This window comes from Catharus ustulatus, chromosome 7, assembly GCF_009819885.2.
Source record: "Catharus ustulatus isolate bCatUst1 chromosome 7, bCatUst1.pri.v2, whole genome shotgun sequence".
NCBI classification, from domain to species: Eukaryota; Metazoa; Chordata; class Aves; order Passeriformes; family Turdidae; genus Catharus; species Catharus ustulatus.
In genome coordinates, this window is record NC_046227.1 from 16,598,719 (window position 1) to 16,665,873 (window position 67,155).

The 67,155-nt window shown below is 37.2% G+C and overlaps 1 protein-coding gene across 1 annotated transcript; it reads left to right on the plus strand.

The window, feature by feature from the left end:
• The first annotated feature begins 17,084 nt into the window (after positions 1 to 17,084).
• LNPK (lunapark, ER junction formation factor) lies at positions 17,085 to 59,877 on the plus strand. Its single transcript, XM_033064741.1, has 13 exons — positions 17,085 to 17,141; positions 20,796 to 20,877; positions 22,083 to 22,124; positions 23,283 to 23,470; positions 26,663 to 26,721; positions 29,293 to 29,333; positions 35,374 to 35,454; positions 35,541 to 35,592; positions 42,443 to 42,661; positions 47,280 to 47,385; positions 48,083 to 48,153; positions 49,422 to 49,592; positions 55,436 to 59,877. The coding sequence occupies exons 2-13, from the start codon at positions 20,851 to 20,853 to the stop codon at positions 55,630 to 55,632; spliced, it is 1,254 nt and encodes a 417-aa protein (XP_032920632.1). The 5' UTR covers positions 17,085 to 17,141; positions 20,796 to 20,850; the 3' UTR covers positions 55,633 to 59,877.
• The last annotated feature ends 7,278 nt before the right edge of the window (positions 59,878 to 67,155 follow it).

Consider the following 67,155-nt stretch of genomic DNA (forward strand, 5'->3'; position numbering starts at 1 on the left):
ATGGACACTTTGATGATACTTTGAGTGGGAACAACTCCTGGACACACCAAAACTATCCTACACATGTAAAGGGCTTTAAGTCAGGATGGATGCATTGTGCAGACCTGCATGATGCTCTGATCATTGTGAGGGTGCCACTCAGCTCGCCCCCCACAAAGCTCTCCCTGGTTTCTGCCCTGCACCTTAGAAGCACCGCATCCTGATTTCTGTCTGGCTTTGCTCAGCAGGAAACCCAAACTTGGGTTATCCTGTGCTGAGAGCCAATGGTGTGAAACAAAGCTCACTGCTGGTAAAAACTGTATAAAAGTTGCAAGAAAAAGTCCTCAGTGGGCAAATGCAGGGATCAGTTCACCTCTTCACTGGCAGTAAGGAATTACTTTTATTCACCATGGTCACATCTTCAGCTCCATAAATGAAGAAAAGCCTTCTGGACTTGAATCTTTCTCTGTATAGATGGGAGGTGAGCACCATCACTATTTAAAACTTTTTTCTGTCCTTACTGTTGTCAGACTGGAGAAATACACAGGGTGGGAGAAGAGGGAGATGTCATGGCAGGGAGAGGATGGTTGTGGTATGTCCAGGGAGTATGATCCCTATGGTGTTGTCCTGGAGGGCAAATATTTCCCCCCATAAGAACATGTCTGTGTGTGGCAAAACCGGTGCGAAAGAGAATTTAAATTTTAAATTCCACTAAGCAATCAAAAAACAGATGAACAGAAGTAGCAAGTGGAATCAAGAATCTGGCTTTTGCTCTGTTTTGCAATAAAATACTTTATAGTGGAATCAACCAAGATGTAAATCAGAAGTAAGAATCTAACTCCGAGTGCTTTTTGCTTTCCAAGATTCAAATACCATTCACTAGTTGATTTTCCCTGGGTATCTCTTTCACAATAGACAGTTTAATTTGCAGAGTCAACACATGTCAGTAATACATGAGGAATGCAGGTTAGAAAAACTATTTTACAAAAGACAGTGACATGCTTGCTTTTCCTTTCTGAATGCATGTTATCAGTTTGCTTCCTGGATGTCTGTGATATTTTCAGACTTTCTAACTATGCATTAAAAATCCAGATAAGCCATGTGTTCTTTGGCCTTTCAGGTGCTGATTTTCCCTTGGTAATCTTAATCTCATTATTATTTACTTACTTGTATTTCTTTAACAGTAAATTCTGATTTATTTGCTAACAGAAATTAGGTGATGTATGCTTATAAGGCATAATAAATTGGGAGATTATATTTGCTACAGGAAGAATTATAGCACTTCTATTTCCTTTAAGTTCATCTTTGACCATTATTTTTCCTGTAACTAATACTTTTAAAGATTCTGGTTTATTTTCATTTACTGCTGCCATAAGGCAGCATTTAGAAGCAAGCCTTCTATTAATTTTTCCCATGCAGTTGTGATGCATTGATGCCTCCCTGTGATAGCTATGAAAGTTACTGCTCAGCATTTTGTCAGTGTTCTATTTCACGATACTTCAACATCTAGCTACCCTTGTTATATTGGCCTTCAACTCTTTCCCCAATAACACACCTTCTAATTCTTTCAGCCAAAGTTTCTGACCCATCAGCTGCTTTAACGTTTTTATAAAGACTAAACCTGAACTCTTACGATGATCTCTGCTGCCATATGTCATTAAAGACTTTTTCTCTGACAGTACCTGAAATGGAAGTACAAATGCTAAGTATGTAACTCTTCCTGAAGTACTTCCCTGAGATAATAGTTCCCTTATAGAACACTGTGTTCCATAATTGCATTCTGAAATGATTTGGTAAACTTTCTCAGGAAATGCAGAAGGCCTAGTGCAGCTTTATTGCATAGGAGCTCAGTCTGTTGTCCATAATAGGAGTTTCAATTTATGGGCAAAAATGCTCTTAATGACACATATGATTTCAGCATACACATTTGCTTTTGATTAAACTCTGTAACACATTGGTACACCCATGTAGAACTGACATTCGTCTTTATGAATCTCATGTAAAATGACACTTTGAGTCATGCATAAGGAATTTACAAGAAGAACATGACAAAACAATGTCCTTTTTGTGAATAGAGCCCATATTGTAAGCTTTTATTGCTTTACCAGTAATACATAATTAAATATGTCTACAAAGTCTGGCTTTGATCCTGGGGCTTTCTTCCCTGGGTTTAAGCTAGATACAGTTCCTGTATCCACGATACCACTACGTAGTAGGTAAGGTTTATGCCCAGCCTGTACTTTTAAAATCAACTCTCCTGTGAATTCATTGTTCTCTAAACATAATCCCAAAGAACAGTTTAAAGCTACAATGACATTAAGATTTCAAGTCAAAAGGGTTGAAAAGAGATTAAGAGTGGAACACGATGGCAGATGGACAGCACAGCAGTTCCCAGTCACCAATAGTCAGTGTCCCATGGAAAACATCCCTGCACAGCCAGGCTGAGATATCAGCTCAGAACCACCCCACCAACCTTGCTCAAGGGCTCCTTTCATTCACAACACAGCTCAAACTCATCCCCAGGGTAGTTGTGGAAAAACTGAATTGGTACAAAATCGTGTGGAATTATGTAGAAATAGAGTGGAGGATTTATGGAAAATTAATTTGTTTGTGAATCTTCATCCCTTCCATGTCACTGTTTTGCCATATATGTTTTAGACTAAAAAAATATTAATAACTGACACTTACTTTTGTTTTAGCTTGCCCTGAGCAATCTTCACTGAGAAATGATATGGGGCAAATAAGAACACTTTTGAGAGAAGGCAACTAAGTGCATCTCATTTCACAGTGAGATGTAGTTTAATTTTCAGAGGTACTCAGCATGTGGAATTTCCCTCATAAAACTTCTGAAGGAAATAAATATCTATTATTTTCTCTGCAAAATTTAGTCTCCATTGCCTCTATTACATTTTGCATCATACTTTCTGAGGCTAACTGATTGGTATAATTCAATTCAGACTTCTTGAACAATTAATGCCTCTTAGAAAATTTTGTGGTGTCTGCATATGGAACCTGATCCTCACACATACAATGACTGCAGGTATTTTGCAATATTTGGTCCAAATTCCCTGTTTTGCAAATATTTATAGTAGGATAGGCAAGAGAGCAACTGGAAGAAAGGATTCAAATGCTGCCAAAGAGAATTTGTCCAAACACTAGAACATCTGAAAAATGCTGTCCCAGACTTTCAAGGCTGTACTGTCTCACTTCTTAGAGACAGCCAGACCGTGTGTGGAGAGGTGAGGAATAGGAAAGGTGGTGGCAGCAAAACTAAATGAGAGAGACATTTGCATCACAACTGAGACATCTGCATCAAAATGAGACATTTCTGTATCACTGTAGAGTCATTTTTCTCAGTTGGTCTGACGGATGGGAGGAGCCAGAGGCTGGGAAATTCAGAAGTACCATCAGAGGCAAACTGATGAGTGTTCATAGAGTGCTTTCTCTTCTGGGGAGAGGGGACAGCTCTTAAGTAAGATCTAACTCAGAGCAGTAGTCTTCTTGCAGAAAACCACTGCCAGCATGGCCTCTTTGCACTGCAGAGCATTCAAGGGTGTTTGATGAAGTTAAAACATTAATTTATTCTTATGTTCAAGGTTCAGTGTTACGTTTTTTAATTTCGTCTGGAGAGACAACCCCTGGCACGAGCTGTATTGGTCTATGGCAAAAGCTATAGCCTAAAATGGTGCTGAAGGTGAATCCTGATGGCAGAAGAGGAAAAACAAACGAGTAAGTGAAAGTTAATTAATGACTCCAGTAAAACACCTGAATTTGTGCAAATTCAGCCATCAAACTCTCTGCATATAAGTTTCAGTCTTCATTTTGGTACTGCAAATAGAACTTCATAGAGCTAATGCTTCCCACACCTCCTAGAAAATCCCACTGTCCCTGACACTCAGACTTACACTGTTCTCATCCAATCATCCTCTATCTGCTTTTGACCAATTCTTGAAAATTTTAACACCAAAATTTAAGCTCTTGTATTAGTAAAAAAAGAGTTTTTTCTAAAGTAGAAAAATAAATCCCAATCTTAAAGCCTTTTGTCAGACAAACACGACTAGCAGAGTTATCCTCAAATTAGGTACGTGCTTTTTTCCAATTTCACCGATAAATAGCCCCCTCATTTCCCACATCCTGAGTGGCAATGTGCAAGGCCTTAGTAAATCATTTCTCTGGAGATCTACCTGCAGTGAGCACAGTCCACCTCCACACGGCAGACCTGCTTGCTGCATGCATTGGTAGGGTTTTGGAGGTGCTCTGAACGAACCTTGCCCTTCCACTGCAATTGCTCGTGGCTGGAACTGTGAACCATGTGGATCCAGGCCATGGGACTGAGACCTGAGACACTTGCATTTCCAAGCTCCCAGGTTTTGCGCAAACAGTATGGGACAGGAAGGATGAGGGTATAGGAATGCCTGTGGAGGACTTTCTGTGTGAGAAGAAAAGAGAGAATGCGATGGCAAGAAGATTGCCTTAAAAAAACCCCAAAAACCTGAAATCTTCATGTTTTCTCTCTAAAGGTGTCCTGGTAACCTATTCAAATGATAATGCTCAGTTTTTGCCCTTTACTGCTTTTCTTGCCATCTACATCAGATCTTCCAGATATAGTCAGAGCAACCCACTATAGCACATAGCACTCCCCCCGACCGCATTTCTATGCATATTCTGTTTTATTTTTGCTTTATTTTATCAGACTTGCAGTGTTTTTAACTTTTTAAAACCCTCACAAAAAGGATTACCTATTTATCACTCTTTTACCTGATGAACAAAATCCCTTACATTGCTGGTGAATGGAGAAATATCAACTTAAAATCTTTTGATGTTATAGAAGAAACAGTACAAGCCACATGACCATTCAATTTTTAATAAATTCCCTTCACATAGTTCCCTAATTCTATAGGAAGCTGCACTTGGGGTCCAATGTACTATTTCAGTTTTACTTGGCCTGGATTCAAAAATGATCTGATTTTAGATTCTTTCTTTTAATCATTATGGTGCCTACTGTATTGATAAACTGGTCAACTCCTATGAACACTGCAACAGTCTTCAGGCATTTCTAATGTTAGGTGAATATTTTCTAGAGTACAAGGGACACTGAGCAATTTACATCCCCCCCTTGATTTCATTTGTGGAATTATCTGCCTCTGCCATCACATTTTTCCCTTGGAGTTTAGATCCCATTGACACAAGTACTATTTCTTTACCTGTTCCTGCATCAAATCCATTACAGGACTTTCCTTATTTCATAGGACTTTGTAGTTTCTCATAACTCTTGGTTCCCAGGTTTTGTCAAAAGGAGGCAGGATGCTGAAAGTTGACAATGAATTTAGGGCTGACTTCTAATATGTCTTTATATGTAGGTCTTCCATTACTATTACTTTTAATTGAAGATATGTTTCCTCTTCTTAACATCTTACTATATTATGTACATGGAGTGGCCATGAAAAAAAGAAAAAGTAATATACCCAAATTTGCCTGGGAACAGGAAAAGCAGTAGAGTATACAACAGAGAGATGTATCATGTAGTGAAAAGTACAAGATTTAATACTAGTAGTATAAAAGAAGTTGCACATAAAGTTGTCTCCTTCCTTATAGAAATATGAGTCTACAAGCAGCGTGAGTGACACCTTAGCAGTAGCAGTTAGAGCACATGTACAAAGCAGGGAGGCTAAAAACACTTCCAGAAAGACCATGGTTTTCCCAGAGGACATTTTTTGTTGCACTAATGGCTGGCACTTAAAATTAAGGACAGTTTAAGAAATATGGATAAAAACCTGAATTAGTTATTTAATCAGAAATATTTGTTTTGTACAGATTGCAAACATACCTGTGATTTATCCTAGGTAGCTCACACTGGAACTAATAGCTAAGCTTTGATCTGGTATTTTTTGATGGAATAAGAAAAAAAATAAATTTTCAGCTTAGTTTGAGTGTGGGTATTTCAAAAAGTGTGAGTATTTGCAAATTCAGAAAAAAAAGACCTTTTCATTAATCCATCCTTTTAGAAACAGTCACACTAACCCACAACCACATACAAATACAAAAATCCTAATGGGACTATTTTCTTACTAAGCCTGTAATAGTTTACATTCACCTAATGGCCTGGGGTTATAAGCAAACTACTCAATTAGAGAATTTAGGCTTGTTGCCCACATATTTTAGAGCAAATTATCCCTTCTCAAATGCAGAACCCCCTATATAAAACGCCTAAACAGTATTTCCTGTTAAAAAAGCAAAAATACTATTCCCTAAATTCCTACCTCAAGTCTACTAAGTATTTCTCTTTATGCTAGTGTAGCCATTTTATGGAGAAATATTTGTTTTTGCCTCACATACCTCAATCTAGACCCCTTTGATGGAATGTTTTTAAGCTATCAAGCAGCTAAAAAATGCAAATGCAACTTGATTTTTTTTCCCTCAGATTAAAATTTTAAAGAGCAGTTTCCCACTCTCCTTATTGGTGACCCTGGAACACAGAGGTCTTCTGAATGCCTGGCATTTTAAAGCTTCCAGGATAAGATCTCCCTCTTCTAAGGGCATTCTGAATGTGAATTATCTTTTAGCAATTACTATGTATTCTACTTGTTTTTTTAATTTAAAAGAGAGGTTGATGCTTTTAACCTATAAACACCCACTAAAATTTCCTCACCCTATTATGCTGAACTGCTGCTCCTAATTGTATGCAGGTGGGTGGATCACTGAATTCTCATGTCAAAGATTTAGAAAGCACAATTAATTGGATATCAACTCCTCATAACATACCCATTTCTGACATGCAGATAAGTGGTTTTCCCCATCTGCTGGGAATTAAAGCCTCCCTTGTGGTGTTTGACCACAGCAGGGCAAGACCAGCTCAGGGCCAAAGTGGGTGACCAGTGTCATGAGTCTGGTTTTGGCACCAGTGGGGTTTTGAGGCTGTGGATGAAGGGGCTCCAACCTCTGTTAATTCTGTTCTTCTGTGTGTTCTTGCAGTTAACCAAAATTACTTTCTAAGAGATGTAATATGAGCTAAGGAAATGTTGGTTGGTGGATGTGTAAGTAGATGAGACACAGACCTTTCTGGAAATGAAAATATTTTATATATGTGCCATGAGTGCTGTCACAATTATGAGCACCAGGGAAGTGCCCTTTCTCTTGTTTGAGATCTGGGGTGAGAGTGGCAGTCCTTACTCTAGGATCTCTCTGAAACTTAGAAAGGTTTGTGATTCTTATTGAGAGAGAAGCCTTGTGCTCCACCACAGAGGCTGTTGATAGCCTTGCACAAAATTGTGCTGAAGTCAAAAAGGAGTCTTCAGCTCATCTGGAGACAAAACTTAGTTCAAAATGTAAAAATGTATGCAGTGTGATGTAAGTTAATAATTACAATAGCAAGGAGATAGTGAGGAAAAGTTCTGAATGTCAAAAGATGATTTTAGAGCAGAGGAATCTTCAGTTATTGACATGCTTAACATTTTCAGTTCTAAGAGCCTCCATTCAATGCTTCGTCTACTCCTAAAAGTCAGAATTTCTGGAATTTCTTCACTACGACACCCAACACAAACTGTTGCTTTGGAAGGCTCAGGTGCTACAAAATTAGATGGTTGGGACAATCTCCTAGACCAACGCACAGTTCAGATAGTGCAGCAGCAAAGAGTAAAGCATATGCCATCCTTCAACTCTGCTAGTCTTCAAACACTGTGAGGGACAAGAGTTGAAAGAATCGATTAAAATTGCCAAATAATTAAGCAGATGTGTGTTATGGAATTAGCAGGTTTCAGTCCTGCATTAGAGGTGATTCCTACCACTGTGTAGAACCCTAGTAAGTTCTGGGGAAGTAAGCAGATAAAATATCCCACTATGGCTGATGAAAGATCAAGGTAAAATTTCATGAAACACACAAAAAAAAGGAGCAAACATGATTCCTAAATTGAGGAAAGCACATGTTAAAGAAAAAAGGATGAGGCCAGTGTAATAAAAGCACTTGGGTACAGTGTGAAAAGTGAAGAATTATCATAGGTATATAATAAATTATTAGGTAGTATCAATATTATAAATACACACGAATTAATTAATGCATGTAATTTTTCTTCTAAATAAGTGTCTTCAAGAGAGTTTTAAAATCAGTAAGCTGCAGGTGGCTATTCCATGAGCAGGCTGCTCCTTTTCTTAGGGAAATCAACAACAGCTATACCAACATGGATTTACATACTCAAGAAAAACACCAGAAAAACAATAGGCAAATATGCTTCATTTTCTCTAATGGGCTAATTAAGCAGGATTTATTCTATTAAGATAGAATTTCCTTACTAAGAACATGGTAAATTATTTACAAAGCTAAGATATTATCAAAGGAATATGCAAGTATTTCAGGATTCAGGATCAGACCAGAAATTCTGGAGCAAACTGGGTAAGACCAAAAGGCCCAATCTATCCATGTGATAGAATTTGATTAAGTTTTATTGGCTTTTTACTGCAATTTCCAATTTGATAGGCCCTACTAAAGCTAAAATTGAACTTCATACACAAAGCTTATGTGGTTATGTTTGTTATTAGCATTGTCTTCCCTGGAGATATTTGGATTTTGTTTAACTGAAAAATAAACAAGTTAAATGCTGAATTGCCTGGCTAAGACAGTTATATGATGTGGTCTTTTCCTTTCATTATAAAGATTGTGAGTTTTGGGATTCATGTTTAGGAGTTTGTGGTTACTTTACTTTAAATCTAATACCATGGACATATAACGTTTTTGTTCAATGTTCTGCTTTTTTCATATAAAGCTCTGTGTCCTGGCCAATTTATGGCCAGACTTATCCAATAAACAACTTTGTAGGAATGCATTTATAGATTGTTAGAAATATGTGTGGTGCCTGTACTTTTCTCAGCAATAATGTAATGATTTATTTTGGCTGTTAATTTTAAGCTATATTATAACAAAAAGGGAAAAGAATTTACATACCTCAGAAGTTATTTTCCTAAAAATTGGGAAAAATAGGAAGATTCATAGGCTGAGTTTAAAAAACACTTAGCAAATATGAATGGATTCCTCTGCTCTTTATATTTAAACCCTCTTGATTTTCAAAGATTTGTCAATATAGACAATTAGCACTTGCTGAAAATCAGATCCCTTGCAGTATCCCATCTGAAGCCTTTCTGAGAGATTTCTTGGTAAATCAAAGAGCAAACAAACAATTCAAATAGGAAAGCCCATTATTTGTCAATGCATATATCAGAGAGGTGTAATTTGCTACATTATAAAGTAAGAGAGGGATAATTGTGCTGTGGAAGCTCCCAGGAATCCTAGGATCTAATTTGCTACCCATAGGTCATTCAAGCATAAAACAGAGACAGCACCAAACTGCATATAGTTTATATATAGGGAAAGAAACAAAAAGCATCCATCAAGAAGACATCAATAAGACAATTCTACTTAATTATCGATGTGACAAATACAGTTATTTTTCATAGGTCTTCTCAGTGTGTTCTGGTGTTAGAACTCCTGTGAAAATGGAGTTCATGATGTTTTGAAGAACAGGTTGCTAAGACTGGCAGCTATCAATGATGGTAACTAAGTTTTCATTGTATTTTAGGTTAATAGGATTGAGATTAACACCTATCTGTCTTAAAGTGAAGATATTGAAAGGAATGTATAAAACTACTATTCTTCATAAAGAATTTAGGTCATTGACAAACCTAAAATGTATTACAGCATTTTTTCTGATTTTCTGGCATAAAAGAATGGATTCAGTATTGATAAATTTATATCACTTAATAAAATAACCCAGATCAAACAAAACAAAATATTTTGCCCTAAATCAAAAGTCCTAGACTTCACTGCATGCTAATTGTATTTTCTAGTAACTCCCTTTATTCTCAATAGGACTGAAATTAATGTGCTGCTTCTACTGGAAAACCAGCCTTTTCTAATGCATTTTATTCTGGTTTACTTTGCCTAAACCCCTAAAGCTTTATTCCAAATTCTTCTCTTTCCCCACATCTCATCTGCATTATTACCTTTGACTCATTACACCTTTATCATTGGCCTTGCTTTTCCCTGGTTGATTATGGGTCAGTTGACAACTAGAACGTGGAGAGTACCCCGAAAATGTGCAATGAAACCCCAACACACTCTGCTTCAAAATGCCAGTTCCCAAGTCTGTTTTTAAAATTCAAGACACATTAATTTTATCTAAGCTCCTCTGTGTAGCCAAAGGAGGTTTGAAATGATTTTGAATACTATAATTTGAAGTTATTGGAGTGATTACAGTAGAAGTTCTGCTTTTTGTCCAACTTCTAAATGCATTTAATGAATAAATTTATTTTGAGAAAGGGAATATTTTGGACATCCTTCTAATATAATTAGTCCAAGCTCTGTTTCAGACATTTATTAGTATCACATACCATGTGAAAATCATTTTGCTTGGGAGTTTTGCACATGATGGTACTGTAATTTCAGATCTTAAATTATCTAAACTTGAAGCAGTAATAGTTGTAGTAAAGGATACTCAGTAGCTAGAATATATTCTAAAATTATGAACACTTTTCAAAGAATTTCACATTCTTTGAAAAGTTATGTGAAAATCACACATGAAAAGACTAGCAGAGTTTATACCATTAAACATGAACACAAAGCAAGTGTTCATTGTCCTTCAGCTTGCAAGATACATATATTTGCTTTCAAGGGAAGCACTAATATTTGTCATCTTTAACTGAATAAAATCACAGATACTTTTACATATGGATTTTATTATAAGAATTGTTTTATAAGCTTGCTATTTAACATGATTATATGAATTACGAACTGTGATTTTATTTCTTTTATAATCTCTGTACAGCTTGCCATTACTTTTACATGTCTGTGTCTGGCATTATGCACCTTTGAAATTGTGCCAAAAATATTTATTGTCCTATTTCTGGCATTCTGGGACTCTTGGTTCCGTTTGGTTTCCAACCAGAGCAAGGCTTATTAGCAGATCCAGTTCTTCATACTTTACTGAAAACAATTTTATATGCAAATTTAATACTTCATTAAAGTAAGCTCTTGTAACAATCAGGAGTATGTATGAAATGCATTCAATGTAGGTAATGTTCTATCTACCATTTGAGCAGTTATCAAAAGCAAAATATATGTACTAATTAGAACTTTCCTTCTCATTGCCTGTCTCCTCCAGCTTGACTAATAAGAAAGCATTAAAATGCAGTCAGGTTGAGCAGAAATGGGAGATTCTTCCTGCATGTGCCTGTGCTCTGCACACACAGGCAGTGCCCTGGAAGGAAGGCTTGCTGTGGTAACATTCTAATTCACTCATTGAATCACATTTACTTGGTTCCAAATTCCATTATTCTTAATCAAGTAAAAATTCTTTTAAGGTCAACAGAAGTTTCACTCAAATTACTTCATAATTTGGCCTTCATTTTGTTGGGGTGGTTTCAACTTTGCCCAGTAGGCATAAGCATTTTAAAAAGGCTTTTGTAAAGTATTCTTATTTTATTTAGCTTCAAGGAAATAGATGTCAATAAAATTTAAGGATGTACTTACATGTTTATTAAATAGGAGGAATCTTGTTCAATCAGAACTCTAATTTGTTTAAAGAGCAAACTTCTCCAGGAAGCAAAACATAACTGACTTAGGTATTAGTACAGCTCAAACACTTTTAGTGAGAATCATGCTTTCATCTGGAAGCTAGGTAAAACTGATTTAGTTTTTTTTTTTTTTTTACAGAGCATTAAATTATTGTTTATATAGTAATTTTATAACTATAGACATAAATTACTCATTCTTGCCATTAAAGGGTCAGAAGCTTGAAGTCATGCCCATCATGGAGAGGTACTTACACTCATAAAATAACTGCTTCTAAAATTTCATACATCATCTGAAGCATGACTTAAACAGAGGCAAAATCATCCTTCTGCTGCTTGTGTGACAATTTCACACTAGGTTTCTTCTGTTTGTACATGAGATCTTAATGGCAGAATACATTAACTTCAGTATTTTATAAGAAATTACTTGCCTAATTCATTGTGCCACAAAAATAATCCCAAGTTTAACCATGTTCCTAAACATATTGTCAGAGATGTATAGTACTCTGAATTAAGTAGAGCCTCTCATTTCTACTTTGACTGCCTTCCAAGTATATAAAAGAGCATCAGCCAAGAGGTTTAAGACATTAATTAACCAATTAATTAATTAAATCCTTTAAAATGTTTTGTGACAGAACAATAATCAGAAAAATAACTATAGAAATAATAATAGTAACAATTGTAATAATAACTAACCACATAGTTACTGTTATGCAACAATACCAAAAGCAAGAGCAACAGTAAGAGTTGCCATGGCAATAACAAAAGTAAGTAGTAGTAATAATAGAAATATTATTAACCAAAAGCAAAGGTCTTAATCACAACAAGAATACTTTATGGAGTGGAAAAGTTGATCTTGGCTTTTTCTGATGACTGTATGCAACTGCTAAGAGATTTTTATATGAACCTTTCACTTGACATTACACCTTTTGACCTGATGGATTATATATTTCTTTTTGAGGTAATAATTTTCTGGCAAGAGTCATATGCAAAGGACTTAATGAAAGTGATGGAGCATCCAAAAGCCCAATGTGATGAAATACCAAAAGGCTCAGGGAACTGGAGGCAACTGTAAGGATACAGACATCTGAATACTCCAAATACTATAGTTGGATCAGAACATCAAAAGAAGCACATACTATTACAAATGACAAATTAAATCAAAACTAGGATATCTTTCCCTGCCCTCATGTTGTAGAACACATTTTTAAAGCACATCTTGTCAAAATATGGCACTGAAGTAACTCCAGCTTAGGACCTCCACCTTTTTTGTATGTTCTGAAACTATTTGAATGTCAAAAATTAAACCAAATGTGTTAATTTTAAACTTTCTTGCAGATACCAATTTATATCTGCCTTCAGGTCTTAATTCCTTCCAGCTCAGAAATTCCCTCTACTAGGGCTCTATCTGTCTCTTGTAATACAATTTTCTCTTGCTCTTTTCACAGTCCCAGTCCTAACTGGAACTTGCAACAAAACAAAACAAAGCAAGAAAATAGTTTGAAGTCATCATAATCAGTCACATCAGTTAAGAGCTAAGTAGAGGCTTTTGTTTACTACACATATGCCCACTCAAAAGTTATGAATTGAATATGTATTTCCTTGCATTGGTAAAAAATAATTACTTCCTCTATTGCATTTCCAAATATATTATAAATAAAATATACATAAAAATAATTATATTTTTCCCAAAGTTGAATTACATAGGACATTAAAAAATGTGTGTCAGTTACTACGTGGGTGCCATTTATGAAATATCAATAAGCACTCTTCTGTTCAAGGCACAGAGAAAACAGATTCCAGGCCCCGAGACATGAGCTCCATTGTTGAACAGACTAAATTTTGGTGTCCACTAACACCACTGGCTGTGGTACCTTGCACTGAGGATGGGATGTCAGGAGGCTGCAGCCCTTCAAACCTGGCACCACCTTTATTGCACCAGTGGTGGTAGAGTGGCTTTGTAGAGAAGAGCAGAGCAGAGCTTGGATTGTGTCCCTAACAGCTTGGGCTTGCTTTAATCACTGAGGTGCCCACAGGGCATGAGGAAGTGGCCTGGAGTGAAGCTGTGCTCTTGAGGAGACCCCTGTGGTGTACAGCAATGAACACAGAATGGCCAAGGCAGACCAAGTAATTGGGGCACAGTACCACTTTCAGCTTGAGCAATGCAATGCACAGCAGCACCTAATTCCCAATAACTGGGAAATGGTGAAAAAAATGGTGAGATGGCACAGAGTATAGTCCTAGTGGTACGAGTAGTGAAGTTAATGATCTTTATCTACATACATACCTTCATTTGCTGCAATCACATCTCCATTTGCAGTGTAAACAAAGGTTCTGTTTCCCCATCTAAAATTCCCCAGCATCCACGGGGCCTCACCAGCTAGAGAAGTCCAAAAAGGTCCATTTAAAATAAAAAACCTCAAGTAAACCCAAGTTGGCAACACTAAGTTTCTCTTAACCAGACGGAATTTTCTAAATGATCTACAGACTCATATACTTATTTAGAAAAATAAATTGGATTACTAGGCTACATATATTGATAAAATACAGCAATGTTACAAATGTTACCAAGGAAAAATTTTTCTCAATAGCAGTCTTAGGGTGTGAGACCAAAAAATTTTAAAAGAAGCTTATTGTTTGATTTTTAAAATAAGTTGATTGTTCAGTGTTCTGCATATAGAAGGACTGAAAGTGCTAAATGCTGCCTATGATGCTGAGGAAAATTCTGAGGATGTACTCTGCTAGTAGAGTGGTTATGCAAAGTCAGGTTAAACACTAATCCCACTGATAATGAAGGATTTTGAAGGGAATCTATTTAAGAGTTTTAAATACTCTGTAGGGGGCAGTTTTGAACCAGATTAATGAAAATTTTAAGATGGCTGATTCAAAGTTATGATTTTATACTCAGTTTTCTTATCCTCAGCAGCTACATGGGCATAATTTAACTTTTTTTTTTTTGGTAGATCTTGGTGCTTAAGCAAACAGGGAGCTGCATACTGTTGTATAACATCACCCAGATGAGAGGTTTATCTGCATGTAAGGTTCAGTAATAGTAGCTAACAACATTTTTTTTTAAAACTACCGGTTACAGAGATCCATAACTGAACAGCAATGATCAGAACCTCATGGCAGAGGCCTGCATAAAAACCAGCCCTGCAAAAGATCCCAAGGACACAAGCAGAGCTTGGGATCTCCTTCACAATTCTGAAGCCTGAACCAGAATCAATTTTGTTGTGACTTGAAAATATTTATGACATTTCTGGAAAAAAGCAAAGAGCAAAAAAATGCAGCAGATTCTTGGAGACACTGCACGAGTATTGCCTGCAGCATTTTCCAATGCCTTTAAACATGGTAGCTTCATTATTTGCATTTATTTAAAGTGGATATGATGCTAGACCATGGAAAAAATATCAGCACACTTCTATGTGTTAGCTTAAAAATGAAGATTTAAATCAGCCTCTCTCCAGAACACACCACTTTGAAGTATCAAAGTCAGAAGTGGACTATTGATCTGAAACAAAAATATCCTCTCAGCAAAGTGAGTCATTGTTACAAGGATTTCAGTACAAGTGGCTCTAAAGTGCAACTTGAAGAGTGGGAGAGGCTCAGTCACTGAGCCTTTTTTCCACTTGGAAAGGAAGGAACAGACTAGGCCTGAATGAGAAAAATGAAGTTGTACATGTAGGTGATCTCTGTACTCAAGAGCTGAGTATTTCCAGTAGAGTCAGCAGCTCTCCATTGACCACCATTATTTTGATTTGAATGAAGTGACTTGAAGCCAGTTCTAAACCATGATTTGCAGCTAAAGTTATTACTTATCTGATAATGTAATCATGTAGAGCAGCAAGATTGACACTGAACACTGGCAGGAACTAAAAGGATCAACTTCCCAATGTCCAGACCAAGAATCAATGCCTGCAGATGATCAGACTCAGCAGCTCTACCACTTAAAGCTTGAAGCTGATTGTGTTGTCTGGACAGGTGGTGGGATATCTTTTTTGTCCTCTCCTGGTATAAAAGCTTTGCCTATTCCTTTTGAGTTCGTGTACAGGGTCTGGATGGAATTAAGTAATTTTCTTCACAGCAGCCCATATGCTGCTGTGTTTTGTATTCTGTGACTAGAACAGCTGCTTTGGCCATTGCTCAACAGGACTTGCACAGCATCGAGGCTTCACCTTTTCTCATGCTCTGGTCCCTTAGAAAGTAGGCTGGGGGTAGACAAGAATTTTGGGAGGGAAAACAGCAGGACAGCACATCCAAACCAGCCAAGGGTATATTCCATGCTATATATTATCATGCTCAGCAATAAAACTGGGATTGCAGAATAAGGTGGAAGAAGTGTGTGTGGGGGTTATCTCCCAGAATCGACAGTTGCTGGAAGACTTGCTGGGCATCAGTCTGCTTGTGGGAGGTGGTTAATTATTTCTCTTGCATAATTTTTTTCCCTTTTCATTCACTTATTAAAGTTTCCTTTAACACAACCCATCAACTCTCTGACTTTCCCTAGTATCTCCCCCACCTTCCTAAGGGGGAAGGAGCAGGAGGTTGTGTGGGTGTTTACCTCCTGACCAGGGTCAGCCTATCACAAGTGGAAAAAACCCAACATTTATAGGCTGTATTATGATGCATTGTTAGAGACAAGTTCAACAGTGCAGGGCCAGCTGAAGATGTACAGCTTTTGCATAGGAAATTTTATCTCACGGCACTTTGAAGGGCTTTGTTCCACATCTATGCACACGCACTTGTGTTACTGTAATGGTAAAACTTCCGAATAGGGCATGTCAGAAACAGAGTGCCAACAGAGCGAGTACTGATTCGCCACTGCCGTGTCCCCTCGCCATGAGGCAAGGGATGGGTGTCAGAGACCTGATGGAAGTACAGCACCAAGGGAGACGACATTGTTATTACAGTAATGGGATTTAAAGAAATTCAGAGTTCTACTTCTCTCCAAAGATATTCAACATATGCAGACTGGAACAGAGGGCACAGTGACATCAGCCCTTTGTCAGCACTGCTTCACCGGCCGAACACGAGTGCCAGGAGGCCGGCAAACCTCCCCGTGACAGTCTGACCCGAGCGTTCCTCGGTTTTCGCATTCCAACACCTTTATTTTGTGTAACAGGGATCAGCGAGAGCCGCAGGCAGACGGGTTTTGATCCCCGGCCCCGCTGGCGGTGAGCGCCTTCCGCCACCCGCCCGCTCGGCTTGGCCGGGCAGAGCCGCCCGGGACACCGCCCGGGCCGGGCCGCGAGGCGCGGCAGGAGCGGCGCACGGGCACGGCACGGCCGGGTACGATCCTGTACGGTACGGGGCGGTACGGCACGGCATAGAACGGCACGGTATGGAAGGGTATGGTACAGCCCGGTACGGCACGGCCCGGTACGGCACCGCTCAGAGCGGAGCGCGCCCCGCACCGCCCAACGCCGCCGCAGCCGCCGCCCGGCCGCAGCGCGCCCCGCCCCGCCCCGCTCCAGCGCGCCCCGCGGCAGGCAGGCGCTGATTGGCTGCCGCGCCCGCGCGGGGCCTGGTGGGAGCAGCGCCCGGCGCCGCGCTCCTCCTGCGGCGGCGTTGGCGGCGGGCGGGATGCGCGGCCCGGCCCGCGGCAGGTACGTGATGGCGGGGGATGCGCGGCCCGGCCTGGCCGGCCCCGAGCGGCTCCGCGCTGGGAGAGGGGCGCGGGGTGGCGGGAGAGGCGCTCTCCGTAACAGCACTCAGGTACCGGCGCCGGGGCACGAAGCGGAGCCGGGCGGCAGGTGCCCCCTCTGTCTCCCTCCTGGCCGCGGGCAGCGGGGCGGGCCGTGGTGCGGCCTCGGAGGAGGAAGCCCCCGGCTGCGGGAGGGGCGGCGGGCCCGTGCGGCTGTGGCGGCCGGGGGCTGCGCTGACCTCTGCCAACGCCCGCCGGGCCCGGCGCTGGGGCCCCTCGCGCAGCTGCCAGGGCTTGGGTTTCAAAAAAGAGCGCCCGACCCACGCACTGCTCGCTCCGTCGCTGTGCGGTCCGTGTGGGAGCTAATTTGCCTTTTTATTTATGGCTCTGCAAAGCGTAGGACCTCTGTGGGATGTTCCGGACGGAAACAACTGCAAATGAAGTTTAGCTGAAAAAAGTTGAGTGTTTTGTTGTAGCTGAGGCGGCCCAGGACAGGCCAGCAGTAGGTGGTGGCTGATGCTCCTGGTTTGGTTTTGCTTGGTTCCTTGTCCACGGTACTCAGATGCAGAAACTTTTCGTGGTCTTAGTGGAAGTTTGTGAGGTCAGTAAATTGTGAGGGAACTGCGAGCAGAACTGGAGATTCAAATTAAGAGGCAGAATTTGTGTTCTTTGTAATGTTAAATATCTAAAAATACTTACATAAGGTGGTATCACTAAGTTTGCAGTAAAGACCTATTTCAAAAGCGTTGCCCATTCCTGTAGGGGAGAGGTCTGTATGTCTGTATGCAAGGCCTTGATTACAAGTTTCTAACTTCCTTTTTATTTTTTTTTTTTGTAATGTCTTCTCTCGATGTTATTCAGTCTTGAATTTCTGCATGTCAGTTATTAAAATTCACTTGGGAGACTGAGTTTTTGGAGAACTTTTCATCTTTGAAACATTAACAAGGCTGAAGAAATTTGAGACTCACTTGATAAAAGTGTAATGAGATCACGAAGCTATTTTCTCCGTGTAGGTGGATGGGTGTGGGTGACTTTGGATTTATGCCTCTTTCAAAGGAGAAGCTTTTTCTGCTTTGGTCTCTTAGTCTGGCACTTCTGCTTTTTATTAAATGTTTTGGGAGTAGAGGAGCTGCTATAAATATTTTTTTGAGAGAGTCAGGTGATAAAATTGGTAATAGTGTTTTCTTAAGCTTCTTTGTTCAGTGTTTTTAATGCTTCTTTTGTCTGTTTTAAGCCTAGGACGTGTGGCAGCTATCTTACTTGTGTATTGCATCAGTGATAATGTGTGTGGAAGTGAGTCCAACTGCTCTACTGCTTAGTCAGTGAAATGCACAGCTCCGTGCTAGAGTGCAGTCTTCAGAAGGGAAAAGTCCTATGCAATAATTTTTTTGGTTAGAGCATGGGAAGGAAGCAACTTGTGGACTTTCTTTTGCCGTGAATGGTAGGATATTAGTGGTAGGTATGTGGAGTGGAAGGTAAGGAGGATGGAGGAGAATTTGAAGCAGCTGAGGACAATTTGTGTTGTCAAGAAGAAGAGAGGGGAGGAAGGAAACATCTGAGGCACTCCACAGTAATCACAGAAAATTTTTTTTTCCTCACTGAAGATTCAGTGACTGAACTGTATATGTGAATCTAGTGGCCTTAATCACTTAATAACTCTTTGGGGAAGGCTTTTGGAAGTATTGCAGACTTGCAGAGCAGCATCTGTAAAGCCTGTCATCATTATAGCTCCTGTAAAGTCACATGCATAGTGGCAGTTGTTGAACCTGTTTCTCTTCCAAGCATTTGCCAGATGTTTAAAAAACTTGTGTAGCAATAGCAGTGTGAAAGTGTTATTGATGTAAGTCAGAGTCACCAATATCTCATGGATAATTTGTTCTCAAAAGATCCTCTAACACTTGTAGTGGAGAGGTTCTCAAACTGTGATTTGAAGGAAAATGTCACACACAAAGGCCATGTGAGCATCTCTGTGCCTCTCCAGTCCACAGCTGAGAGCTGCCATTGCTCCTAACGGCAGTGGCATTGCTAGGGAAAGGTGGGAGCCTTGTGCTGCCTTTACAGACTTCTCAGTTGGCTATTTGACACAGTATTGCAAAACAATATGAAAGATGTCTGTGTCTGTAGAAATACCTGGGAAGAAAGTGTGGGCTCAGATCTCCTGCAATACCCACACAAAAGCTTGCCAGTATCTGCAAAGTCACAGTTGTGTAAAATTCCTGGTGTTAGATTGTGTTTAAAAAAAACCAAACTGCTGTTTTACTGAGGTGAGTTGCTGCAGTAGTGATTATTTTGAGAATTTGTTCAAGTCCAAGGGGTAATTGCTTTTTCTATATCTCACCCCTTTCTGCTACTAATTTGGCAGCAGTGGAGCTAATTTGTCCATCTGTTCTAGCTTCGTTTTCCTGGCATTTCTGACATGGATTTCCTTATCTTTAAGGATTGGTTTCAGAACTATAGGCCCTACTGGTTTCAGAAGTCCTTGGCTTTCTTAAAAGGTGTAGAGCTTACCAGACTACAGTAGTGTTTGTACCAGTGAGCAGTGCATATCCTGTACACCTTAAATTGTTCTAACAGCCTCAGACAATTTGAAACAAATTTGGATTGAAATGTATCTATCCATTTTTGGCCAAAGGAAACTTAATAAACAAGATAATGACCACTTTTATTTCTGTCTAGCTAGATCAGTTAGTGTTTCATTCCAGAATGAAAAAGGTTTGAGCCTTGGTTGGGATTGAGTATTAGTTTACTGTCAGGGCTGTTTTGAATTTACTACTTTTTTGTTCAATAGGTAAAAAACTTGTATATTAAATGACTGGAGAGAAAGTCTGCCATCCTAAGGTTCAATTGATTCAACTATCTTCTAATGGAAAGTTGCTACAATTTTGGTTCAGGAACTTAGAGCCAGATCATCATATTAATGTTGTTCACGGGTTCCAGGTTTGTGTAAGGTGAGCTGAGCTGCTCTTGCCTCTTTGGAACTGTTTTAGTCATTTGATGTGCTGGTGGCTGGGCAGTACATCGTGGGTTGTGCAGGGAAGACCTACCAATGTAGTGCTCTTATATAGGAAGTGGGATCTTTGAAACTAGTTCTTGGAACTTAAAACTGAGTACACAAAAGAACAGTAGTGCTATCAAGCATATTGTTGATGGGAACATAAAAAGGAAATAGATTTGAGGAATTTTCTCGTGAACAGAAGGATGTTAATTCTGAATACCTGGAGTGACAGCTGAAAAGGAATACTGAGTTATGCTTAGGGGCAGCAGAGGAAAGAACTGGACATCAGTATCTTAAATAATCCTGCCCAATACCAAGTTTTTAAAATTGTTTTTCTGCTGGAGTTTTTTGATGGCTCTTTTTGCTGTTCATTTGTACCTGTGCTTTTGAGAACTCCCCTCTGGTTAAATATTTCCAAAATAAAAATAACTTCAGCCACATCTGATCAACTGACTTACAGGATGGTCTATGAATCAGAAAACTGAATTTAAGATGTAAGTAGATAGTTGGATGTGGCTTTATACAATATTCTGATTTTTTTTTTAAAGATGTTGAAATGAATTTGAGAATCTTTGATTATGTTGTTAGTTTGCTCCTAAGTGCTTAATGTTTTATTTCTAGCTGTGAATTGTCGTAGAAGATTGATAGCTCTGCCAACGTTTGTCCGCAATAGAAGATGGGGGGATTAATTTCAAGGTGGAGGGTAAGTAGCATTGTAATAACCTAGAAGATGGGAGTACCTAGGGAATGTTTGTTATTAATACTGGCTGAATGGTCGTGCTGAAGTTTTCCTATGAGTGCATCACTTAAAAGTCCAGTAGTGGGATATCATGACCAAAAGTATTCTTTGCTAAATCACTAAGCTGTGAAACTCTGCTGTTGTCCTTCATTTCCTTTGCAGTACCAGTCTGGCACTGGCTTGATTAACTTAAAAATATGCAGTTTTAACTCTTTCTGTCAGTCTAAATACTTTTATGGTGCATCATTGGGATAGAAATTGCAGCATCTGTCACTTGAAAGGCTGGTGACCTAGGTTAAAAATGGATACATGCAGAATACATTTCTGTCTGTTTTAACAAATAGTTTGATAGTTACTCACTCCTATACAAGTCTGCCTTCCTATCTGCTTTTATTGGTTGTTGAGTAGTGTACTGAGTTTGAGGAAGAAGAGGCATGGTTTTGACTACTTTCCTGGTGGGTGGCAGTTTGTCTTTGCTTATTAGCAATTTCCTTCAGAACCTTCCATACAAAACTCCATTAAAGGTGAAACTTCAGGTGGAATGTCAGTTTTGTATAATTAAAACTCACTTTCAGGGTGATGAAGTGCGAGCTATGGCTTTTGAATTCACTGTGTGAAGGGTGGGGAAAGATTGTGGCTTGACAATTCTCAGAAACTAGGAAAGATTCCTAGAAGGTGGATTTCCAGATGCTCCTATGGGGAATTTTACTGGTGATGACAGCCCTTATTTGCAGTTGCTTATGATTTGTTTACACCATGTGTCCTTCTATGGGATGAATAGTAATAAAAAACTGTAGTACTCAGGTTAGGGCTTCCTCTCTATATTCTCTATGTTTTGCCTATTTCTGCCACTCATCAATTCTGTTCTTGTTTTACTTTCCACTTACACATTCATTATTCTTGTAGATGCATTATAGGTTTTCATTTTTTGTGAAGTAGGAGAGGAGCCTTCAGTTAAGAGTAATGCCAGCTGTAAAATAGTGATTCATTATAGTCCCTTCTATTTGTCACACTAAAGTAGGGAAACTTCTTACCTTTATGTAAAATAGATAATTTATTAATCTATTATGAATATTTTTTTGTTGGGAAACTGTTAATGTGCAGTAATCCTTGTAATACTGAGTTTGAAAAAGTGAGATTAATATCTTTGTTCTTTCCTTTGTAAGCAGGCAAAGCCTTCCACTGTAGAAGTATTAGAAAAATTAGATAAGGTATGTGTTTGCTCTTTGGTGTTTTGTTTGACTTTTTTTGTTTAGAAATATACCTCTTTTTTGCTGGCCATGTATTTCTCTCATATTAGGTAAAAAATTCTCGTGAAATTTTAAATTGTTTTGTAATTTATTCCAGTAGTAGAGATTCTGCATATCAGAGGAATTGTTATCTTTTTTCCCCTTACTGTTTATTCATTTTAAAAATACCAGTACTGTATAATATATAGTGAGAAACTACAGGGCAAATATTTATTTAGAGAGCTTGAATATGAAGCTGCCTTGATTACACAATTCAGTTATAACTAGTGGTTAAAGTCCCATGTAATGGCAAATGTCACTAAAGCAAAGTTCCATTCATCAGGTTGATTAGAAAAGCTTCAATGTATGTTTTGTATGTACAAGTTATAACTGTGGTGGAAGTAAGGTCAGGGGCAGAATAACTGGATAGTTTGCTCAGTAATCAGTTGTGATTTTTCACCAGCATTGGTGACAGATGTCTGTACTCTGTGGGGAAATTAACTGTTTTGAAATATGCTGTTGATATTGTTTTCCTTTTAATGGAAATGTTAGTACTTCTGTTGTCATTTGAAATACAGTCAAAATGGTTAACATAGAGCATTGCTAGATCACTTATTAATATACCAGAAGCATCATACAGATGTTCAGGATTTCACTCTTATGTGAGGGAAGTACTGAAAGGAAACAAGTAAAATGATGGAGAGGAGCCAGCAATTTGCCATGTTAGTAGAAAAGTGTTAGAGGCATTTAAAATTCCACAAGTACCTGATGAAAGCTTTGGAATGCCAAGTATGGTTAGTAGTGACTTATGTGATAGTAAAGACTGCCATTTATAAGATACTGGTATTTTTCACTTGTCCCAAATATACTAATGCATTACAAATGTGAAAAAGTGCTATTTTTAATCTTTCTTACCAATTGCTAGTAAGGTGCAGGTGACCCATAATATAACCTTATTAGTGTGGAGTATTTATGCTATGGAAGTTATCTTTGGGCAAATATTGTCATTTATCAAAAAGCTGCTTGACTTTTCTAATCACATATCAAACTGATAGGGCTGATTTTAGCTAACATTTAAAGGCAACTTCATAGAACCACTTATTAATTGCACTAATAAGGCTGAACCCTGTTTATTTGCAGGAAATACAGACATTAGAAGAATTTAGAGAAAAAAATCAGAGACTACAGAAACTATGGGTTGGAAGGCTTCTTCTCTACTCCTCAGTTATTTATCTTATTACTTGCTTAATTGTGTATTTGTGGTGTCTTCCTGACGAATGGACAGCAAGGCTGACAATGACACTTCCATTTTTTGCATTTCCATTGATGTAAGTAAATATGCCTTTTTTATTTTCTAACTGCTGTCTCTTTGATAAAAGGAGATGGAAAATACATCTCAGCAGGGGTTTGGGTTTGCTTTGACAGTCCTTGAGATGTCATAACTTGCTGAATTTTTTCTTCTAAAATAAATTCAAGTAGTTAGGCAGACACTTTGAGGGGAATGTCTCTCATGGGTCTGGATTTAGTATAGAACTAAGTCTTATCATCAAAAGATAATAGCATCTGAAGTTACTTGGCTTATCAAAACTGTACTGGAACTAGAGAGCTGTGTCTGAATAGCTGTAAGGTAATGTAATGTAAGCATAAGAGCATTGTCTTGGGTTTTATTGTTACTGCAATTTATGAAGTCATATTACTATGTGGGAGTAACCAAAGGCAAAATGTAGTGTATAAACCTGGGAAAAATACAAGAGTGAATGGAGAAACTTACTTCCATGTAGTAGGTGACTATTAACACAGAATTGACTTGAAAGGTCATCACCCTAAGTATGCTGAAGACTAATTTTACATAATTAGATATTTTTCTGGAAAATCATTGACTATTTTCTTCAACAAATAAATATGGAGACTTCATTGTATGTGAACTGGAGAAAGTATTGCCTACATATTTGTTCCACCAAGCTGATTGGTTGCTTATCCTGATCTGCTTTTCTAAAAGTACCAGGATGGGCTCCCACCACCTCACTGCTCTGCTGCCTCCCCTTCCTCCAGGCCATCACGGAGGTGAGAGCAGCCTGTTGAGCATCTCCTACTGGTGGGGAGCACAGTGCGTTTACTAATTTGCCAAAATGATCATAAGGACTTCCATTTGTACAGTACCTTTGTATGAAAGCCTGGTTTGTAGATGCCCTAGCTTTAGACTTCAAAGGCAAAGTCAAAAGTAAATATTTGAGGCCTTGCAAATGTGGGTAGCATAACATAACGTGTAAAACTCTCAACTTGAAGACGCTTTTTGAATGCCATACTGCATTATCTGTAATATACTGATGTGCTACTGTTGTGGACTCCTGTGGAGAAGATACTTGGGCATCAGTGTAGTATCTTGACTGGAAAGGGTTAATACAGAAATTAGAGCTCAACTTAATCTTTAGCAGTCATATGAATTAATTTTAGGACGAGCATTTCAAAGTCTTTGTTGTTAGTATGTGAGGCTTGTTCATGCTGATAGGAAAGGCTTGTAAAAGAAGAGGTATTACAGCCTGCTTTCACATAGGTGTGTTACAATTAGTGTAGGAATGAAAACTTTTATTATTGAAGGTGATGGCTTCTAGTGCTGCGGTTTGAATTTACATGTTGGACTTTCATTCTCTAATTTGTCTTCCAGTTCTGCTTATTTTTCTCAAGATGGCTCTCTGTAAAATTCCAATTTAGATATCGGCTTACTAGTGCTTAGAATCAGACTGTTGTTCTCTTATGACTTGCAACTGTTTATCAGATTTTTTTTTTTCCTTAAGCTATTCCCCTTCAGCTTTTTTTGGCAGATATGAATGGCAAGCAGCTGCCAGCTTGTCTTTGTTCTCGGTCAAGAGGTGACTCCTTGCTGAATGCCTGGTGCCACCCAGTAATAGCTCTAGAGATTTTTCAGACCTAATCAAACTGGAGTATGTCTGCCTTTTCCAGCTTGCAGTCAGTCACCAACTTATTTCTGCCTTAGGTCAGTCCCTCAGGGTCTCTGCCAGTTTTTGATGTTGGTAGAGCAAGTTAAGTTTTAGGAATATAACTTCCTTAATTTTAAATGTATACTGAAATACCTGGAAAGTTGAAGAAATCTGTTAGCATGTTAGAATGGTGCTCCTCTTGAACTGATTATTTGAATTAGTTTTAATTTGCCTGTTATGATTTTTCACAGAAATATGGGGGTTTTTTTGTAAAATTGGTTGAAATGGTCTGCTATTAAACTTCTGTCTCAGATTTCCTAAAGAGGAAATGCTTTTTTGTTTCATGATGTCTAACTTATTTAATATTTAGAATACGGTTTTAGGTGCAAGACTTAAGCATACATTAAAAGAGAAATAATGCTTTTTGCCTGTGTAACAAGGTATTTAAAGGCCATGTAAACCCTGTAAACCTTTATTTCTTCTGGTACTTAAGACACATTTTGTGTTGTGTAAGCAGATAAATCCACCTGTATTACTAGATCAGTTATTACAGCACACCTTTGGACATGGAATAGTTAAACTTTTGTTTCTCTTACCTTGGGTAGGCTGCTCTCACATTCCAGTTGCCTCATCTAACTTGCCTAACTTGGGTTGTGTTGTTAATATTGAAGGCGTTTTTAAACTGGGCAGCCATTATATAAATACAGAAGATATTCTTAGGAATTAAGTCAAAACTCTTAGAGCCCTTTGCCTGCTTTCTCATGCATGCTTTTAGTCAGATAACCTTTCTAACCTTTTTGCTTAAATGAAACATTGCTTAGGCTCTATTATTTAATTGCCATTAGGAGGGTTTTGGATGCTTGGAATGGCTTGGTGTATGAGCTTTGCTACTTGGCTTAGACTGAGTAAGTTACCAGGAAAAGTGTCAGCTTAATATTTAGAAGCAATTCTAAGCTATAAAACAAATGAAGTCCTGATGATTGCAGAGAGACATTTCAAATGTGAAATGGTCATAGATCAGTTTAACTTCATCTTGACATAAACTGCTCCAGCTAAGTCAGCTGAAACCCTACAGAAACTGAGTAGACTTGGAGCTCTCTAAAGTCACTAGGACTCAGGTCAGTTAATTCTGCTTGGGAGAACATTTGTAAAACAGCTCTATCTCATGGTTTTCATTGTATTAGAATTCTTCCCACTAGTCTCTTGGGCCTTAATTTTGGACCTTAACTGCTAAGTTTCTTTTTTTCAATAAAATGCATTATAAATGTATCAAATAAAAAGTGATGACTAATTTTCATTTTTTTGCAAGTGATGATATTGGTGTTGCTACCTTAGTATTTCTACCTTAAGTTACAGTTAATTTTAGTAGAAAAGATGATTTTATTTAGAGCAATATTGATGTCTTGTTGACAAGATGCTAGTTTAATTTTTAGTTTTTTCTGTAAATACTGTTTGGAGGTTTCTGTCCTTTGTATTGGTGAAATAAAATCTCATCTGGTAAGTGTTCTGTTTGGTAGATGACTTCAGAAAAGGTTACTGTAATATATTTTAATTAATATAATTCTTCTTTTTCTTCTAAAGAATCTGGTGTATAAGAACACTGCTCATTTTCTTCTTTTCCAAACGGACAGAAAGGAATAGTAAGTACTCTTTCCTTGTGGTATTTTTTTTTTTTTTTTTAGAATATGTAGCTAGCTGAGAATGATGCTTGCTATGATAATGTAAATGCTTTTGATAATTTGGCTTCCAGGAAGGCAAGAGTAGCCTTTTAGTTGATACTGAAAAGGGTAGTATTAGCTAAACTTTTTTCTACCACATAGTTCATGAAGGAGCAGGAATGAAGCTGCTTTATCTTTCACTTCACTTATGAAATTGTGCTTTCTCCTGTCTTTGCATGTGTCAGATATGTAATGGATAAAATATGGTGTAGAAGTAGGAGCAAGGGGAAAGGAAATACAAACAGTAGTAGCAGTTCCCTTGATACTTGCATCTCACAAGTATTCCAGCAGTCTTAATCTGTTATCCTTATACAAAAGGGAAGAGATTTATAGTAGATGTGTCTAATTTATTTGTCAAGATATCTTTTCTCTCCCAAGTTCTCCAAAGCATACTTATGTTTTCCTGAGTGGGAAAGGTGGTTTTTTTCTGCTTTTTTGAGAGCTAAGGAAAATTGGAAGTCATGTAACAAAACTGAAAAGTAATGGAGGTGTTCAAATATATATAAAAAGTTGTTAAATTTTGCATTAGAATGAATCTGCATGCTATTTAAAAACAGCATCTGTGGCATTTGTCTGCAGTAGTTAGAATTCATTTGAGACTTCCCTTGAAAGCAGTCCAGCCTGTAACAATATCTCATGGTGATGTGAGCAGTAATACAGGAAAACCTCAGTGTTGCACTCTGTTTTATGACTTGCAGAACAGCATGATATATTTAATTTGTGGCAGCTTACAAGTTAAACATCACTTTTAGAATTTTTCTTAAACCTAATGTTTGTATTTGATATGCAAGCACAGAACATACATTTTTATGTAGAAATAAAATTGTCCATATATTGTGTGGTGCTGTGTGATTCATTTCTAAGGTGAGACAAATGATTTGCATTTCATGGCTGAATAAGAAAAAAAGTATGTTTTTCTAGTTTGCTTAAATGTCTTTATTGCTGTTTTGAGCATACAGGCAAGTCTAGTGCTTTTGTTGAACCTGTGTTTAGAGGGTTTAGTAGATGATAGAACATGCCAAAAGGGATTATTTCTGTGTGATTCCAGAGACTGGATAAAAAGGAAGTGTTTTGCCTCAGAGGTGAAAGTCCTATATTTGAAAAAGAAAAATCAAATGTAGAGTTTAAGCAGTAAAGCAGGAGAAAGTATAGTTGAGAGAGCAAACTGTCAACCAAGTTGCTCAAAGCTAAGTTTTTATTCTGGGATAAGTTAGCAAAACGTACTGAGACACTGGAGGTGGTTATTTATCCAGCACAGAGTTTATTATATTAACTGGTATACACCAGATTTGGGAATGATGCTGTGAATGAAGAAAATTTGTAGCTAGTCTCCAGGGAAGCTGATGCAGAGAGATGATGGAATTTCAGATTTAGCAGTGCTCAGACAAACCACTGTTAAAGATTTAGACTGATCTGTCCTGAAGTGTGGAGAAAATAAATGACGTATATTGAAGGTATTGACTTCTCTAGTAGGAATTCTTTTCTTTCTGTGGTTTTAATTAAGATGAAATATGTTGGTTTCTTGAGAGTACTTTGCAGTAATTGCAAAAAAGTGTGTTAAGTTTGGTTGGTTTTGGTTTTGTGTCTTGCAATTCTATGAAGCTTTTTCTGACTTTAAAATCTGAAAAATGGATAAGAATAGGTATATTTTTACAGGAAGTAAACTGCCAGTGTTTAGTAGAACACTGAGAAAGGGTAAAAAAGTTGTTCAGCTTATTGTTAAAATCTTCTTGCTGTGTACAGAGGTAGTAGAAAGCTAATTTGTTGAGAGTATCTTCTGCATTAGGTAGTGGTTTAATACAGGGAGTTTTTAATGAGTGTCAAACTCCAAATACTGACTTTCAGGAAAAACCCACATGCATTTGGCCTTTCTTATTTCTCTTCCTCTTAGGTTAGGTGTTGTGCCTACGTGTTGTAATGGTCTCTTAACATTTAGTAGTAAAATGACCCCCTCTTCTTACACAACTGGGGGCTTTGCTGTAGTCTGAGAGTATAGAAAGGAGGAAAATGATTGAGCTTTGGGGCTTGGAATTGTCATGGCATTTGAAACTAGTATGTATTAAGAGGTTTATGTGAAATACTGAAGCCAGTAAATCTGGTACTCAGATATATTAATGCTTAGACCTCAAGCTTTTTTTCTGTTTTTTGACTCATGAGATGAAATGTATTTGGTCCATTGTTGTACCAGTTTTAATGTAGGTCAAAGCAGGGCACTGGCTAGAATTGGTTTGCTTAATGAGGAAATGGTGCATAAAAATTTTTAATAGTTGCAACTGTAAAGTGATAAGTGGGCTATAATTTATAAGCAGTTTCAGCATTTTAAGTGATTTTCACATAAAAAATTCTATTTTGTACAAAGTTTACTGATGTCTAGAGTTGCTAGTGGTCAGTGCATATTTTTTTCTGGTTTCACAAGGGGAAGTCAATGTTTAGAGTGTGATGAAATTATCTTAAGTTATATTTGAAAACTAATGTATAATGTCCTTCTTTTAGATGATGCTCTGGAAGATTTAAAATCCCAAAAGAAAAAAATAGTAAGTAAAACTTGAAGACAAAATGGTTGTTATAATTCACTAAAACTGGTGTATGCCAGATATTTGCACCAAACTTGATCAACAGTTAATCTCAGTAAGAAAGATTTAGAATGGAAAAGGTTCCAAGTCTTGGATAAGTTGCCCTCTTTGTGAAGTTTGTAATACTGAAAGCTGTTTCCTCTCTGTTCAATCACTCCATAAGGAAGCTTGTTGAGAGAGGAAACTGTTTTCTTACATGGCTGGCTTTACCTGCCTTGGAAGGCAGAACTTAAAAACTGCCACAACTTAAACACTCTATACTCCCCAATCCTACCCTGCCAAAGCAACTCCTCCTCCCTCCAAAAACTCCTAAAATTCTGAGGTTTTGTTATTAATGAGTTTCCCAAAGTGTTTACCTCATACCTTCTGGATTCTGCCATGTAGTTAAATTAATGAAAAACCTGCAACAAAGGTACCAAAAATGATTTGGGTGGGAGTTTGGTATTATGTCATGATCTGTGTTTTATCACTTTTAAAATGTAGATGTAAAAAAGATAACCTGTAACCTAATTATGTCATTGTGCTTTTGGTAAAGAGGATTTGCTAATATTTAAATGGATGTGTCCTTTGGTTGTAGTGGTGATAAAAAGGGATCGCAGAGGCCTACATTTTCTAGGAAAGAAAGAAATGAGTGTGACAACTAGATTAAGTTTATTTTATGAAAGCTGCTTAACTGAAATTGGTTAATGTCTCCAATTAACATAGTTATTTAGTAGCCTTAAAGGAAAAGTTATTGAAGCAGGAAAAAGCACAGTGGAGAACAAAAGAGCTTTTGGAATCTCAAATGTAGAGTCTTCATTTCAGTTGAAGTTTAGTTTTCTGTAATCATGAAAGTCTTCTTTATAGAAGCACAGGTAATACTGAATTTTTGTGGGGGAGAAGCAATTAGGACAAAAGGCATTGAATAAAAGATTAGTCAGGAAAAAGCTAAATGTGCATTTTGCATAAGCAAAACATCAAAACAACATACTGTAGAAGAACCAGGATGAAACAATGCACAATACAAAAATGAAACAACTGCATAAATATTTTGTAGACAATTATATTGAAATTATAGTGTAACTATGGAGAATTTAAATCTGGAAGTATAAATTTCCATGAATATATATGCAAGTCAAGCTTTAATCATTAAAGACAAACTTCTAAATAGCATTAGTGAAACTGAGTTCTGGGAAGTCCAAAAATGTGCAACTCAGCTATTTTTCAGAGTCTGTGATTATCATGTGATCTTGTGGGTGCCTGCTTCCTAGCAAGGAACCAGAAACAGGACTTAGTACAACCTCCTGACACAGTGTGGTGTTGGTATTTTATACTCAGAAGATGGACTTGGGAGGTTCATAATAATTTAAGATATTCAATTAAGCATTAAAATTAGATAATTATACATGATACAGAACATGTTAAAATGAGCTGGAAGGGGATGCAGGTAACAAGACAGAATAGAATTTGTGGTTTAGATAAAAATACCAAATAAATTGCATTCTGTAAAAATTTCATTTTGTTTTGTTTGATTAACTTCCTTAGGGGAGTGCCTTTGGCTATGAATAACCTACTTTTTAGCAAAGCAAAAACCAAGTGAAACAATGGGAGGGAGAGGACTTTTTTTTCCCTGTTGAATTCTGATTTGCTGCTGAGTTTGCAAATAGGATTAATTACTAAGAAATTTACATTGTGGTCCTCCAAGTATTTAGGATAAGTAAATTATGTGTTTCCTGTTTATTTGTAATGCAAATTGTTGTCTAGCCACTGAGCCTGCTGCAACAGCTGTGCTTTTTCACTTTATTGCAGCTCAGCTACCTAATTGCTGGATAAATCTGATGTTGAGGACAGTTGTCCTTTTGAAAAATGTTACAGTACTTGTGTTTTACAGTCATGTGTCCCACCTTTTCCATGAAGACATTCGTTGTGTGCTGAGGGAACATAAGGTTGTTACAGGGCTTACCTGCAAGTGATGTAAGCTCCTCATCTGTTGTAATGCTCTGGTGGGTTTGCAGTGACTGCTCAACAGAAATTAATTTGTTTAACTTCTCTTCTGGCTTTGGTTGCACAGTCCTGTGGATACTCATGTGGGTAAAATATTTGACAAATACAGGTACTTCATCTGGAAGTTACCATTAGTATTGTCTATCTCATACTTTGACTCAAAGTTTGTGTAATACTTCTCACAGAACTGACTATGCTGTTTTTTTCCTAGTGAATACTTTAAATCTTGTTGAGTTACTAACTGGGGATAGGGGTTAAGTTAATTAGCTGTAATTAAAGCACTACTTCAAGATACAATTTTGTTTTCCTCCTTGATCATAAGGGATACTGTGGTTGTGTCTGTGAGTTTTTAGCTGTGGTTTTGGCCCCAGAGTTCCTCAGTTAATGAGGATGTCAGCCCTTAAGCCTGCACATGGGTAGATGAGCAAGTTCAGAGGGTTAAGCATATTAAGGCAAGGACACAGGACATGTATTAAGCTGATACAACTGGGAATTAGTGGAGAGTTTACCTGGAACAGCCGTCTTAAAGATTGGATAATTCTTAGCCTGAGGACAAAGTTGTGAAGCTGGTATAGTAATTACTTGGCTAATTTTAGAATTAAACTTTGCTGAAGCTTGCTCAGCTACTCTGAATACTAGGCTAAGTGTAATATTAGACTTTGACAGGCTTCCAAGCCATTTCAGGTGAGAGTTTAGAAATTGCATCTATTAATCTAGGAAAAAATACTCAACTAGTCTGATTTCCAGTCTTGGAGTTACGTTAGTAATGGGGGAAAAAATGCATCATCTGAGTTCTGTTACTTTAATTACTCTTTAATCAGCTTTGTCTTCAGGCTTCTAGGTAGACAGCCACTGATATTTTGATAACTTGCAGTATGTGATAAAAACTCTACTAAGTGTTGGTTCTTGTATAAGCCCAGCTTTGTCTAACCAGTAAATGCTAGACTACTGCAAATATGCAACTGGAAACTCAAAATACAGTAAAAAGTCATTTACTGACAAAGAGTCAGTTATCTTGGTGGTTGGCATGGATCTTGTCAGAGTATACTTGATTACTGTGATTTAAATGGTTTATTTCCAATTTTCATGCAACTTTTGCCACATGTACTGGTATATGTTAAATGGTAGACTGCAATGAGTTTCATGGCTTCGTGTGAACATAAAGCCCTCCTCGTAGCTGGGTTTGACATAGCAAGTAATACTCAATTTATGAACTCACACAGTAGTATGGTGATTAATGAGTGGTTTGCACCATGGCAATACTTAAGTCTTTGGTTGCAAAATTGCCTTTACAAATAGCTTAAAATACATTGCTCGTACTATTCAATTTAGGCAGCTGATGCCATTCCCACAGGAATTCTTTTTGTTGCCTGTTGGGAAGGAGTTCATCCATACAATTCTTCATAGGAAGAGAATGTGGTACCATGCTTCTTTATTAAGATAAGATATAATTAATTCCATGAAAAATGAATGCTTAGGCTGATATTACCTTTCTTAGAGAGATCACTTGTGATTTGGGTTGCTCAGCATTATAATTTTATTGATAAGGACAGACTATGAGTTAGCCCTTGGCAGAAAGTAGAAAATTATTTTGTAGGAAGTTTTGGATCTCAGAGAAGACTGTATTATGGAAAAAGAGGTATTGAGCAATTTGCTGTGTTAGTGCTCAGCATTAAGTCAACTTTTCCAAGATCATGCTTCAGGATGGTGAATGTTCCAGAAGTCAGTGTGTTGGTTTGCATTCATAAATGAGCTTCCTGTGTTGGCACTAAAGCCAGTTTCCTCTGCTGTGCAAACACAGAAGTAGTATTTAAATTTTACATGGGCTCTTATTTTCTTCTGGTAATTACCCTGATTTGCTCACAGTAAGTAAACTTGGACCTTTTTGATTCTTTATTGGGTATAGTCAGCCAAATTTCAATTTACTTTAGAAAAGTATACTCTAGAAGTGAAAGAATGAGAAATGTGAATATGCTTGTATGTCCTGACAATGTCTATATATTTTCAAGAAATTCTTAGAGTCAGTTATGGTAGTGAATTCTTGTTCACATTCAGCTTTACTAGAATTTTAAAGCTGTGTATGAATTTCAAAATATAAAGTCTAACTCATGAATTATCCAGAAACTATGTAATGTGGAGGATAACTTTGACGCCTGAATCTTGTGATGAGAGTTGAATTATGTTTCAAAATAATGTTACTGTTTTTGCAAAACTTATGTATCTACAAATAGCTACTATACTATCTAATACTGCTGTGGCGAGAAGTGCTTTAGATAAAGAAAGTGTCAAATGATGGTGGAGCATTCTGGATTTTCTCTCCCTAAAGGTCACTTAGCTCTGCAGAAAGTTGTTACTCATTTTTCTTTTTGGCTATACAGGCAAATGCATTTTATGTTCCTTGATGTGAAGTGAGCTCAGTTTTTAAAATTTTGATTTGGCAGCCAAATATTAGCACTGTTATCGCTTCCCCACTTTGCAGCTTCACTTCACTAGCCTTACCTCTTTGTATAAAAGTCTTAGAATTTTTACTTTTATAAGCAATAAATACTTTATTTTTCCTATTAGGTCATTAATTCAGCTCTTATTGCACTGTGTGGCATTTGTTTTACGAAGTCAGTGGGTTAACTCCAAAGTGATGCTGAAATACAAGTTTAGGAAATTGATTTTTACTTCCTTCTTCACTGCCTTTTGTTTCAACAGTCCTTAATTAACAGCCTGGATAGTGTTCCTTGCCTCAAACTTCAAGAAATGTGTGGAGGAAGGAGTGCCAAATGAATACACAGCAACCATTAAATAGAGTGAATTTTTATTTAGCTTCTGAGGTCTGTTTGTAATCCTGAGGTCTGTGTAAATGCAAAACTCCTGCACAGTCTGTATATGGAGAATGGCTGAAACTTTGGTTTCTCACTAGCTAAATAATGGCATAAAATTCATGTTAACCTGCACCATTTGTTATTTTAGCAGTGATAAATGAGTTTGAGAGAATTTAATTTTTTGACCACTGACCTTTTCAGTTTTGCAGTTTATGCCAACAGCAAACTTCAAAACAAACAAAGTCCCCACTTTTAGCTGAACATGGCCATTAGTCAGCATATCTAGGAAGAAAGGTCTGCTTAAGATACTGTAAAATGTATTATAATTTCTATACATACTAGGTATTTGTCATAACTTCAACTCTGTTTTAAAGTTAAGCTGCTTCTGATGTTGGCTGTTAACCACTAAAATGATACTTTGCTAGTGATTACATTTTTTAATTAAGCCCATGTATTAGCTATAAAGCCACTTGAGTGCATTGTAAATAAAACGCTGTAATAATGAAGTGCTTTAATTACACTCCCTAAAGTATGCATAGTTCTCAGTAAATTTTTTATTTAAATTCTTAACATGTTCCTTTTTCTGAAAAGCAGTTTGAATTGCTGTAAAGATGTAGATCCAGGCTTTAAAGTCATTTGAGCAAATTCCATGGCTGTTCTCTAGTTACTGAGTTTTCACAACATTTGCAGCAAGCTAATTGCTTCTGCTAATAAATAATCTAAAATCGATGCTGACAGCAGTTAATTGGGCACAGGGACTTTATTCTGTAAAGCACTTGGCTAACGACCTTCCTTAAATTAATAGCATTAAGTGCTATGAGGAAATAAATCTAAGGAATTGCCTGTCATTTGCTTGTCATGTCTAATAACTTCCAATAATGATGGCTGATAGATTTTTGCACATTCCATTATTGAAGTTGGTGCTTGTAATTATTCTCCTCATTATATGTAAACAATTAGCAATATTTGGTGTTTCCTTGCAATAAAGCTGTTAAGTATAAGTAGTCCATTAGAGTTTAGAAACTACTTTTGAAAGCAAAATTTGTTTTCCATTGAATACAGCAAATCCTCAGGTATCTGAAAATGCTACTGGTTCATGGATGAGCTTCATCTTTTGGTTTGTAAATATTTGTAAATGGGAGGGTATGGTGGGCGAAATACTTTGAAAAATTATCTATTGATGTGTGGAATCTTTCTGTTTCCAGCTTGAGGAAGTAATGGAAAAGGAAACGTACAAGAATGCTAAACTAATCCTTGAAAGGTTTGATCCAGCATCAAGTACAAAGGTGAGTCTTGTTATTGATACTGATGTAATATGGAAGGTGCTGTGGAGCTGAACATTCAGATAATGTTATTTATAATTAATTGGCAGGAGACTGAACTACCATCTGCTGGAACATCTGCAACCCCAAGACCTGGACAAGGTAATAGCCCTGTAAAATGGGTGCTCTTTAGCATAGATGTTCATCTTTCACAGCAATTTCCAGTCTAGAAGACTGTCTATGATAAAATTTGTTGATCAATTGACCTTTATTTAGGGTTAATAGACTGTTCATTAGGCTATGCCCATTACTGTTCCGTGTTTCTCAGGCAAGGGATCTATTACTAAAGCCTGATGTTCTAGACAGCAGGATATTCGATGCTGCTTGATGTTAAAGCTGAGAGAAGATTAACTTCTTGTGGCATACTTGCAACTTTTCTAGAATACTAAGGTGTTTTCAAATCTTCAGTAATATTAATTGACTTGGCTTTTCAATTGTGTTTCTATTTATGTCTAGTTAGACCTTTCCTAATGCAGGCTTAAACTACTTCTGTTTGGTGCCCAGAGAGGAAAAAGAAGCTGGTGCATAATTCAACTACTTTCTAGTTACAAAGAAGGGATAGTTCTTTACTGGTTTACAATGTTCCATTTAAAGGTGCTATTGAATTAAAAGGAATAGGAAAAACTTGAATGTGTTTTCAAGGAAGCTTTGTCACTAGATTGCCCATACAAGTTTCAAAACTTGACAGATCTAACACAGTAGAATGCTTACATTAAAAATGTGATATTTATGCAAACACACGAGTGTTAATTGTTGTTAAGGTTGAGTGTAGTATGCTGTAGTTAAACTGTATGTTGAGCACAGTATAAGGGCTGCCTCGTGCTGTGATACTGAGGATTGTACACTTTAAGACCAATCTTTGTTGTTAACTTTATTGTAACCTGAAAGGGCTGATGCTCAGAATAAACTGCAGAATCTGAGAAGCATAGTTTTTCATAAAATACAGATTGCTTTAGAATTTAATATTAGAATTGTCAACTTTGCATTTAACTCTTATGGGTAATGAAACTTCTATTTTTCCCGTTTCTCACTCTTGGAGTACTTGTTTTGTTTGGTGCAGAGCACCTGGATTTACTAACAAAGGTGTTTATGAGCTGCATCATCAGATCTACTGTTTTGTTCTTCCTGCTTAGCTTGAAATGGCCATGAAAACATTTTAAAACTATCCTTACTTGTTGACACTGACAGTAAATAGTTGCAGTGCAGTACCGCAAGTCAAGCTTTAATATCTTCTGATGTCTTAGACACAACAGCTTTTTTTTCAAGTTTTCTCCTTACCTATCTCTCCCATGCTCCATTTCTGCAGCATTCATAGTTTTGTTCAGGCTGAAGGGCCATTCTGACACTCTGTTCTTTTCTCTGCCTTAATACAACTCATGGGTGGTTGCCAAGAATTGTCTGTTAGACCTGTAATGTGTAGGCAGTCTGTTGCTGTTTTAAACTATAAAATTCATCCTTCTTGAGCTATGTTAGAAATCACTCCAGCAGTCCAGTAGTAGGCTGACAGATCTGTTTGTAGAGTGCAAGTAACATTGACCAGGGGATGAAACTGCCTGGAAATGTGTATCTCTATATATAAATCTACAGATAATTAGCTATAAATTAGACATTGCTAAGTTTTTAGTCACTCTGGCTTTTATAAGAGAGCAGCAGCAGTTTTGAAACTCCTTAGGAGGTACATGACTGGTCTCTTCTCCTCTACCCAGGCTGTTTAAGGAGCAGTGGTGAGAAGTGAAGTTGGTCAATGTCTATTAATTAGTCTTGTGTATGTTTGGGTTTTCTAGTAATAAAACACAGTGCCCCTGTTTTTGATCCAGGCAGACAAAAGCAGATCAGTTGGATCCAGCATATGTTGTGTTGTGTTGATTGTGTCATGACTGTTAATGGAAGGGCTGGGCGGGAGAGGTTCTGAGAGAGTTACAATTATTCTTGGGCCAGTCACTGTAGGCTGTGGTCTGCATTAGTAAATGTGGTATGAATAGATATGTGAAACAGTTGTTGCTGAGGAGCTTACCCATGCTATCTGTGCTTAGAACTTTTTATGTAGAGCTAGCTGTAAACTGGTCTATTCCACTGGGCTTGATGGCTTAGTACAGTTTCATTTGCAAAGAATGCTGCAACTGTCGTGGTGTTAACCAGTAACCTCTAAATAGGGACACAACTGAGAAAATGTCCAATTCTCTTTGAAACAGATTCAACTTTTTGGAGTGCATAGACATTCTTGCTTGATCTTGAATAAAAGTGCAGTTAAGCTTTGGAAAGAATTTTGGAAAATAAATTTTGTAAATTGTAATGGCTTATAGTTGGATTTTATGATGTTCAGGGTCTTTTCCAACCTTAATGGTTCTATGAGTCAATGTAACTTTATTCATATACAGCACAATTTTCTTTTTTCTGGTCTGTTCTCTAGCGCATTGAATTTGGAATTAGTGCAGCTTTTTGTCCCTGTGTAAGTGGTTAGTCAGACTGTTCTATTTTGGAGGTGTGTTATAGTTCAAGAGGGACATGCTGTATTTGGCTTTGGCTTGTGAAATTATGGAGGCTTAATTTCCAAATAAGTTGTTACATGCAGTAATTATTTCAATTTTTAGCTATCAGAAAACCTACTAGTTTATTGCTGTTCACACTAAATATCTGCCCAAAATGAGTATTAGCTTCTGTTCTGTGCAGTATATAACTTACTGTAACTAGATTACACCTTTGTGTGGTTGTGGTATAATTTGATGCATGTAGTATGAGGTAGAATTAGAGTGGTTTGGAATAATACCATATTTGTTAGCAAGTTAAAGCTTCCTCGATTTTTGTCTTTGCTCGCATTGGACACAAGCTGGCCAAGTTACAGAACTCATTTCCTTGAGCTCTGTAATTGAGTCTTTTTGAAAAGATAAAGATAACTTTTTGAAAAGATAAATGGTAACTGATACAGAATCAAGTTGGACAGTGTTGTGTGTGATGAAATGTTGGTTGGTTTGTTTTTCACTTACTGGTTGGAATGAAAGCTTGCACATCATACTATTTGGTACAAAGGTTTAATCAGTATTGCATAATAGTTGGCTCTCAGAAGAGCAACTGGTACTGCCCCAGTTTTCCTGTGTGTTTAGCTCTTCTTGCAGTTTTTGTGATTTTTGACACGTACTGCTGAAATAAGTAATGGTAATTTTAACATGATTTAGGTTGATCTTTTGTTTGGCAGAAAAAAATCACAAAATCCAGAAGGGAAGGAATTTGAAAATTTAAGTGCAATTTTATCTGTTCAGAAATGTTCTGAGTGGTACAGTTAATGAATATTTAGTGTATATATACTTATTTAGTACTTTGGCCATAGAGAAAAATAGGGCAAGTATATATTTACCATGAAATATTTATCAACAGTATCCTGTTGTTGGTACCTGCTAATACAACTGTTAGCAGTGGTGTATTCTAAATGAGATCATTCTGTGACCTGAATTAAAAGTAATGCAATAAAAGATGGTTGCAGGCTGTGGGATGGATATAGGCGTGAGGAGGAAGGAAGAAAATGGTTGTTGGTCTTTGATACTGAAACCAACAAGTTATGTAAACTGTTTATTGACCTGCAGTGCACTGTAACTCTATGGAAAAAAAATTATTCTCCACAAAAATCAAGGTGTTTTGAAGTGAGGGGGAAAATAAAATAGTTGTGCTTGTAAACATGAAACATGTCACTGCCTCACCACTGCAGTAGTGCAATAGTCTTTAAGAGCTCATACTGAATCATCAGTTGAGTAGATACCTCTTAAGTGATATGTCTGCTTATATCTGAAGTGTCCAGTGCTGGTAACTGCAGAATTTGAACTGTAGTGTGTTTGAAGAATAAAAGTTCTATTTTTAAGATATTTCTCTGTCTTCATGCTGTTGACTTTTGGATACACAAATATTACTGAAGAAAATCCTTGGAAAATTGCAAAACTTCATTAAAACTGTATCAGCAGTAGCTGTAAATTGTGTTAGTGTTGAGATCAATGGACATGTTTCTTAGCTAAATTGTGCAACTTGGATTTATGGAAACCTGGAACTTTGCAGGAAGCTCATTTTGAATACATTGCATCTTTAAGCAATTTGAGAAGTATATAGATCATATTCAGTTACTTCAAAAGAATATTAGGGCTGTTATTGTGTGAGTGCAGAGCAGATTTAAAAGGAATTATGGAAGTTCATGGGTAAAGGGTCCATGTGTAATACTAAAATGATGAGATGGCTGTACTCTTGTTGTCCATGACAGTGTGGGTCCTGGGGATAGCATCAGGAATGTAAGTATCAGAAATCCAGGTTTGTGTGTTGTCACTGAATAACATCCATAACCACTGCATGAAAGGAAATACTGGAATGGCTGGGCTCTTGGTCGTGCCAAGGAGAGCATTTCTCACTTTCTCATAATGCAGATTCTGGTGACTTTTTTTACTTGAGGAGCAGAGTTGAGCTAGTTCTCAAGTATGAATCACAGAATAGAGTGAAAGCCAAGTGAACATCTAAGTGAAGGGGGAAAATAGACCTTGTGAATAACCTAATATTTTGTGGAAACTACCAATGAGTCTTGCATTCTTAACTCTGTAATGAGCTAAAACTACTGAAGCACATCTCTCCAACATTGGCTGTAAAATACTGGTTCAGCATCTTTATGGGAACAGAAATATGGGGAAAGAGTCATTAAAGTAGCAGTATCTTTTTAATTGAAAGTCATTTAAACAATACTTGCCAAAAATGACCCTTTAGAAGGAATGGGCAAAAGGGGCAAAGCTCTTGCAGGCAGCATGGAAATTGCTTTGAAATAGTGTATTATGGGCTCAGAATAAATGTGAATATAGCCATGACCTATTGGAACAGACTCAGTGCTCTTAAACAATGAATGGATTAAGATGTCTTTACAGATATTTTAAGTGATCTTGAAACAAGTGGAATTAAGCTTTATATTTATCACTCATTTTTTGTACTTACGTGGATCTGAGAAGACTGGAGAAATTGCATGCCTTTTAGCTTAGTTTTTGAAACTAACGTGACCGGAATCTGTAACATAAATTTGGCTATAATAGTTAAATAAATCATGGGTTTTAATCACTATTTTGTATTTGGAGATGGGCCATGCCTGTTGGTCAGATAGCATAGAGAATGCAGTTATCCTAGTGTAGTGAAACTTGAAAGGTTACTGCTAATGTCTCCCACAAAAAGATCTTGAAGACATGTTAAAGGGGAGGTTCATCATAAATGAATTTTTACTTCAGATAAAATTCTCAACACAGAAGCATTTTTCAAACCAGAAACAAGACACCGAGGAAATGCTGATGGAATTTCTGCAACTACCTCACCAATTAATCCTGGTTTCCAGACTCTGAATAGCTTAAACAGTGAAGGGAGAAAGATACTTGTTAAAATACAGAACCTTCAGACTCATTGGGTGATGTAATTTGGACAGTGCAGTTGTGTGAGGTAATGCAGCCATGCACATGGTGTGGCAGGGAAAAAGTAGTAATTTGTTCTGCATTGTAAAAAACTGAACTAGGTGGATTTTTAGTAAGACCATAGTTTTTTAACTTGTAGTTTTTCAAGTGGTGATACCAAAGAATTTTTAATTCCTTTTTCTGCTGTGTATTATTCCTATTTATAGGTACAGATAAGTAGGCAAGACCATAACCTATGTATGTCGCGATTTTCATGGCACTAGAGTGTGGCAGTTTTCCCACAGAACTTAGGTTTGACCTAATACTTCACTGATAGCAGCTCTTTCTTAGCTAGTGCCAGCTGATGTAGCATGCTCACCTCCTCCACCCAAAGCAGGAGCTTAGCTGGTAAATTGTACTTTTGGGGACAGTGATCATTCCTTCAGACTCAGCATACCAGTTTGCCAGTGGCTGGTTGCCAGTGGAGCTGTAAACTGCCTGCTAAGCACTTAAACTCTTCCAACCTGACACAAAGTCAGCAGATAAAATCTCTCTAATCTTGAGACTCGTGGAAATGATTTTAAAGTCCAAATGTAGTGTTAAATTCCATTTGTTGTGAAGGAAAGCATGCCAGCTTGTTCAAAGTGACGTGGATGCTATGCACTGAACTCTGTAGGGTATTGCAGCTTTAGGTGTGGGTATTACTGGGGTGTCCCTTTTAGAGACGAACTTGCTGCTTGTTAACCACGTCAATATCTGCAGAGCTAAAGCAGTGGTTGCATTTCTGTTTGATTTGTTGTAATAGTGTGTGAACATCAGGCTTGCCTGACTATTACAACATTCCAACTGTGGTATATTACTGGTGATATTTGGCTTCAGAAGAACAGCTGGGGAAATGTATTAAGTTCTTCATGGTAGTGATGTAATAGTAACTGAGAGTGGTGTGAGAAGACGTAAAAGTTGGACGGTGTTCTGGCAGAGCCCCTTCCTGCTTTGTGAGCATCCATGCATGTGGTTTGATGGTAGGGTTACTGAAACAACTGAAACTATATCACCTGAATGAAGCAGTACCTTTTCTTCTGGTTTTAGAATTGTTTTGTTTATCCAATCTGTTTTTTAAAAAATAACTCTGGGCACTTAGCCTGGGCATATTAGATGCTGAGTGAATAGTTTTTAGGAGAGCTAAATACTTGGAAGCATTTTTGATCCATGGAGTAAAAAGTGGTCAGTTCTGTGCATTGTGGTTTGAGTCTAGCTGTTCATCTGTCCAATGTTCTGCCTTAGCAGATACTTTGATTCTGTTCTCTAATTTCTTTCTAGAAGAATTTTGCCCAAAGTGTTTAACAGTTATGATAATAGCTATTAAAATGCAGTGTTCTACGCGGTATTTACTTCTGTGACATCAGCTCAGCTGATGGTACTTAGTTTTAGATACTTAGTTTCCCTTGTTTTGTTTGAGTCTGTAATTTGCTAACTGATGTAACAATATTCATGTACTTATACTAGTATCTTGCTTATAATGCTCGATATTAAGTATAGTATGTACATATTCTTGTCAGAAATTCGTCAGAGGACTGCAGCTCAAAGAAATGCTTCTATGCCCTCACCTGCAACTCCTAAACCAGGCTCTCCCAAGTCCCCACTTCCAGCATCTCCTAATCTGCAGAGAGAGACTCCGGCTCTGAGCGGGCTCCCGGAAAGAACGGCTGTGCCATCCTTGCAAACAAATGTTTTACCAAGACGCCCTGGATCCCCTGCTACTTCAGTGCCTGGAATGGGTAAACACAGCACTTAATGTTATTTACAGTTTATATTGTTTTCTCTGGTTACCAATAAAATAGGCCATTTTCAGACACTATGGAAATGGCATTTCATTTGGAAATAGCAGAGCAGTTATCTGATTAAGCAGGAGTTCCATATTCAATTAGCCATAACTCTTTACAGCTGGCACCTTTTGATGCTGAAACCTATTGCCTGAGCTCATTTAACTGTTATGGCTTCTTTGTTTAAATGGCAATAAAACTTTGCAGTATTCTGTAGTCAACAATATAGCATACCTTTTTATGTTCTTAGTTTAGAAGAGCTCTATGCTTGTATAAATCAGGTACAGAGGAGAACACTTTCAGAATACATTGATGCTTCTCACTAAACCCTGCACATATTTTTTTTAACATGCATCTTGACACTTATTTAAATTTTTACTCTAGAAGGTATAGTCATGCAGCCTATACTCATAGATTAAAGTGTGGAATACCAAAGACAACAGACAAGTTGTCTGTGTTGTAACTGAATTTTAAAATGGCACTGTTATTTTAGTACAGGAGTCCAAAGTTTAGCAGCAAGTTGAAATCTGGTAGGAATGAGTAGTCCTTGAAATTTGGTTTCATATCCTGAAAGTGTTTTTCCCTTGATTTCTTACTTGGTGTTTAGATGGAATGGACTTTTAATAAATAGGACATTAACTAAATTGTATTGGAAGGATTGCTAAATTTGAGATTTTGTGTGGGAAGCACCATTTCCTCATGTAATTTTCCTCATGGATGGTAAAGCTGTGAGTGGGTTTGTGCCAGACCTTTCATTCTTTGTGGGATGTTTGACAAGTTGGATCACAAGGCAAGAAAGGAGATGAAATGCTGTCTTGAAAATAGAAGGGGCACAACTTGCCAAGAATCTCATGAGCATCAGTGTAATGTGGAGTAGTTCTTCGCTCTGTGTACAGGCATCAAGGGTATTTTTCTCTGCCTTATGTTCCAGATTCTTACTTGAAGCTACTGAAGTCTTGCTCTGTGTCCTTCCTTACTAATTCCCACGATACAATAAAAAATTAGAGCTGTAGACATTATTAGCTGTAGACGTATATTGATACCTGTTCTCTAAGATCTTGGGAAGCTGAATGTTAAAAGCCTTTTTCCTGCTGTTTAATGTAGTGGAATAAACTTGACATGGAAAGCTGTGATCTCTATTCTCTGTAGAGTCCATTAAACCTTATTTGTTGTTAGTAATTCCTTACCTGTGTTATGAAACTACTACATTTGTTTTTATCCCTGAAGTGAACTGTAAAGGCAAGTTAAGTAAGTCTTGATTATCTTGAAGTACCAGAAATTAGCTCCTTGCACCAGGAAATTGGTCATTTGGTTGCAAAACACATTACTTGATAACTGATTGCCAAAAATTCCATAATGAGTTTAAAATGGCGTGCTCCTTTTTAAGGAAGCTGACTGTAGAATAAAGTATTAGCTGTATAATGACTTTATTCTTAGGGGAAGATTCAGGCACGTTGAATAAGCTGAATGAAATTCAGCCTTTACTACATCAATGTTTTAGAGGAAGAAGAAAAATAAAGTAACTGACTTGTTTGAAAGGACACTTGCCAAGCTTTAAAATTTCTAAATTAAAAATTTTTTAATGTAATTTTTTGTGAAAATGCCTGAAAGGCATTTTCCCCCCACTTAATAATTTGTATTTTGACTAAACGTGTTACTTTACCATAGGTAACAATGGGAGGCACTGCAATTGTCAGTGAATATGGAAGCCCTCTCTTTTCTTGAATTTCCTCAAACCTTCGAGGCATATAAAATCTCAGTCATGTAGCTGTAGTGAAAAGTACATAAATTCTGTATCTCTAAGAGTAATATGGCATCTAAGTTTATGCATGGCCTGCAAAAAATATGAATAGCCTTAATTATCTCTATTTTACAGAAGATTAATAATTCATTTTCATTATACTATATTTTGTAGGGGAGAATCAATTTAACGTGTATTACCACGGAGCTCCCATATGTTTGAAAATTAATAACCAGCAGGTAGTTGAGAGTTTGCCAAGCCTTGCAAAAATGACCAGTCTTTCTACAATGATTGCTTTTGATGTTTATATTAATTACTGGTGTCCATAACAGCATGAGAACCAAGATGGTTGCTTTGAGTTATTAGTAGGCAGATAATTGAAGTTGTTGTTGGAATGTGTTGTGATGTTTCATTCTAGGTAACTTTATTCAGTTTTCACTTGGTTTATTGACTTTTAGAAACTTTATGTATTGGTGATTTACAAGTCATATGAGAACTTGGTCTTCTGAATAAAGGCCTAAGTAACAGTTAAGTGCAAACCAAGTATTCACAAAATTATTCCAGGGCTTTAATTTTATTGCAGGTTGTATCAATGCCTTTTTTGATGGAAATATTGGATCTTTCAGGTTTTTGTAAAGCTCTAAGAAATGAATTTTGTCTGACTGAATATTAGCAGAATGCAGGTTATTTTCACTGAGTTTGTTCTGTCTTGCTGCTGTGACGGTTTTCTTGGTCTAAGTTGCTACTGGAGGACAGAATACAGGGATAACTTGGAAATGCATTCACTGATTGTAATCTTCTGAATTTATTTCTCTTGTTTGGGAAAATAAGGCCTATTTTTAAAACATCTGTGTTGAGTATGGAACTTTTTTGTACTTAACTGATGGGCTGTAATTGCAGTATTTTCTAAACAAGTTTTCTTGTGCTTCTAAAGATTAGGACAGTCCATTTAGGTCAAATGTCCAATATTGACAAGATGTGTCTTGAAAGATGTGCTATTAGAAATAGTACAGAAATATTTGCAAGATTAGTCTTGTTCTAGTGCAGCACTACAAGAGGGTACTGCTGAAAATATTTGATTCCTACAATGTTTAACGTTTGCCATAGAAGATGGAAGTTAGCTGTGTGTGGTATTGAGTGTGAGGTTTACCACAATGTAGTACATTCTGCCCTTAGTTACGTTTTCCTTTTTTGCTTTTATCTGAAGATTAAAAGTCAGGAGACTTGAAATGGCAATTTGCTGACAGTTACGTTTGGTGCTATATTTACACATGAAGCCCATCTTGGATCAGATTATTGAATAGTAAGACTAGCTGTGTTGTCTTTGCCTCCTGCTCTGGAGGTGAAGATGTACGAGGAGTGGCTGAGATACTTGATTTGTTCAGCCTGAGGGAGAGTTCAGAAAGCTTTTGGACAGCATTCTCAGGTGCATGGTGTGTGTACATGGTTTTGGGGTGTCCTGTTCAGGGACTCAATGACTGAGATGGGTTCCTCCCAAGTCAACACATTCTATGGATACTCTGCTTGGGAGGTACATGTTACTTCTATGTGTATGTTTATTGAAGTGCTGGAAGCTATGAGTGCATGTCCTGATGCTGTCCCTGGCTAAGCTGTAAGAAAACTCAGTCTGAACAATCCTGAAAAGCTTGAAGTCAGCCATTTTTAATGCAATATCTTTCAGTTAAATGTCCTTCTGAATTAGTTCAGCATACTAACAAACTAGACTCTCAGTTGTCCTTTGTTTGGATTTTTAAAAAATCCTATTTTGCATTTTTAGACAGTGCATTTCATTTGTTTTACTGTTGTTTGTTGGTTGTTATGGGGGATATATGAAACATACCTCAAGACAAACACTGGATGGAGTGAGAATAGTTATAAGCTAGAACTCTTCTCAGAGAAGACACTCATCTCTTTTTGCACCTTCAGTATTTCATTTCCATGAATTACAGAGTTCATATAGGGCTTTAGATTGCCATATGCTCATCTCAGTATGAAGCTTGCTAATACTGAGTGATGTTTTTTTTTTTTAATCTAGCCTTCTTAGCTATTATGACCTTGCATAGAACTTTGGCATTTTTAACATAATTTTGTCAGTGGTTTAAACCAGGCCTTATTTGTAAGGTGTCACAATTTTGTCTGGCTTCTTTGACTAAGCATAAATATGAAAGTATCCAACTTGTCTTTAAATATGGGATAACCAAAATGACAAACAGCTGGACAGGTTTAATGTATAGAGTCAATGCACACTGAGGGCATGCTCATGTAGTAGTGTAACTACACAGAAACCAATGGGTGTTTCTGTGGTGACATCTTCATAAAATCATGGAATGGTTTGGATTTTAAGGGATCTTAAAGATAATCTCTTTGAAACCCCCATGCCATGGACAGGACACTTTCCAGTAGACCAGGTTGTCCTGATCTCTAGTTCTTCTACTGTTGTCATTGATTTTGGCAGACTTATTGGTGTAAACTACAAGTATAAATTCGCAGAGTTCAGTGTATGTGAAGAGAACTTAGTTAACTTGTTCTTTCTTAAAAGGCCTTTATTTGTTAATAATCAAATACTATTGATACCTTAAGTTCTTTAGAAATTATAAATTTAATTACATGTCCAAGGTGTAAAAATGGAGTGATTTAACAAAATTGTAAGCTAAAGGAGCATAAGAGGAATTTTGAACTATTAGGGGTTGAAGAATCTTGCAGCTTTTCTAGTGGACTAAGAAATATGCCCATGTATGTTAAGTAGATGCAATTATTTTGTTACACTAGCATACACAGTAAAATATATATTTATTTAGTGGAAAATAATTTTGATAATAATTCATATTCTAGGCCTTCATCCTCCAGGCCCTCCCTTGGCAAGACCTGTTCTTCCTCGAGAGAGAGGAGTTGTGGATAGAGTTATTGAATATTTGGTCGGTGATGGTCCTCAGAACAGGTAATGTGTTCTTTAAGAAATATCTGAACACTTAGGGGAAAGGAAACTTCTTAACCTTTTTTTAAGCCATGTCAAGGTTAAAAGAATTGTAAATGAACTTGTCCAAAATTTTCAGAATTACGTGGCTCTTTCTCAATGCTTCACTTGAAATGTCTTTGCAGGGAAACTGGTGATATTTGGACAAAACTACTCTCTGTTCTGAGTAGTATTAGCTGCTACAAAGAGATCTGTGCTCAAGTGGGGGAATGACTTGTATTTTGAACTGAAAAAAAAGAAATAGTTTGCCTCAGCACTTCAGTTTTATATCTGTTATAAATGTCTTTCAGATTACCTTCACAAGTGTCCAAACATGTCCAAACTTAACACTTTTACTATGGTTACTGTTAGCTGTATTCTAATGAAATAAAGGTTTAATTTGGATGTTATTTTCTGACACTGATGATAGTAAAAATATACTGAACCATAGTTTAAAGTGTAGTTGAGAGTATTTCACTGTGGTTAAACAAACTTCAAAAAGTATTATTTAATCTACAGATTTAGTTTGCTTTCAAAATTAATAATTTTATTGTGGAAATCACAATGTGATTGTGTGGAAGAAAAGATCTAGGGTATTAGTCAATATGTAAAGTAAAATACATCTCCCTTCAGTGTGTTATTGCTTAAAGGTATGTACTTATGTATTATTCATGTTTTCTAGGTATGCCCTTATATGTCAGCAGTGTTTTTCTCACAATGGTATGGCTTTGAAGGAGGAGTTTGAATATGTAGGTAAGAGTTAATCTTTTTTTAGACTCTTTTACTTGGCTTATGTAACAAACATGCATCATACTTCATTTTGGTTGCAGCTTAGTACTGAGCTGACATTGTGAAATATCACTTCATGTGTGAACATTTTTTGGTAACATATTACTCTGTATCTTAAGGTTTACTTCAAGACTTCGAGAAGTACTTTATTGTGACCCTCAGGTCATGGATTTTATGTGTAGAAAACTATTCAGTAGAAATAAGCTTCCTCCAATACATCCCTGAACGTTGCTACTGGCTATGAATGGTTCTCAGAAGGGTTTTATGTTGAGAAACTATCTGACATTAAAGTGTGCCTCTTTTACCAGAACTTTAAACTAAATTTTCCTTTGGCAAGAAGATCTTGGGGACGTGTTGGAAAAAGAGTGGGAACGAGCCCTAGGGGCCTATATGTGAATTTATGGCTGACAATAACTTCAGACAGACACAGCTCTTTATTGAACACAGATGTTGTATTTTGCCTGCTTTCTACCACAAGTGTAAGCCTGATGCTTAAGAAACTAGGGATTCCTAGATAAATCTTCTATTTCATTTTGTTTTGTTGGTTTTTATGAGTAAATATACTGCATTGTGAGAATAAGCTAAATGTTTCCTGTGAAACTGAAGATATGTAGTCTTTGTTATGTTAGTTCTTATGAGTTCACAACTCAACTGCACCGGAATTTGCCACTTCCCCCTTGTCTTGGTGAGAGTGGGGAGGACAGAGTTATTTAAGTGTTAAATCATATGCAGTATTTCTACAAAACAAAACTGCTTTTTCTTAATGAAGCACCACTGGATCAGAATGTTCCTCAAAAAGAGTGAGACATACCTTGTGGAATTCTTAAGATCTCTCTACTCAGAGTGTAAGGAAAGTGGCATCTTAAGGAGAGGGGAAAAAATCATCTGCCAACTTAATTCTTTTGGAGGAAAGAATAGAACAACACCATGTGGCAGCATCTGGTGCTACTGATTTGCATTATTTTGTTCATTGTGGTCAAATCTTTGAGTGTTGGGCAGTACTCAGTTCAGCAGAGCTGAAAGCAAGCAGGTTTGTAAAAACCAAATGTCTGCTGAATTTGAAAAAGGACCTATATAGGACAACTTGTAAATTTGGTGGAGGTACTCTCTGGTACTGATAGTCACTTAGTTAACTCTGAAGTATATTGAATTATCAGAATATAGTGTAGAAATAAAGATGAAATGTTAAGTTCCTTAGTGAGGCTGCTTACTGGGTGTGCTTTGTGGTGTAGCATTTAGGTGTGCCTACTGCTTCTTTCTGAATCCTGCAAGAAAGACTAGACCTCAAGCTCCACGACTTCCAGACTTCAGCTTTGAAAAAAAGCAACCTACGGAGCTGCGATGTGCACCTGAGCCTCTGGAACCTAGAGAGAGAAAGCCCCAGGAGACTCAAGAGACAAAAGGCAAGTACTAGTCTCATTAAATCTGCTTTTTCTTAAATGTCTAATGAAATTCACCATCAGCTAGCTCTGTTGAGCTAAGTTTTCTCGTAAGAATGACAACAGCTGAAATACTCAAACACTGCTTAAACTGGGTTCCTGGTGAGGTGCTCAGTGACTGAAGTCTGTCACTGTTAAAGGCATTTGCTCAATGGCCTTTACGTGCTTTGGCTTTTGATCAACCCCCAGCTGGGTAGGCAGTTGGTCTACATGATTGTTGTTGGTCCATTCCAATTGAAATAGTACAGTGTATTCGGACTTCATAGTAAGTGCAGTTTATATATTTTTTTCAGTTCTTGTCTCTGCTCCTAGATTAGGTTGTTTGATAGTAGTATCTTCTTTCTTGTACCCTAAAATTTCTTTTTATTTGTCATTATCTTGTGGAAATGATGGCATAACAATTTTTTCACTCTAATGTCACTGACAAATGGGTAGAAAAAAGCCCTGTAAATTACAGAAATAGTTAAGGAGGCAGTATGTCCCAAAGTAGTTAACTTTCACTGTGTTTGGCAGGTCATTTGGTTGAGGTGTGTTGGAATTTCTGCCTTTGTTCCTTTTGCTCTTTTCCTCAGGGCAGGAAAATCTAGTAAAACTGCCTTGTTTAATTTCAGGTAGTTCAAAGACAAATTGTCAATTTTAATTTAACATAGTTCCTTTTGAGACATTTTATAGTCTGCAGATACAGTAGGCATCTGGTGTACAGCTAACAGGAAGATGCAGTGTTTAAAAGACTCCAGAAATCATAATTTCAAACCAGACTATCTCCAGTTAGATGTGCTAAGTACTTGATGGGACTTTTGTTAGTTTAAGCAGGGATCCTGGGGGAAAATGATCAGATAGTGTGCAGCCCTGAGGTTCAGGCTAGAAACACCAACTGTGGGAAACTGTCAGACTGTCATAGTGGGCTTCTGCTTGATTATTTTTAACAGGGAGTACAAAGGAGCATTGGGCTTTACTTTCTGGCATGAGAAGAATGCACAAAACCAGTAGGGAAGTCATATTTAGTGGTGGCAGTCTCTGGGCATGGCTTCATGAGGGTGCACTGTAGTGAAAACTTGGTTTCTTTTCCTGTGCACTCTTACCTCAGTAGAAGTGATGTTATTGGCATGAAAGTAAGATTGAAATCAAATGGATAAAACTGAGACCATGAAAATGTCTCATTTGCCCTTAAATCAGAGTAATCTTTTTAGCAAGGAGAGGGTAGCTTCTTGGACTTGTGAATTTAGAAGATCCTTACAGAAAAAAGCATACTTTGTTACTAGGATCTTTGAAAGTATGCTTGTTTCCTTCTGTCTGACTCAAATAGAGAGGTCCTTAAAGAAGGATACTCTACTCTTGGAGGCATGTGCCCCATGGGCTTCTGAATGTTATCCATTACTGCAGGTTTTTAGGGAGAGGTGCTTGCTAATTAATCTGGTATTATTATTGAAAGAAATTATAGCGAAACTATGCCTGTAATGAGTCTGAGCTGCTGAGTCAGTCTATAGGTGTTGTAAAAAATGTAAAATCTGAAGAATTACTGTGAGATTGCCATTAAGCATTTCAGATGTAGGAATGAAAACTGTGAGAAGTTGCTTTTTATGGAAGCAGAATTTTATCAAACACTTCAGCAGAAAAAATAGGATGGATTTATTGCAGAAATGTGATCTTAGCAATTTACCCTTAACAATGGAAATTACTTGTTTTTTTCTGATGTTATCTTGTATTAATCTGCTGCTTTATTTAAAAACAGCAGGAAAAGAAACAACTGTGAGCCTCACTGCCTAGTTGTCTCTTCCTGATAGGAAGTATATGCTGAAATTTTTTAGAAGAGGCGTAAGAAACAAGTATACAAACTTTTGGTTTTCTGTGTTTAATAGCTGATCTTCTCTGCATATTTGTTCTCCAAGATGGTATGAACCATTCTGTTTTGATAATTACTAAGCAACCAGAAATAATCTTAGTATTTTACATAACTCTGAGAAATGTCTTGTTGATTTAGAGGAGGCCAGTGCCTGCCTGTGACTTGCAACAAAGGAATCTCTTTGTAATGAAAAGATATTTTCAGTAAATCACTTTTTCTGGTGGAACTGTAATATGAAACATAACTGCTTACATGCAGTTGGGTTTTATTAATAAATGAACACATTCCTTGATTGTAAGATTAAGGTATGAAACTATTGTTGAGGTAGAGCTCTGGGGAATGTTTTTGTTCACCACAGAAAAATAGCTGCTGTCACAGCAAGAGAATATCTTCACTTACAGATGCAGACAAACATTAACATCAGGAAACCAACTTCACCACAATGCTGACGACACAGTGGAGTACAACTGTTATCTGTAATTCATTTACACCATAGCTGCATAGCTCAAAGAAAGAGCAAAATAATGTGATAAAGAAATGTTATAAATATTTTTTTGCCAGTCAGCTACTTTTCCTAATGTGTACAACATGAAGCTGAACTTTTTTTTTTCAGTTGTATACTCATGTAGTGACAAGCATGCTACATGCAACTCCTGTGGAAAAGAGATCTGAAGAATGCTTTTGGGGAGTGCTCTTGGCACTAAACTTTGGAATTGTGTTTTAGAACTCTGGAAAATGGAGTAATCAGCTGTCAATGTAGTGCAGATCACTGGCACAAACATCATGCTTCCTTATTCACCAGATTAATTTAGGAATTTTTAGTACCAGAGTGACGCAATAAACTTGAGCTCTTTCCTTACCTTTCCCATAAATGGCTTGATTTTGATCCCCTCCCTCCCCATCAAAAGCTATGTGGTTCTCTTATGTCCTTCTCTTAAATGGATCAAAGTTTGGACCATATTGAATGATCAGAAAGGAAGCACTTTTAGCCTCTTGATTAATTTTGCCTTGCATTTCACTGTATTTTGAAACAAAACTGAAAAGAAGTTGACTACATCAGTGTTTTGTGTTGAATGTCTCGTGCTGATATTTAGAGGTCTTCATTAGAGGAAGATTTGAACTTCATCTGATTTGAACTTCAGACCTCACCACAGTGGTCAGCACTTCACGGACTGCTTTATGTGATGTCTCTGGATTTGTATGGAATTCCTTGACCATCTTGCCCAAATATATTTTTTAATACTGTCACTTGTAAGGATTCTTGGAATACAGCAAATGCTAGTATGTTTAGAAGGGTTTTATAAAGGCAGATGAAGAGACCTGGCTTGTTCAGCTGAAGGGGTCACAGTAATGGTCTCCACCAGAAATAAAGATATTGCACGTGTGTGTTTACTGTCAGTTCTACCACAAATGGAGCTTGGCTTTGGGCAAGTGTTACAGAAATTTTTTCTGAGAATAAAACTGATGGAAGACAAAGGACTAATATGTCTAGAACTCAATGACTTCAGGCAGACATAGGTCAACTCACCTTGAGTTTAATGACTTGTAAACAAGTTCTTTTGATTTAAAAATATGTTACGTTTCCAGTCAACCACAGTTCAGTTTTGCTAAACAATCTAAGTTGCTTTTTTGATAGGACATAAAGGGTAGAGGGAATGCTGCTGTCTTGTTTCAAAGGTTTCACAATAGCTTTCTCTCAAAGCCATTAGCAGATTTCTGTGAGACACATGTTTTTAAAGATACTTCAGACATGTGGAGCTACGTGAAAATCTATCTTTAAGGGGAACTGTACTGAAGAAAACTTGTCCCAAAGCTGCTTGAAAGCACAAGCAGCTCTCTTTTAGAGCAATTACACTTAGCAGACATTTTCTACTTAATTTAATAGTGATGGAGTATTGTGGTTTCACTGGTTATTCAGTGAAATACACTCTGCAGTGAGAGGAAGGGTGGCTGACTTGTTGCAATGCTTTCTAAGTACTAAGCATTAAGCAGGAGTATTGGGGGGAAAAAAACTGCTGTAGCCAGGAGCAGATTTTTTAAGGTTGCATTGTTGCAGCTCTTAAATATGCAGCAACATAGGGCCGTGTTTGCTGTTAAGTTCATGTGGGTGAATCTACATTCTTTGGTTAAGTGATGGGTTAAGTATTCCTCATCAGGGACACTTAAATTTCCTTTTGTCATCTTTTGAAGTATATAGTCAAGAGTTTTCACTTGTTGGCTGCTGCTCTTAAAATGGCTTTATTCATGCAGTATTTAAATCAGGTTGACTTTAGTCAAACTTTCCATTAATTGCTGTGTTTAAAGTGGAATTGCTATATATTTTTAATGAAGACTAATCATGTTTATGGTGAGAGTTAACATCACTTACTCTGAATGCCCTGGCTACTCATTTAAAGGACCTACTCTTTAGTTTCATGTAACTGTCTCAGACTGAATTATAAGACCAAAAGTTTCCATGTGAATTTGCACTATCTTGTTCCTTTGAATATAGTTAGAATATGCATTTCAACAGGTTTTCTCCTTTCCATTAGAAGTTTCTGCTGGTGGCTGTGATTGTTACTGAGTCTTACATGAAATATGTTATAAATGCTTGGCAGCCTTCTAATCAGGCTAAGCAAACAATCTCTACCTCTGTCAGACTAAGAACAAGTCACTGCTGCAGAGTGCTAAGAATGATTCAGTTGAGGACTGCAGGACTGAAACTCTGTAAATAGGTAATGGTTGGGCTATGCTACAAATGAGTTGTGAGGGCATAGAGCTGCCTCTTCCTTGCATCCCATACTTTGACTCTAGCCTGAAGAGCAGCAGCAAAGGAGTGTAACTCAAGTGTGGAGGGATTGGAGCAGGAAAATGCACAAACTTATTCATAGAATTTGAGACTGAAGAAAAAATTCAGAGATGAGACAGAAAGAAAACTGTCAGTTGGGAGATAAAGATTGAGCACAGACAGAGATGGGATCAAGATGGAAATTGAAGAGCAGGAAGAGAGAGTGGAATGGCCTGGAAAGTAACTGGGAACATTAATTTGCTTGGGCAAAAACAGGAGAGTTGAAAAACTTTGGAACAAGAAGCCAGGGCAGGTGTTGAGCAGCTTGTGGCTGAGAGAGCAGGGAAGGAATCAGGTTGAGTCAGCTGCAGACTTGCTAAAATGAAAGATCAAGTCTGAGAAAAAGTGGAGGAGCTGGGCTGCTCTGAGCAGTCTGAAATGAAGCCTGGAGCTAACTAGGTAGTGCTTTGTGAGGAAGGAGGGGTCTTCAGTTCTTGATGACAGATGGTGTTTGTACAGGGTCTGCTGGAAAGGGGTGAACAGCAGCTCCTCTACTGTAGTGAAGCTAGAATTTACTTCTTTAGAGGCAGTACTTTCAATAAATATGTATAATCTTGAAAATATGTATGTTATCAAAGAAACTCCCATCCTGGGTGAAAAATATACTCACTCCTGTGCGACCATCCTACACTACCTCATGGAAGACAGAATATGTAATAATTTTCATTGGCTGGTTTGATATATTTGTTTTTTTTCCTGATTATTAGACTCCTTATGTTCAAAGTAGTTTTCATCACGTAGAATATTTTAGTTTGTGTACAGAATGAATCCTTATAAAAAAAGTTAAACAGTAAAACTGACTTTACCAAACACAAAAACTGAATTGCCATGATGTGTTTCTGAGGTCTCACTTTAGTTAACAAGCTTAGAAAGCTTCTGTTGAGGATGAAGATATGCAAATAATACATAGTATTTTCTTACTGGGAACTCAGCTCTTTTCCTTTCTATTTTTTCCCCCTTGAATTTTGTTTTACCTGTGACCATCTTAGAAAAATCAAAGTTTTTATGAGTTGAGAACATCATGCAGTTACTAGTCAAAACCTGTATGTGATTGCAGAATGTTTCATTTGCTTTTTAAGAGTATTAGCTGCCACTTAATTTCTGGAAATGACTATTTTGTAATTTTTCTTTTTACAGAATCTGAAGATGATGCGGACCAGCTTGTTGAGACAAATGACACAGATGATAAAGCACCAAGTTCTGAGCATCTAAATGATAAGCTAGCTGAAGAAGATGAAAAAGAAGAAGCAGAAAACATTTCAGCAACTGAAGAAGCTATTTCAGAGTCTACTTCAGCTGAACAAAGTGAAGAACCTTTAATAAAAGCAGAATAAAATACTTCAAGTGCCTTCTGTAGCTAGTTTTTAGCTTTGTTCATGCCTGTTGTTACTATTCAGGTGAGCTTTTTTTAATGGTACAACTTAAAAATCTTGCTTGGGCTTAAACTGCCTCAACTGCCACAGTGTGTCAAAGCTATATGTAAAAGTGGGTGTTGTAGATGAAGCATGTCTCTAAGTTAACACATAGAATGTGTAGTTGGTTGAAGTCTATGAGTTGTAGCCCTTGTTTAGTTTGTGTATTTAAAAACTTAAAAGTACAAGCTTTGCGAAGGGTGACTTATAATTTGACATCTCTTTAGCTGTCACACATAAAGAGCAATTCCTGATGGCATCTGACCTAGTAAGTTTGGTCTAGTGAACTTAAGATGCTTTTTAATGCTGCCCTGTTAAAATGGATTGAGTACACATTTAATACACAGATGTTTACAAGCTAAAGTGTCATCTGACATTTGACTTAAGCATATGGAAGTGTCATTGCAATATTGCTCATTGTCTAACTTTTTGACAGAATTCAGTTTTTTGGCACTTGGATAAATGGCATCTCCTTTGGTGTTTGCTTTGCAGATGAACCAGAGGCACCTACATGCAAAACTGTTTTGTGTTTACATAAAATATAAGAAGTCTCTGCACTCGATTGTACTTGAATACAAAGCACTATTTATACCTGTACAATAATGACAAGATATAAGTGAATTTTGTGCCTTTGTGTATTTTGTTAAAGGAAAATAAAGACATCTAGCAGCAATACTTGCTTTGTGATTCCTGAAACTGAAGAGGATTCATGTTCTGCTGTATGCAGCTATTCTACAGTTACTCTGTGCAAGTACAGAAGGAATGTGCCACCTTAAAAGGAACATGTCAATTTGTAGCTAAGGTGGCTTTGATAGAATAGAAGTAGATCCCTGATGAAAAGGGGAAGTGCATGTGCATTTACCAAAAGGCTTTTCTAACTGTACCTAAAGCTTGTTGATACTATCTAATGTTAAAATTGAAATGACTATTTACTGCTGGATTACTGAAAATGTAATTTTTTTTTTTTTTATTGCATTGGACACTTGTTACACATTTCCTGTTAAATGTAACAACTGGGATCCTGGATTAGACGTTTTCTGGTGTCTGTGAGGTACCTAAACCAGATTTTTTTTAGAAATAAATGCTGAACATATGTGACGTGGTTGATTTAGTTATACTTCTGATAAAAGTTTTATTTTGTGCAGTGTTGTGTACCTCACTATAGGGAGAGGGGAAATTTCAAAACCATGTTTAATGTCTTGGTTCCAAAGGGAGAGGATTTTTACACTGTAGAGGCAACAAAACCCCTCTACCAGAAAAGCATGCTTCTAAATGTGACCTTAGTATCCATGTCTTCATGCAAGGCATTATTACATGAACAACAATGATCAATTTTCTTTTTCAAACACATGCTTTATTTTCTGATTATTTGGGGATAGTTTAGAAGGTCAGTCTTGCATCACTGAGGATCAAGTGTAGTCTGTATTTAGATTAAGGAAGAATTTTTTTCTGCTTCACTATGTAAATTACAATGAATATTTTAATTAGTAGTCTTAATAGACAGAATGTATACATGTGATTAAAGGAGTACTCGTAGGTGTTTGTCTGTACTTACATGAACAATTACCAAATAAGCATTTTGTGTGTGACTGTCTTAGCTGGGAATACAAGGAGAACAGTCTCTTTTCAGAACATGTGTTACAGTATGAGTAAAGTACAAGGTACGAAGTGATAGGGGAATTAATTTTTTAATATTCTAGAGATATATTTTAGATTATAGAATTTATTTAAAATGGAAATAATTTTGCCTGAAAGGTGGCAAAACTTGCTTATTTTGTAAGTTGCTAATCTCTGCACTGCATTTTGTGCCTCACTGATTTATCTGCTTAAAGGCTTATTTCTTTGGAGAGAAAAAATCACAGACCATGTGAGTAATTCAGCACGGTAAATTGTGGGATGTACTTGCATTCTAAGCACTAAAAACAATTAAAATTTGATCTCCTGATCCATCATATGGGAGATGAAGGCATGAATTATTGTCAGTTCAGAACTTTAAGGTTACTCTAGGCACAGATATTGCTTTGTTTTAAAAATGTACATCTCAAATGTCTGGTCTATTGTAGAGTGATTTCAGGTCCTTTCCATGACAAGCAGTGGCTGAGGTGTAATGCATGTAATAGCTATAGAACTGACTGAGAAAACTGTTGATATTGAACCTATGTATTAAAAATGTTTTCATTAGCCTGGGACATGTATATTTTTGTGTCCTGCTTTTGTAAAAGAAGCTGATGTTTCTTAGGATTTTGGGAATATGAACTTTTTTTGAAAAAGGAGACTTAATATTTGGGGGTGATGGGGTGGGGTATTTTTCTCCCAAGTCTTAAATGTGACACGAGCAACTTTCCACAGAAGTGATGGGTACTTTTTATTTAACATATCACTGAAGAATCATGTAGAGACAATCTGATGTGAAAACAAATGCTTTTTAGAATATGACAACCTGCTTTGTGACCTAAAAATACCTGTAACTTTTGAGCACAGGAAGATTTAAGTCTGTTTTAGGTATGATAGAATTGTCTAGAAAGACTTTGCTACTTAAAAAAAGTGAGCATTTGTTTCCATTAATTTCTTCAGAAGGCTTGAAGATTATGTTAATGATGTCCTGGAATTTTGGTAGAGAAAAATCTGTTTTTAACTTTCTAATTTTCCAGGATTTTAAAGCAACTCTAGTAACTGAGGGCACAGGGTTAATCTGCAGGTGAATTCAGGCTCATGATGGTACAGATGACTGTTACGGACTGAGCTTTTCTCATTTTGCAGTAGGCCTTCACATGTTACTCCTGCCAAATGATAGAAGAGCATTCTGTGTCTGCAACAGTTGCTTCTGTGTACTATAAGTGTGGCAGTAGTGAAAGGCACCTGCCCAACAGGAATTGAATCCAAAAATACCTGTAAATGAACAGCAGTAACCACACTGAGTCATGTCATTGTAACACCAAACAAACCCTTGGAAGTAGGAGTATGTAGACATAAAAAGTACAGCAGTTGTCATATTTAATCCAGTTGCAGTTTCACTCAAAATGAGGAAATAGAAGAAAGCAGAGGGAAAAATACAGAAGTACTGTGGTTCCATGTTTTGTTGTCTTCTGACTTCCTGGCATGTACTCGAATCTCATTTTTTTCAAAAGTACTGAGATTTCGCACAGGACTGGGCTTCTACCATGTCATAGGAGCCCTCTTTTTCTTTCTGTGGCAGGGATGAAAAGCACAATTGAGTGGGGTAGTGAAGTAATACTTATTAGGGTGGAGTTATCTGTGCAAAAACTGTGCCACAAAAGACAAGCTAGTGTTCTAGTTCAAAACAAATTGAAATGAGGTGGTCAAATTTAAATTTTACTTTAGAAGTGATTTTTAAAAGGCAGTAGTATTTCAAATTTTAATACTTCTAGAAGAGAACAATTGATTGCCCTTGGACATTTTGAATTAAAGCGTTTAGTGGAATCTTGGTATGATGATTTCTCAAGAAATCTGTTTAGCCTCCATGCAGGGAAGAGAAAGTCCCAAGGCATGGCAAATGAAGATAATGCAATAGCTGATGGTTTAGGAATGGTCTAGAGATTATCAAAAGCAAGTAACTAAGTTGGATATGGTTGCCTTGAAGTGAAGAAGATTGAACCCCATGTGGTACATCAGTAGAAACCAAGGGAAGAACTTAATGGAGTGAAACAGTTGGAGGAAGGAAGGGATAATGCTTTTTTCTTTTAGAACAAAGATAATTCAAGAGATAGAAAAGCTGAACTTGAAGGGATTTTTTTCAGAAAATATAGCAGGATTTGGCTGTTACCACATGGCAGTACATAACTCACATTAATATCATGTTCTTACCTCAGAAATAGTAAGAATGCAATTGCCAAGGAATAATTTTAGAGAAGTTTGTTTACTTTTTAGCGTTAATTCCAGTAGAAAAAAGCCATCTAACTATTATGAGATACTTATAAAATTTTTTAACCTTCAAAGGCTAGGAGAAACACTTCTTTATTGGTACATGGTTCTGAACTTAGCAATGTTTGTGATGCTGGAGGAGTGAGTAGGCTAGAGGAAACTTTCATTACTCAATAGCTAAGTCTGCTATTAAAAACTTTGTCTTTAATTGTGAAGTCTTAACACATTCAGTACAAGAATACTGGATGTAAAGAAAGTTTTAAATAAACTACTTCTACATACTTATTCTGCTTCTGGAGTGAGGTTTTGTTAGGTATCCTGCAACGAGGAAAACTGTTCATGGGGTAGGGACTGTCCTGGCTGGGAATGTTGCACTAGAACAATAACCTTGAAGATTCATTTTGTGTCTTTGGCAAATTATCATTTGACCAGTTCACTGAGCGTTCTCAAGCAAAATCTTTAGGCCTTCATTTCCTTCTGTGCATTACAGGCTGGTTTTGGTTTAATTTGTTTTTTCCCCTAATCTCTCTGAGAAGTTCTTTGCTGTACAGTCACATGGTTCAATTAATGCCTCAGATGTCAGCATCTCATGTTTCAGTTCCCTTCTAGAATTGGTAAAATGCAACCCTGTCCAGATTTCTGGTGTAGTGAGCCTCTGAAGGAGACTGTACAGAAAACATGTCCCTAATACAGGCAAATTTTAAAAAAGGCTGCAGATACATCATAAACATTGGGAGGAGAGTAAGTTTTCCAGGAGTAAAGACTGGAAGTTTGAAAGTTCCAAATAATTTGGACAAAGAGCCTTGCAGGAGGGATTAGATTTAAAATTAATTTGGAGAATGAGAAGACAATAAAAGATTGCTCCATGACCAGTGGATTGTGTTTGATTGCATGTGATTGCTTATAATTGCTAAAGGATGTATTTAATGGCAGTATATAGGTGACAGATTTTTTTTAGGTTGTCAGAAAGTTTTGATTCACTGACAGGAAAATGTATGTGAAATGATTACTGGTCTTTGGCAGTGCTCCTCTACCGTGGTGTGGTCTTTAGGTGGAATTCATATGTCTCAGGTTTGTAGAAGGTGATGAAGGCAAGGAATTACAGCTGATGGGGTTGACTGGCATAGGGTTGTTGGCTCCAGGTCCTGGTGTGTAGTAATGCACCAAAGTTTCTGTCAGAGGACAAACTGTAAACTTCAATCAGAAATGTCCTAGTTGAGATTGTCTGGAAGTCTGAAATTCAGTGTTTGGAGGAGAAGAATGGCATTCTGAGTAGGGATGGGGATGGGAATTTCTTAGCCTTGGGTTTTTACTAGATGTTTATTTACACAACAAATAGAATAAGCTCCAATAGTGTTTAACAATAGGAGCTGCTACCCTCCAGCATTTAAAAAAAATAAGAAATTGAGTTGTCTCTTAAGATGGCGAGTCTCAAGGAATTTGACTTCACCGTTGCTTTTGATTTGTGGACCTCTCTGGGGTCTTGTCAGGTCACACTCAATCTTTTCTCTGAAAGAATAACGATTCTGTGATTCTGTGAAGAATAAGACCTAGAGAGGTATATGATAGGCAGGATAGTGAGAAGGGCTTTAAAATGAAATGTATTGATTATACAATAATTTGTTCCCAAAGCATGGGGTTTTCAGATTAAAGCAAACACTTCAAAGATTCTCAAAGATTATTTAACTTTGCAACAGTAAAAAATCTAAAGCACTGTATCATAGTATAACTTTCAAGGTTGCATAAAATCAATTTGATCATGACTTAAATTTTTGGTTAGAAGGGGATGTCCTGATCAAGTCTTGTAATACTGGTTATTTCTCACAGTAGTCACTGTGGAAATAAATCTATTTCAGGACTGCCACTGTATGTACCTAGCATTGTACTGCTAGGATTTTCAGTCAACAATTATTAATGTTTTTCAGGAGGTCTTCATAAGCCTTTGCCACTGTGAAATCATGTATTCTCTTTTCGTTGTGTGACAAAAATAATTTGCAAAAGGGAGATTGCAACTGCCGGAGAGGAATACATGCAGCAAAATCCTGAGATAATCAGATATAGGAGAAAACAAGGGGTGCAGGTACTGGAGAGCTGGCAATTCTGGGTGTTCAATTTGTAAATTCAAAGACATCTGTGAATTTGTAACTTATATTGAAATAATCATTCTTTCTCTCTTTCTTTCTCCATTTTGCTGCCTCAATGAAAATAGAGAAGCTGGATTTGTAGAAAACTCAAGCAACAAAGACCTTCCAGCTCTTCTCAAGTGGTCTGCCCTCTAATTCCTTGCGTCACTTCAAGGAGTTCTGCTCAGTTGACGAAACTTAATTTTGACTTGTTCAGCACTCAAAAACATTTTCCAAAACCACCAAGAAAATTAATTTTAAGAAAACTATTTTGAATTATGTAATGAAGGAAATGTGAAAATTATTTCTTTAGGAATGTTTGTACTTGTATTTTTTGTATATTGATCTTTTATTTAAACAGGAGATCCTGGATATTTATAGATACTATTGTTGTAATAGCCTTGTTGCATTAGTAAAGGGTATGTGTGTTTATTGTGTGTTTATGTACTATAAATATTATCTTTAATCAGAAGTATCATTTTAATCCTAGCTTTAGCCTTGACTATACATCACCTGCAGTTGAAATTCCATTAAAATCAATGGCAAAAACATTAATTAGTGTGAATTCTTAGGCTCTAATAGGCTTCCTGAAATGTCTGCCTTAGCTTTTCTGCTTGTATTTGAGAAAGTATTTGAACTTGTGCTCCCCTTTTGAAATTTACTATTTCACCAAATGAAGCAAATTTTAAAGCATATGAAATTAAATTGCATAACTTGTTATTTGAGTGTATGCTGTCTTTGCTGTCTGTAACTTCTTGAAAAAAAAACAGATTATGAAAAAGCTATTTATTTACCTGAGCTTAATTGATGATTTAAGGTGATAATTCTGTTTATATAGTTCCTTCTTTGCTGGCTGTACTCAATCAACTTGAGTTTTGTAGTTATTGGATGTTTTTAAGGACCCCATATGTTACCAAACAAGTATGAGGAGGCTCCTGCCTCTTTAGTGCAGTCCCTGCCCCCCAGCTGGACTGGCATATGTAGGAGAAGAAGTTGTTCAAGGTTGAGTAGTTTCTGATAAGACCCATTTGTCTGTGCTATAACCAATTGTGAGAGCTCCTGGCTCATGGCATGAGCAGCCAGCTCTCCACCCTCAAAGGTCAGGCTGGCACGGGGCTGCAAAATGTTGTGTGTGCTGAAGTAGAGGCAGGGAAAACCTGCCTTGACTCAGGATTGAAAATATGTGGCAGCTTCAGAGAGAATTGTGGAGTTGTGCAGATGCTGACTTTGGCCCACGATTCCATAGACGTTTCAGGGTGGGTATTGCAGGTTTTATTGTATCTAAATGGTGATTTATGTCCTTATTCCTCCATTATTGTCCACAAGGTACTGCCCTGTGTCACAGGCCTGTATTACCTAATTTTTTCAGACTGTTTCATTTTCATTAGCACAGCTGCTTTAGCTTGTGATCAGTGTACTGCACCTCATTGATAATCTAAGAGGGTATTAGATGCACAGAAGTGACACCTAACCCTGTCAGTCTGGCTTGATTGACCCCTCAGCTTCCAAAACATGGGTTCTTTTTTTTTTTTTTTAAAAACCAAGTTAGCCACATCCATTTTCACACAGATTCCGGGCAGTTTAAAGGTTGGTCGGATTCGAATATTGCTCTTTCAAATTTGATAATGTATGAGTACAGAACTGTGACCTTTGATACGTAGTAATACATCAACATGACATGAGCAGTAAGTGCAGCAATTACCTTTACTACACTTCAGATTGTGTTTTAGTTCTCATCTTGCAAGCAATTATTTCAGGAAAAAAGGGATGCCTTTAAGTTAAATATTTTTTGCAAATAGTGTAAGTGCAGAAATTAATCTCTGGGGACTTTCTGATTTACAGGTGAATGTTTTCACATGAGTCTTGGCTTTTAAATTAACATTGTTTTAGTGGTACAAAGGAGTGTGGTACCATTGGCTTTTACAATACTTTTTTTCTGAAAGTTTCTTTAAACATTTTTATTGTGTTCTAATGTAATCCAAATTTCATATTTTAATTTATGGCCAAAGCCTGATCCTGCAGGCAGTTGACATGTCACTGTGTTCATGTTGCTCCCGTGATAATACTCATGAGTTGGTTGTGTGCATGGTAATAATGCAAGTTTACATGCTTTTAAGTGCCTTTCAGAACATCAGAGCATCTCAGACCTGCGTCACATACTGATTTAAGTGGCTGCTTTTAGGTACCCCAGCAAGGTTTTATCTTTTTTCTGAGCAGATCAAGATGCATTTGGTTTATTTCCAGATGTTCTTTCTCACTTGTTATAAATTATATGGATAATGATGGTGCACAACCACTACCTGGTAGTGCTATAAAAACACAAATCAATGCTCCCTGCCAAAGAACATAACGCCTTGAGAGGACTGACAGCAGTTGTGGTTTTTGTTCTGTGGACTAAGAATCAGAATAAAATTACTGTGTCATTCTGAGCAAACAATTGAGTAACCATTGAATGGTGGCTCTGTCAGTGTTGTCTGTCACAACCCAAACTCGAAGGAATAATTTGAAGTAGAAGTTCATGTTCTCATAAAATACCTGCCTTCTCAGCAGACAGGCACTGGGCAGTGTTGGTGTGCCAGAGTTAGGCACTGAACTTAATTCAGGAGCTGGGGAAGTGCTTATTTTGTTCTATACTGAGGTGACATCAACCCCTTTTGGAATGGCTTTCTTTAAGCTGTGGCAAATGTAAACCCCTAGTCCCAGTAGCATTTGGCCATTCTGGGGCACAGGAGGCAGCTGACCCCAGTGGCTGATGTGAGTAGGGACTGAATGGAGCCACTCCTTCCAAATCTACCATGAGCAGAGGGATGATTTTGCTAGGCTGGCTTTGTCTTTTAATTCCTGCCTGTGGAGGTTGCTCACTTGCTGCACGTATGCACTTGTTATAGATTGATAAAACTAAAAGCTTTTCTAATGCTATGGAAAGGGTGGCTTTTTTTGCTCACTATTTTCTAGCAAGTAGCTATTGTGATGTTGTTTATCCCCAGGGAGTAAAATCAAAACAAATTTATTGGATCACCATATAACTTGCTCCTAAGCAAGCTCTTGACCATACAAATTGTTTTGCAATGCCACAAGGAAGGTGCTACCTGGGGACAACATGCAATGTGTGTTTTTTTGTTTCTTGTTGCTTTTGGCCTGTGCCACTTAAGGGCACTTGGGCCCTAAACTCCTTTAAAATATGCAAAAAAGTAGCGTTGTTGGTTTTTTTTCAACTGTAATTAAATTTTAAATATTAATAGCCAGCAGTAACTTACTTTGAAAAACACCCAACCTACCTTCTTGCAGTGTTTTCCATTAAAAAATATGAAAACTATATATGAAAGCCTTGAGTCTATGCTGCTGGCTGAGCAGGTGAGGACAGCTGAGTGGGGAAGTTTGCTTTTCAGCTGGGGCTCCATGCTCATTGTAAGTTCCTTAGGCTGGAAGTCTGCCCTTGTGCAGGTAGGTGACTGGGTAGAAAGTGCATTTGTTACTTCCTTACGAGTAATAAGAGGATAACAATGGCAACTGCTCATTGTGAGTCAGTATTTGTTGATTGTTATTTGCTCATGCTGAATTTATTACTTCCAGTAACAACTCTGGCCTGTTTAGTTTTCTGTATTGTATATTATTAACCACTTTTTAAAAAGAGCTGACAACACTTTCCCAAATAGTAGGATCCTTTTCATAGTATCTGTAAAATATTTCCTTTCAAATTTTAGAGAAAGGAGTGAAGGTAATATTTTTTTCCATGATTCATACTATAGCAGTATGACTAGAAATATTTATTTTTCAGAAATGCTGGGATTTTTGTTTGTTTCAGCTATTTGCCTACATCTGTGTGATTCTGGGGCTTTTTAAAAAATGGTGAATGATGGCCTGGTTGCAGAATGTATTTTCTTTTTAAGGCTTATCTTAAAAGAAAAGACCTAGCAGTTTGCAATAGTAAAATCCTCCTGGAAGGCATTGGTTGAATTATTGAATGAATGCTAAGCAGCTGAAGTTATGGACATTTAATGGAAAGTACTTGGCTAAGACTGTGCACAACGTCTTGTGAATACTCCTGATGCATCATAATAAGGTGCTATGTTTGTTTAGTCGTGAAGTCTGATCTATTTGATTTTAAATCTCAGATTGTGAGATTAATCTCAGATTCTGAGTGAGTGTAATGATTCTGGGAGCTGGAATATAGTTTGCCATTGTGAAGAGTATGAAGGAGTCTCAGAATGTATAACGTAATAGATGCAATTTTGCTTGATTTTTTTTTTTCCCTAGGCCAATTTAATTTTGATTTATTTGCCTCATTAACCCAAGGATTCAGAAAATTGAATGCTACCTGAGTGAGGTATTATTAACACTAGTGAAATATCTTCAAAATCACTTCATGCTTATAAATTAGTCTTTTGAAAGCATTTTAAAGGCATAATGATGCTGTAGTGAAAATGTACAGCATCATTTAAAAACTGCAAAATGCTTATTTCATTTCAGAAATAAGACTTGGTCACCTGACTTAAACATATACTGATCTATTATTTATGCTTTGAAAATAGAGCTGATAAAAAGCATAAGTGTTCTTGATATTATATTTTGTCATATCTAGCTAAAAAGATTGAAATCCAGAGAAACAATTTTCTGAAGAAATGAAATAGTATGCCCTCCTGAACCCCTGGGGAAAATAGCCTCTCTGTTTGCTCAGAATACGAAGCAGTAAAATGGTATAAGTAAAATAGACAGCCCATGTCACATTCCTATTTGTACAGTCTGGAATGATGTTTTAAAAACATTTTCTAGTTATTTTTGATGAATAAACAGCACAAATAACATCTGCAAACCAACCCTGCTGATGTAAGATTTTTCAGATCAGATTTGTTTGTCAGTGAAAGTTCAGAAAATTGCTTTGCAAAACTAAAGTTGTATAACTCCCAAAAATATGCATACCAAACATACAAAAATATGTCTTGTTCTCTTTTGCCTTCCCTTGGAGAAACTAATGCTGATTCTCAGTTATCTTTGCTTTTGGGCTGAGAAGGTAGCTTGGTAAAAATATGGGATATCAAAAAGCTCAGTTGCTAAACACATGCTTATAAAGTGTTAAATAGCTGAAAGTTCATTTTTGTAGTGGAGCTACATACTTGGAATAGTGTATTCTGGTTAAAGCTCTGAGATTTTCCCCTGAGCTACTACTGCTGCACTGAAAATGGCTTAGGGGTTATAAGATCCTTCCACAGGTGCTGCTTCCACCTCTGCTCAGGGTGTGTTGCCTGGCTGTTGCTTTCTTCAGGTTCTGCCAAAGGCTGCCATGCTGAGGCTGAAGGCAAGTTCCTCCAAATATTGTGGCCTTCAGAAGTGCACTCTGCATTTCAAGGATGCTGCTTCCACGCTGATTTCCATCACTGACATAATAGCTGAGACAGAAAAATATTCCTTGGGCAGCAGGATTGAGAAACCTGGTGTCATG

Excerpts from the sequence above, each read along its gene's own strand:
- LNPK (XM_033064741.1), top strand. The coding sequence starts at position 20,851 with ATGGGGGGATTAATTTCAAGGTGGAGG. Across the intron at positions 20,878-22,082 it reads GATTAATTTCAAGGTGGAGG|GCAAAGCCTTCCACTGTAGA; the intron begins GTAAGTAGCATT and ends CTTTGTAAGCAG. Across the intron at positions 22,125-23,282 it reads TATTAGAAAAATTAGATAAG|GAAATACAGACATTAGAAGA; the intron begins GTATGTGTTTGC and ends GTTTATTTGCAG.